Source organism: Schistocerca nitens, chromosome 7 (genome assembly GCF_023898315.1).
Source record: "Schistocerca nitens isolate TAMUIC-IGC-003100 chromosome 7, iqSchNite1.1, whole genome shotgun sequence".
NCBI lineage: Eukaryota > Metazoa > Arthropoda > Insecta > Orthoptera > Acrididae > Schistocerca > Schistocerca nitens.
The window spans coordinates 546,874,590-546,946,678 of record NC_064620.1 but is presented as its reverse complement, the minus strand read 5'-3'; positions in this window follow the sequence as shown (position 1 = coordinate 546,946,678).

Below are 72,089 nucleotides of genomic sequence, written 5' to 3'. Positions count from 1 at the left end.
CTCAGAACTAAACTTTTTGTGTCTCTTTAAAGAACGTGAAAGATCTAAGGATTTGAAAGACTCTTCTAACACTATCAAGAGAGAGGAAATAGTATATGGATTCCTGGTTTACATTCAACATTTTTCGTAGCTCCAGAGATGAAAATGGAACTACAGCTGTTATAAGTGAAATTAAAGACGAGAATGATACTGTGTATAAACCTATTCGTGGTATGAAGAAGATGAAAGCGATGGGATATGTCATTTCAGTATCAATGATTAAAACTGGTGAAAACGTTTTCAAAGAAACTGGAATTATTTTCATTTTTCTTATTATGTACTCCAATAGAATGGTGACAGCAAACACAAACGCATATTAATCAGGCAAAATAACGATTTGGTTTTAGAGAGAGACGTAGCACAAAGGACCATCCGTTAGTGTTGAAATTATAAACCTGAGTAACGAATGTTAATTACCAATTAGTCCTAGATTCATGGAAGCTGAAAATAGCTTTTCACAAAGATTCACCAAAATCCGTACTGACAATAAAAAGAAATGTATCATGTGTTAGTGTAGTGCATAATATAAATGTTAATTTTACAACAGCATTTAGACCGACAAGACAGTGTGATGTTAGGAACTGTGATATGTATGAATAACATTCGGTTTGCTGATGAGGTTATACCATTTGCCTCCAGTCAACAAGGAACGAATGAACTCAACGCAGCAAGTTTAAAGGAAGGACTTAAAATTAATTTAAATTACGGCGCAAAAGTAGTGTGTAACTATCACGTGGAAAAGAAAATAGAACAACCTGACAATGAAGTCGTAGAATCACTTTTCTCATTACGACTGCTGGATGCAGCAGAAACATTAACAGACGAGTAAAACATAGTGAAGGGTGCTGTAGGTAAATTAAATAAGTAAATACGGTATTCAAAATTAAGCATCTGATAGTCTGAAAATGAAATTTTAAAAGTAATACGTGTTATCAAATTCGATTAATGGCAGTGAGACATGGTCGTTAAATGTAATCGTTCAAGAACTGACTGGACAATGACGAAACTTGGATTAAAAATTACTAAGAGAGGCAGGGATGCATACAAAACTTTTGTCATTCATTCTGTTAGACATGATGGTATGTGGTGTTCGTAATGTGTTGTATAGTAATACTGCTGTGACTGATTGCCAGCACACCGAATTTTGTTTCTTCATCGCAAGCAGGTTCGAGTTTGAATAAAAGAGACAAAATCCGGATGTAGTTAGGATTTTACCTTGTCACTCTGTGTCTGAAAGAGACTGGAAATAAATGTATTTACTCATCAAAAGAAAAATTTAATCAAAGACCCAACCTGTGGAATTGTGTCTTCTTATTTTATTATTATTATTTTCGATTATTCCCATTTAAGAGAGCGTTTGAACTTGAATTACTTTATGATGATTGTTTATGTTTTTTCTGAGCCCAAATTTTCTTCATGTGTTCACTGCGTTGTTTCTTTCACTCCGCTGTCCATTTGCATCCTGGTCTCTTCTGTGTTGTGGTGTCAAATTTATGTTTTTTGATGATGTTCCTGAATTCAGTTCTTTTTTCTGCATCGTTTACTGTTATGTGTGCTTGTCTGAGGTCCTATTCAACTTCTTTTATCCATTTTGTTTTTCCCCTGCCTGAGTTGATGACTTTCAGAATTCGCTTTGAAATTTTATTTTCATTCATCCTGTGGATATGTCCGTAGAACTGCATTCTCCTTTTCCTTATTGTATCCGTAATCTTGTCTGTGTATTTATATAATTCTGATGTTGGTCTCTTCTTCCAGATTCCTTGCTCTTGTATCGGGCCAAAAATTTTCCTGAGAATTTTCCTTTCATGTTTCTCTATTTCTTTGATTTTAGTTTGCCCACCTATTTGTGTTGTTTCAGATGCATACAGTGCCTCCGGAAGTACAACAGTGTTGTAGTGCCTCAATTTTGCGTTAATGGATATGGACTTTTTGTTATAATAGTTCCACGTGAGTTTATATGCTTTCTATAGTTTTTTTTATTCCTTCGTAATTGGCCTTTAGGTTGATCCCTGATGGCTGGATGATTTCTCCCAGGTACTTAAAATGTGGTACTTGTACGATTTTCCCATGGGTTGTCACAATAGGAAATTTGTCTTGTGGCACTCTTTCTATGTACTTGGTTTTCTCATATCAGATTTGCAGGCCAGTTCTTCTTATTTTATTTATTATTTCATTTACTTGGCATTTTACGAGTAAATTACATAGGGCCTGGTGTCTAGTGGCTTTGGAAGGCTGCACTCAATACTTTGGGAAAAAAAATTAAGGGTACCATAGCCACTTACCTTCTTAATGAATGAACGAGGAATTATTCTGATTTAGGATGTTATTTACTTATACTTTTCTTTAATTTCACAATCGATTTCGGCTTTTTAAGCCATTGCCCCGTAATTATGTAGAAATGTTGAGACGTGTACTAAAGATTTTAACTGTTCTTGACGTTTTCACAGTTTGTGTACATTGTCCAGATATTGTGCAGAAACTGTCAAAACATCTGGAAGAGTTAACTTTTTCTAACCCAAAACAAAATGAAACAAAATTGTGAAGATGCTTCCGTTTTTGTGCATACGGCAAATTTTCTAGGTAGTCACTAGATAATGGCTTAGAAAGCGAAGCAAAGTTTAAATAAATGACAACCTAAGTAGCTTAAAAAAGTCTCATTACTTCATGTGAATATTACACTATAATTTCATAAGATAGTCTACAGCTTAATGTATCTCTCACCTACAATAGTGTGTAAACTATTAATTCGTTTATATGAAACTGAACTAAAACTGCATCTAATTTATATTTTTCACTGTTCTTCTCTCTAATGGGTTCCGGCAACAACAGAATTAGACGTATACGTCCACACCAATTACACTTCAACTGTTCCGTTTAACCAAATCGTCTGACACTGGTTCGCTGACACCTAAATATTCCTAATCTACACTATTTATTAATCTTATTAGCATTAAATTTGTTTTATAATGTGTCCTGCCCTTTTTTTCATTCTGTTTGTAAATTCAGTACGCTGCAGTATATAAATTTTTTAACCTGAATATTGTGGCGAAAATTTTTTTTGCAGTAACACATATATGCTCAACACCGTAAGTAGGCTGTTAAGGTTTTTTATGTAGGTAACACCACGTATGAAAATCACTGACTGTGCTGTGTGCACTATGTGGCTGGTTGACATTGTTGGAATATTCGCTATTGTAGTGTTGGGCAGTTCTATGTGAACAGCGCATAGCGCTGTGCAGTTGGAGGTGAGCCGCCAGCAGTGGTGGAGGTGGGGAGAGAGATGGGAGAGTTTAGAGGGGACGATCTGGACGTCTGTCCGTCAAAAGAAGGAATTTTGTAAGACTGGATGTCATGAAGTGATATGTATATTATGACTTTTGAACACTACCAAGGTAAATACATTGTTTGTTCTCCATCAAAATCTTTCATTTGCTAAATATGCCTATCAGTAGTTAGAATCTTTTATTTATCTTGCAGTATTGGCGCTCGCTGTATTGCAGTAGTTTGAATAACGAATATTATTGTGAGGTAAGTGATTCATGAAACATATAGGTTATTGTTAGTCAGGGCCATTCTTTTGTAGGGATTATTGAAAGATTGCGTTGCGCTAAAAAAATATTGTGTGTCAGTTTAATGTTGATCAGAATAAGTAAAGAGAGAAATGTCTGAGTACGTTCAGTTTTGCTGAGCTGTTTGAAAATCAAATAACGTAGAGGTCTTACAGCACTGTCATTTATAAATTTTTCTAAGGGGATGTTTCAACACGTCATGGTATCAGTGTAATAGTCGTATAATACTAGAGCAACTCTGAATTCGAAGGTCTGTTCAACATTTACGTTTCATTCCTTCTGGAACTTTTCAAAGAAATGGTGAATTTAGTAATTTTAATTAACTTTTGCGTCATGTTGAAGATTCGCTAATTTTTTTTTCTCATACGAGAATTCTGCACACAATTGTTAGGTAAACTAAATCTGCGAAGCATGTTCCATTTGCCCCTCAGCGTATCCGCAAGCAACCACGTCCTCTTGTCAGTTGCAAGAGTGGTACACTAAATGAAGAACGGAAGGCGAAGCCCTTACAGGAGAGGCGTCCGTTCCTATTTGGCCGTCAGGTTGAATAATCGGTCACTTGAGGAAACAAAGATGGGGTCGGCAGATCTCCCGGGAGAGAACTACTTCCTGACCCCTATTCCTTTATCGGGCAGGGCGAGCACCACGCAATCTCGGACCAGAGCGGCAAGGAGCCCGTTCCACTCTGGCCAACACGTACGGGACTCCCCGCAGTCCCAGCGGTGAATCCCCGCGCCGGGTCGGGGCAGCGCTGCCGCCGACGCCGCCGCCGAGTTAATTCGTCTTCGCACAGCGCGCACCCACACTAACCTTTCCCCACCCCTCTACCCTTCCACCCCCCCTTCCCGCTCCCACCACCCTTTGGCCACCTCAGCTTCTGCTGGAAGAAATTGAAAATGCCTGGCCGGCCATTTGTCACGTGCCATCAGCAGGGGATCGTCCCTCCTTTATCTGGGCGTAGCGAACGGCGAGACGGAAGGGACGTGGAAGGAAATAGCCGCGGAAAAGCGGAAAGAGTGCGGCGGGCGAGCGCCGCGCTCGGAGGACAATTCCTCTCTCCCGGCTGGCAGCCCGGGAATTCCCACGGTGGCCCCCACAGGGCAATAACTCTCACTGCTATATTAGCTTGAATCTCAAGTGTCCAACCGAGAACGGCGTTGTGATTTTCTTTCTGTTCTTTCGCGCGGCGGAGGAACTTTCCTTTCTTTATTCATCCGACGCTGCCTCGAGGTCTGGTAGTATTTGGAAACAGTTTGTCATCTCTAAAATGGAAAAAATTTGGCTGTGGCGCCAGAAAAAGTCATCATAGCATTTACGTAGAAAAGTCTCACTAGAAATGGACTTGATGATGCAGTGGTAAGGACAATGGATTTATATCCAACAGGAGCAGCGTTCCGTACAAGGTCACTTCTAAAAAAGATGAAGAGGTGGTTAAGAAACTGGTTCGTGATGACATTCAATTAAGCATTCGACCTTTCTGTTTCAGATCGACTTTGTTTTCTCCAAATAGCTGCTAGTGAATGTCGAAATGGTTTCGTCCATTAGTGCCAAAGGTCTGCCGCAGCGGTAGCTCCAGTTCTTGTCAGATCACCGAAGTTTAGATCACCGGGCTTGACTAGCACTTGGATGGGTGACACTCCGATCTACCGAGCAGTGTTGGCAAACGGAGAGCACTCAGCCCTTGTGTAGAAAGTTGAGGAGCTGCTTGATTGAGAAGTAGCACTCCAGTTACGAAAACTGACAACAGCCGGGAGAGCGGTTGTGCTGACCACACGCCCCTCCATATCCGCAACCAGTGACGCCTATAGGCTGAGGAAGAAACGACGGTCGGCCAGTGCCGTTAGGATCTTGCGAAACCTGTTCGGACGGAGTTCAGTTTAGTTTATTTCGTTAACTTGTCCAAACACTATTTTAGGAAAGACTTCATTCCAACAAGGTGCATGTTGAAACTGTTGTTCGTTCAGCACTACTAGTTATGGGCATGTCCCATTTCCAAGTGCTTCTATAACAGATGTGGATACACTGTCCTCGTCTAGCCACACAAAACCGCGTGCCACGGTTAATTCAGAACAACACGGCCGTCAGACTGTGTGATCACGTGATGCATAGCTGTTGTGAGTAGAATAAACAATGGCAAAGAACATGAGTGCACTACGCCATATAGAGGGAAGTCAGTAACCAACAAAACGAGAGAACCCTTAAGGTTATTCAAAGATAAACTCGAACCTGCTTGCGATAAAGCATCAAAAATCGGCGTACTGGCAATCAGACACACTCCACACACTGTGACAACAGAAGTGTTGCATATACAGGAGGTGGATAAAAATATGGCAGCGCCAAAAATGCAATACATCGACATGCCCAATACATTGTAGGAAAGCAGTTGGCATTCAAAACAGCTTCCAATAGTCTCGGAATCGATATATACAGGTTCTGTATAGTTTTTAAGAGACCTTATACCATTCTTCCTACAAAATAGTGCCAATTTCGGATAACAATGATGAAGGTGGATAGTGACTACCCACGCATCCATCCAAAGCAGACCACAAAGGCTTAATAATATTGAATTTGGTGTCTGTGGTGGACAGGGAACATACGACACTTCACCCTCGTGTTCACAAGCCCACTTTTGGAACATGCGAGCTGCAGCTGCATGGCCGGCCGGTGTGGCCGTGCGGTTAAAGGCGCTTCAGTCTGGAACCGCGTGACCGCTACGGTCGCAGGTTCGAATCCTGCCTCGGGCATGGATGTGTGTGATGTCCTTAGGTTAGTTAGGTTTAAGTAGTTCTAAGTTCTAGGGGACTGATGACCACAGATGTTAGGTCCCATAGTACTCAGAGCCATTTGAACCATTTTTTGCAGCTGCATGGGCCCTATTCTCTATGAACACAGCATCACCAAAGGGAACAGAAAATGCTCCCGGGGATCGACCTGATCAGCCAAAATCGTCACAGAATCCTTGCAATAAGTGACCTTGCAGAGTACCCAAGTGACGGCCGGAGTGGCCGTGCGGTTCTAGGAGCTACAGTCTGGAGCCGAGCGGCCGCTACGGTCGAGGGTTCGAATCCTGCCTCGGGCATGGATGTGTGTGATGTCCTTAGGTTAGTTAGGTTTAATTAGTTCTAAGTTCTAGGCGACTGATGACCTCAGAAGTTAAGTCGCATAGTGCTCAGAGCCATTTGAACCAAGAGTACCCAAGTGACCCACGGAATACCACGATATGGTTGCCCAAATCATCACTGAACCTCCGCCGTAAATTTGGCCAGATGCTGAACAGAGTGTGAAACATGACTCATCTGATGAAATTACTTTCTTCCAGTAGTCCATTACCCAGGTTTTGTGGCTTCGAGACCACGTTTCCTTTTTATGGGCATTTGCGTGACTGAGCAATGGTTCTGGAATTCTTTCAGCTCGGCCTGTAATTCCGAGCTTGGTGAGCTCCCTTTGTGTTGCTTTGGTACTGACTGGATTCAAGAGTGCGACATTCGTTTCTGCAGTGAGCTCCGGAGCTGTCGTCCTCCATTTCTTCGTCACAATCATCTTCAATGACCGTCCATCAGGACCATGTAGCACATACTTTCGTCTGCGTTTGGTTTAGCTGATGACCTTGTATAGGTACTGTTCGGCGTAACGACAAGAGCCGGCTCGAAGATCAAGTGCCGGCACGTCGGCCCGAAACATAACCGCAGAGAAGGCTGTGAGACGAAGTCACCCAATATAATGCTGACTAGGACCGCACCACGACAGGAACAGCCCTTATATGAAGAGAATATAAGCGCCGCTCCTGCCAACCTCTCACGGACTAAAAGTCGGGTACCAGAAGAGCTGCACTAGAAGAAGAGCCGTGACTTGTGGACAGTATTATTTACTTGCATGGAAACTGTATATAGCGAATGACATTGATTATATGCATATCGCCCATTGCTTGCGAGACGTCATTCTACAAACGCAAGTTAAGTATTGTCAATTCAGATGCTGTAATAAATTCCATTAATACGATTTTATTGTGTTCCTTTCTTTCTTTCGTTTACGCCATAGTCCCGCAGCGACCGCAGGGTCGGCGTGGTTAGAACGGATTTGGCAAGGTTAGTTTTAGGGGTGGCCGGATGCCCTTCCTGCCGCCACCCCGAAACCCCAGTTATGGAATCAGGGTACCACAGCTGTCTGCATCCAGTGTAAATCGTGAAATAGTGCGAACGTGTTTTCAAATGTCTGCGAAGCGTGTAACGGAGGCGGAACGTGGAACCAGCCCGGTATTCACCTAGCGGGATGTGGGAAACCTCCTGAAAACGACATCCAGTCTGGCCGGCACACCGGCCCTCGTCGTTAATCCGCCGGGCGGATTCGATCCGGGGCTGGCGCGCCTACCCGAGTCCAGGAAGCAGCGTGTTAGCGCTCTCGGCTACCCTGACGTGTTTTAATACGATTTTCTTATGTGTTGTCGAGTTATCAGAGAAAACAGTTTCCTAGGCACTCTACCTTATACGAGTGGGCAGGATCCCACAGTTATAAAGGATCGTTATCGTGCATCTTGAATCACTAAACGCTTCAGCTACCTTGTCTACAAAATCACCCGCCAACCGCGCACCAGCAATTTACCCACTTTCGAATTCACTTAGTACTGACTTAATGCACCCACCGTTACACAGAACAGTGTTCTGACCATAAATTATACTTTGAACATATTGAGGAAATTACACAGCCGCGCGCAGTGGCCGCGCAGTTTGAGGCGCAATGTCACGGATTGCGCGACCCCTCCCGCCATGGGTTCGAGTCCTCCCTCGGGCATGAGTGTGTGTGTGTATGTGTGTGTGTGTGTGTGTGTGTGTGTGCGTGTGTGTGTTTTTCTTAGCATAAGTTAGTTTAAGTAGTGTGTAAGGCGAGGGAACGATGACCTCAGCAGTTTGGTCTCTTAGGAATTCACACATATTTTCGTGCTCAAATACAACAGCGCCACCTTCAGACTTGGCTAACATCTGCATATATATTCAAGCATTCATTTTTAGCGGTGTTTATGTATTTATGTCTAACAGTTACAGACACATTAGACCAAAAACCTGTACATAAACTTGTCCTATGTAAATTATACCCATTAAATTAGATCTAGTTTAATCCAATTTCCCTTCCACCATAACATAGACTGCGGTGAGAAAAGTCGTGGAATACATCCTGATATCGTGTCGTACCTCCTTTTTCCCACTGAAGTGCTGCAACTCGATATGGCATGGAGTAACAATTTGTTGGAGGTCCCCAGCAGAAATAGTGAGCAGTGCTGCTTCTATACCTGTAGGTAATTGCAGGAAGGTTGCCGGTGCAAGATTCCGTGCATGAACTGGCCTCTAGATAATGTTCCATTAATGTTCTATGGGATTCATGTCGTTGTTTGGGAAAGTGTAATCCATAAACAGCTGAAAATGGTCCCCAAGTAGCATAATATAACAATTTCCAGTCAATGATTGGTTCATTTGGAATATAGGACCAAGTGCATCCCATGTAAACACAGCCCACCCCATTGAGTGTTTCGTTCTCTTTAGCCGCTTTTATGTCATCTCGTTGTCTCTGTAGAGCTGTGCCATGGGAAACAAGGAGGTTGGTTTGTGGCCGGTATCTTCGTTCTATAGCACAAACTGCACACAGTTAACAACTGAATTCTTTATTCATAAACAAAGAGTTACTTAAGTTTCCATGTGCTGTGACACAAGCTCTCTTCTGGAACGTCCACGCAGCCTCAATGTTGTTGAACCAGAAGCGCGCTATGTTCACTGTAAGCTTGCTATGTGCTGCCTGTCTCTGTACTGGAGGCTAAGTTTGCGGCTCCTTCTCGGTGATACGGAGGAACGTCACGGCGTACAGACTCGAATTGGTGTAGCAGACTCGAACGAACTGGCTAAACTAGGGGTTCCCAACAAAATTTCCTCGAGGACCCCCACTCATCGAGCATGATTGATACCTTGTCATACCACATATCAAGTACCTAAAAAAGCCAAATTAAGAGTCTTTTTATACGTTTTCCATCTGTCAGTTGGCTATAGGAGGACGCTAGACGCAGAAGTTAGCGTTCGCTAAAGCTCTGCTCATGCAGGAAGCGGCCAAAACAAAAAAATCTGTTATCATACGAGCATCTTGCGGACCCATCTGGCATAGCTCGCGGACCCCTGGAAGTCCACGGACCACCTGTTGGAAACCACTGGTCTAAACTAACTGGCTAGACCGACCCTCCGTTCCGCGGCGGCGATCCTAGGCTCTGGCGGCTGAGAGGGCGATGGTGTCGTGTTTTCAACGAGTCTTGTCGTTATCCTCTATCGATACTCTGGTAACCAGTTTTCTTTCATTTACGTCTATGGTCACAATCTTTTCTGTTTAACAGATTACCGGTTTCGGTCTTTAATGACCATCATCAGATCTGTGGCATAGTCAACTATGGCTGCAGTGCATTAGGACTTTGTTTTTATGAGACAGATCTGATGATGGTCATTAAAGACCGAAACCGGTAATCTGTTAAACAGAAAAGATTGTGACCTTAGACGTAAATTAAAGAAAACTTATTACATATACGAGTCACTGTGTTTTTTCGCGACGATGTCGCAGCTTGTGAAACTCTGGTAATCTGTATGCCGCATGGTGTGCTGGCGCGAGCGTACCCCAGCACATTAAGGGGATAGCAGTAGCTAGCACAGTGCCTTCTTGACAACTTGGGCACATGGCTTCTTGGGTGTTGCGCCATGTGATGTTACCAGCTGACGTTGTGGCTCATTTCAGCAGCCCACGGTTTTCCAGACGTCTAGATTTCAATCGATATTGTCACTAGTCCAGGGGAGGTGCTGCAGTCTGTGTCATGATTTTGGTAGGCGCGTCTGCTGCCGTAGCCAGTTAACTCCAAATTTCGCCGCGCTATCCTAACAGATTCGTTCGTCATACGACCAACATCATTTTCTGCGGTTATTTGACGCAGTGTTGCTTGTCTGTTAGCACTGATAACTCTACGTAAACGCCGATGCTCGCAGTCGTTAAGTGGAAGGCCTTCGGCCACTGCATTGTCCGTGGTGAGAAGTAATAATTGAAATTTGGTATTCTCGGCACACTCTTGACACTGTGGATCTCTGAATATTGGATTCCCTAACGATTTACGAAATGGACAGTCCTATGCTCCTAACTCAACCATGTTGTCGCATTCAAAGTGTGTTAACTCCAGTCGTGCGGCCATAAACACATTGGAAACCTTTCCGCATGAATCATCTGAGTACAGATGATAGCTCCGCCAATGCATTACCCCTTTTATACCTTGTGCACGTGATACTTTTTCTCATGGTCACCTCCGCCCTGGCAGGCACCTCCCAGAGATCCGGAAGAGGGACTATTCGGGATTTTTTCCCATAGAGAGACCATCATGACACTTTTTCAGTTAAAGGGCACATGTCCTATGGATACACATTACGTGTACCACTGCCTTCTACATCCACATGTCGTTGATCATTGCTGATTCTTCCGCCTTTAGGGGCAGTTTCCCACCCCAAAAGCAAGAGACTTTCCTGAATCTCTGTCTGCTCCTCCCCCCTCTTTCGCAAGGCCGTTGGCTGAATGATGGGTGACTACCTATGCCGGAAGTCTTCCGTCGCTGCTGATGATTTTTATTCGGAGTCTAAGTGGTGGCAGGGTTCGAACCCCAGAACCAAGACGTTTTGATTACTAATCGAAGAGGCTACCCCTAGACTCAGATCACAATTTAGCAACGATGAACAGTAGGGTGTAGTTTAAGATACTAATCAAGAAGAATCAATGCGAAAGTAAGTGGGATATGGAAGTACTAAGGAACGAAGAGACACTCTTGAAGTTTTCTGAGGCTATAGATACTGCGATAAGGAATAGTTCAGTAGTCAGTTTCGTTAAAGAGAAATGAACATCTCTATGAAAGGCAATTACAGAAGTTGGAATGAAAAACGTAGCTACAAAATCCAGTAACTGCGAAGAAACCGCGGATACCAGAAGAAATACTTTAGTTCATCGACGAAAGAAGGAAGCATAAAGATGTTCAGAGAAATGCAGGAATAAAGAAATACAAGACTGTTAGGAATGAAATAAATAGAAAGTGCAAGGAAGCTAAGGCGAAACAGCTGCATCAAAAATGTGAAGGAATCGAAAACGAAATGACTGAAAGACTCACTAAGCATATAGAGAAATCAAAACATCAAAACATGCATCGTTGAAATTAAAAGCTAGGATAGTAATACTAAGAGTGCGACGGGAATACCAATGTTAAACGCAGAGGAGAGAGCGGATAGGTGGAAAGAATACATATAAGCCTTTATGAGGTGGAAGACTTGTCTGATGACGTGATGGAAGAAGAAATAGGAGTCGATATAGAAGAGATAGATGATCCAGTATTGGAATCGGAATTTAAAAGGGCTGTGGAAGACTTGAAAACAAATAAGGCAGACAGGATTGAAAACATTCCACCAGAATTTCTAAAATCGTTTGGGAACCAGCAACAGAACGACTATTCATGTTGGTGTGTAGAATGTATAAGTCTGGCGATATATCATTTGACTTTCGGGAAAACATCATCCACACAATTCAGAAGATTGCAAGAGCCGACAAGTGCGACAACTCGAGAACTGTCGCATAATCAGCTTAACAGCTCATGCATCCAAGTAGCTGACAAGAGTTTTCATTTTGGCAAGAGTATGGCAAGAGTTTTCATTTTCATCCTTACATCACAAACAACTTCTTGTGCTATACAGCCTACTAACTACGAAGAAGTTGGGAAATACAGTGAATGAAACTATCCTTCAAAATGATTTAATATGTTTGTAATCTGTCTATGTGGAAATATAGACGTGAAAATAAATCGGAGAGTACGCCAATCGTAGACGCAAGAAACTGACGACGCGAAGAAACATTATAAGTTGATTGTGAACTAAAATACTGCAAGGGTAGTATAATGGAAGCTATTTGTATTGTTAAGCAATAATGATGATTTGCCTTGCTTCTTACCTCACTGATAATAGCCATACAGTGGTTGAAGACTAAATCTGCAATAAAGAGATTATTAGCGACTGACTGTATCACATTTCCTCAACTTTAAATAAACAAAGTCGCTGAGCATATCCCTTCCATATGGAAACGAACCTGACTAAATTGATCGGTGTTGGAAAAACGTTTGTACCGTTCCTTGACAATGTGCATCATTGGCACTATTAAGTAAAATACAACACAAAAATAACAAAACAAAAGATAAAAGTCACGATTTCGAAAGAGTGCGTGCAAACTTAATAATAATATTTGTAAGCAATCATGAGAACATTTTAACTTTCCTGACCGAAACGTGACATGAAACAAAAATTGTGATTTCAGTAGGTGTGTGTAATTCAGTATGCTCACGCCTAAAGAAAAGCGTAGAATGTACAAATTACTGAAGCTCAGTCTTCAATTTCTTCCTGAAACGTTTCTGATTATGAACATGGCCTCTTTCAGTCTTCTCTTTTACTTCCTCTGTCTGCTATTAAGCATTTCGTCCCGTTCAAATCTTCCTCGAATCGCATCATCAATCACCTGATCTCTCCACATTCTTCATAGTATTCCAGTCGCTCTTCTCCAAGGTTCCGCCCATTCCAGATCTCTTTTTGGAAAACGCTGCGGCTCTATTGCTTTTGTTTTCTTTTTTGACTCTTTCACTCTTCAGTCTTCTGACGGGTTTGATGTATCTCAGAATAGCACTTGCAACCCACGTCCTCAATCATCTGCTGGATGTATTCCAATCTCTCCCTCCTTCTACAGTTTTAGCCCTCTACAGCTCTCTCTAGTACTATGGAAGTCATTCCCTGATGTCTTACCAGATGTGCTGTCGTCCTGTCCCTTCTCCTTGTCAGTGTTTTCCACATATTCTTTACTCTCCGTTTCTGCACAGAACCTCTTCGTTCCTTACCTTAGCAGACAACCTAATTTTCAACATTCGTCTGTAGCACCACATCTCAAATGCTTTGATGTTCTTCTGTTCCGGTTTCCCCACAGCCCGTGTTTGGCTACCATACAATGCTGTGCTCCAAAAGTCATTCTCAGAAATTTATTCTTCAAATTAAGGCTTATGTTTGATTCTAGTGGACGTCTCTTGGCCAGGAATGCCCTTTTTCTCCAGCGATAGTCTGCTTTTTACGTCCCTCTTGTTCTGTCCGTCATTGGTTATTTTGCGGCCTAGGTAGTACAATTCCTTAACTTAATCTACTTCGCGACCATCAATCCTGATGTTTAGCTTCTCACTGTTCTAATTTCTGCTACGTCTCATTACATTCGTCTGTTTGAATGACTCTCAATCCATATTCTGTACTCATTAGACTGTTTACTCCATTCAGCAGAATGTAATTCTTCTTCACTATCACTCACGATAGCACTGTCATGAGCGAATCGTGTCACTGATATCCATTAGCTTTGAATTTTAAATCCACTCTTGGACCTTTCCTTTATTTCAGTCATTGCATCCTCGATGTACAGGTTGAACATTAGGGACGAAAGACTATATTAATGTCTTATACCCTTTTTAATCGGAGCACTTCAATCTTGGTCGTCCACTCTTATTATTCGCTCTTGTACATACTGTATTTGACACGTCTCTCCCTATAGCTTAAACCACTTTTTCTCAGAATATCGAGGATCTTGCACCATTCTACATTATCGAACGCTTTTTCCAGATCAACGAATCCATGAACGTGTATTCATTTTTCTTTAATCTTGCTTCCATTTTCAACCGCAACGTCAGAATTTCTCCTATGGTGCCTTTACATTTCCTAAAGTCAAACTGATCGTCATCTAACATATCCTCAATTTTCATTTCCATTCTTCTGTATATTATTCTTGTCAGCAACTTGAATGCAGGAGCTGTTAAGCTGATTGTGCGATAATTCTCGCACTTGTCGGCTCTTGCAGTCTCCGAAATTTTGTGGAAGTCATTTTTTTTGAAAGACAGTTGGTATGTCGCCAGATTCATACATTCTACACACCAACGTGAATAGTCGTTTTGCTGCTACTTAAAAAAATGAATCAAATGGCTCTAAGCACTATGGAACTTGATGTCTGAGGTCATGAGTCCCCTAGACTTAGAACTACGTAAACCTAACTAACCCAAGGACATCACCAACATCCATGCCCGAGGCAGAATTCGAACCTGCGACCGTAGTAGCAGCGTGGTTCCGGACTGAAGCGCCTAGAACCGCCCGGTCACAACGGCCGGCATCTGCCACTCCCCTTAACGATTTTAGAAATTCTGATGGAATGCTCTGTATCCATTTTGCCTTAGCTGACCTTAAGTCCTCCGAAGCTGTCTTAAATTTTGATTCTAATACTGGATCCCTTATCTCTTCTAAGTTGACTCCTGTTTCCTCTTATATCAAATCAGACGAATCTTACCCCTCATAGAGGCCGTCAATATACTCTTTCGACCTACCCGCTCCCTTCTCTGCATTTAACAGCCGGCCGCGGTGGTCTCGCGGTTCTGGCGCTGCAGTCCGGAACCGCGGGACTGCTACGGTCGCAGGTTCGAATCCTGCCTCGGGCATGGGTGTGTGTGATGTCCTTAGGTTAGTTAGGTTTAAGTAGTTCTAAGTTCTAGGGGACTTATGACCTAAGATGTTGAGTCCCATAGTACTCAGAGCCATTGCATTTAACAGAGGAATTCCTGTTACACTCTTAATGTTACCATCTTGCTTGTAATTTCATCAAAGGTTATTTCGACATTCCTATATGCTGAATCAGTCCTTCCGACAATCATTTCTTTTTCGATATCTTCACATTTTTCTTGCAGCCATTTCGTTTTATCTTCCCTGCACTTCCTATTTCATTCCTCAGAGACTATTTATGTGTTTTTGAATTTCCCTGAAAATTTCTGTACTTCCTGCGCACATCGGTCAACTGAAGTGTTTCTTCTGTTACCCATTGTTTTTTCACAGTTACCTCCTTTGTACCTATGTTTTCTTTCCAATTTCTGAGATTGCCCTTTTTAGAGATTTCAATTCCTCTTCAACTGTACTGCCTACTGAGCTATTCCTTATTGCTTAATCCATACCCTTAGAGAACTTCAAGCGTATCTCGTCATTCCCTAGTAGTTCCGTATCCCACTTCTTTGCATAATGATTCTTCCCGAATGATCTCTTAAACGCCAGCCTACTCTTCATGACTAATACATTGTAATCTGAGTCTATATCTGCTCCTGTGTACGTCTTACAATCCAGTATCTGATATCGGAATCCATGACGTAATCTACCTGAAATCTTCCCATATCACTAGGCCTTTTCCAAATATACCTACAAATTTCTGGTTTTATAAAACTTCATTGAAATTACGACGAAACTCTAGGGATTTGGAAACGTCAGAACACGAGTACAGGGTACGGATGAAGAACACAGCAAAAGCATTAAGTCGCTTGCCACTAGAAAGGCACAGGATTCAAGTGTACAACACTAGCCGGACATGCACTGGTTGTGGAACAATGTGGATATAAATGAAAAAAGATAATATTCGGAAAAGAAGGGCCGAGTGGTAAGCTAATCAATTTTAGCTAACCTCTTTTGCTCGATGAAACCTTTTTGGGCCGGGGGGTGGGGGGGGGGGGACTTCCGGGATCGGATGTGATTGTACCTCGTCCTGGACGAAGGGTACATTGAATATTACCGACTCTTTTCTGTTTCTGCAGAGGGGAGTTGCAGACATCTTTTCCTTTCTGTAGACGATTTCGGTCAAACCCCGTGATTGATCAGAAATGGCTTCCGCATTAATTGTTGACATATGATAGAGATTAAACTGCGGAAAACCTACGCAATATAGACGCAGTAAACAAACAATGGTTACTACATATTTACCACGTACAGCATGTTTGCTAGGTAATGTTGATAGTTATTGGAAAGAAATGGACATCGGCCGATATCCTGCGTTACTGCCAGCACGATCGCAACGAGGATTGTCATCTTGAATGAAATGTACAGCTTTGAATATGCAAGAGAGATGTAAGGAGTTCACGTAGAAGATTGTTTAAGTATGAAGCCGAAGCAAGGCAGCAACTCAAACCTCCGATGTGCGGAGAAGGTAGGGAACACTGACAATGAAAACGTTCAAGTCGTCTCATTGTACAAATATATTCTCTCTAGTGATACATTTAATTTTTTCTGTGTTATTTAATTCTTGTTTTGCTGCCTAGAGGAGTCGGCACTGTAGCACAGCTCAATCGTTCCTCCCATCCCCCCTCCCCCCCCCCCCCTTACCCACAGCACATCGCGTGCTGCACCCACTGCAGAAGCTATTTGTGCGGGAGAGGAGATTCCACAGGTAATAGCTCTTAGGCAACAGCCGAGAGTTTGCCTTTAGGTCGACAGCCGTGTCGAACCGCAGCAAAGGGCTTCCCTAAGTGCCCTTTGTAGTCTGTTGTGGAGCGACTGAAGTGACCCACGAGCCTCTCTAAGCTACTCAACTCTGTGTACTAATAGTACGTAGTCAACTGTGTTTCTGAGCATAATATCATGCGTCAGACAGGAAAAAGCCGACAACAGGAAAAAATGGGTAACATATGGACTGAAGAGATACTAGAATAGAAAAAAGAGCATTAAGAAATATCAAGAGGGATAATTAGGCGAAACAACATATGTAATATGCTCATTAAGTAAGCAGGTGTGCAGTCGAAATTACAGTGGACAACAACAAGTAAATAGCAGAAGTGAAAAAATGTTAAGAGACATAATTCAAGAATTAATTCAGAACATCAGCAGACATACCGTAGAAACATCAGCGGTGCAAAATGAAATATACCTCCAAGACAGTGTAAGGCTATTGACTACATCGATAAATTAACCAAAGTTGCAAATTTCACTTTTTTTTTCTCGATGACTGGTTTCGGGCTGGGATGCATTTTCAAATCATCGCAACACAACGATATTTCCGAAAATGCAAAAACCACATCAGTGCGCTTCATAATACATATACTTTTTCTGGCATGGTTTTTGCATTTTCGGAAATATCGTTTTGACTATTTGTTAAGATGATTTGAAAATGGGTCCTGTCCCGAAAGCACTCATCCAGGGAAAAAAAGTGAAATTTGCAACTTTGGATGGTTTTTCCTTGTACTGTTTAGTAGAAGTTACTGATCTACTATTATTCCAGCATGCTGGAAGTTCGTAAAGGTGATGAGTTTTGATCGCGATCCAACTAGAACCTCGACCTGAGAGAAACACAGTTTCAACATCACTGATCGTCCATAACTGAGGAATAACATTTTGAACATAAAAAGAGTGGTAAAAGACAGTGACATGTACCCAGTGTTCATTATGATGAATGACATGCAAATATTACGAACTTTAGCTGTGAAGTAATAAAGGGTTTTTAATCGCTGCTGGTTAACACTCTTAAGCTAGTAAAAAACGACCTCACATTCTTTTGTTGTTTCCACAAAAGCTATAGAGTGGAGACCTCAGCTGTGAATTATTTGTTTTGGAGCACACAGACTATTTTCATACTAATTTTGCGATTGGTTGTCTCTTTCTGTCTTTCTGTGGGCGTTTGTCCCGCGTTACGCGAGGTCGGCCGTGTTACTATTGATTTGGCAGTGTTAGTTGCAGAGGGTGGCCAGATGCCCTTCCTGCCACTACCCCAAACCCCCTGGGACGTAAGTAGGGTAGCCCAGCTATCTGCATCAAGTGTAAATCATGAAAGAGTGCCAACGTGTTTCAAATGTCTGTGAGTCGGGTAGCTTAGGCGGAACGTGGGGACCAGCCCGGTATTCACCTAGCGAGATGTGGAAAACCGCCTAAAAACCACACCCAGGCTGGCTGGCATTCCAGCTCTTGTCGTTAATCCGCCAAGGAGTGCGTGTGAATCTTTTACATGGGGGCATCATCTAAGAATGGGTCGTTCGATATTCCGCTTCTAAGGGGGTGAAATAGAGGATGAAAGGATTTTTTGAAAATATGTGGTCGTTATGGCACTTCTGAAGCTAGAACTACGAAAATTGATATTTGGTTTCTCTGTCAGAAATAAAAACGTAGGTGTTTCAAACGTTTTGGAAATTCAGCATCCAAAGGGATAAAATAGGAGATGATAAATTTTGTGTTAGGGGATGAAAGATTGTATGGAAATTTCAGTCTAAGAACCCAAAATACAGGATTCACAAAAGAACTTCGATTTCAGCTACCAGACTCACTTTTTTGTCAGAAGTCCATTCGCAAAAGACCATGTTTCTGTGACCTCAGTTAGTGTGAAAAATTAAGATGATAATGCAATTTGTGAACAACATAAAATTCGTGTACAGAAAAAAAATCTTTGCATATCGTACACTCTACACGAGGAAAACAGCGGAGCTAAAATAGAACAACGATATAATCAATAATCGCCACGTCATACAAATTACGGATACAGCTGTATTACTTGAAGTAAAATGAGAAGTTTCAAAGTTAGAAAACGAAGACATTCAGACATAACTTTTTTTCTCTATGATAATTAATATATGTTATGAAACTAGTGTTGTATCCACGGACCCAACCATCCAACCAACTCGCGCACGCGCGCCCTGACCGTGACATCGTTGGTCACAGTTCCTATCGCGGCCGTCGGCGTCTCAGGGCGTTACCGCCGACGGAAGAGGTCGCGCCACGTCTGAGCTCGGGTCCGCAGCGCCATCTGCCTTTTGCATATAAGGAGGAGCGCTGGCCCCGAGACGGACAGTATATTGTCGATTGTCTGATTGTCTATTGCTAGCCTTTCGTGGAGTCTATAGCGGAGCCATTGCAGTGTGATATTTGCTATTGTATTCGACTAGGCTCAGTTCACGGATTACTCTTGGATATTACTTGGACTTGTATTGCTGGTGCACGTTTCGTCAGAAATAAAGATAAGTTATCTCTCCATTCTAGCTGCGCAATTCTTGTCATTAATTATTTTTCGGCCAACAGACATAGCTACATCCTGGTCACTACCCACGCTTTATACAATTTGTGGTGGCTGCCCCAAAAGTACCGCCGAGGACCTTGGGTTAGGGAGCCGTCACAAAAACTAGTTTGCCTGATTCCTAAAATTGTGGATATTCTGGTAAATTTCTTCTGTATAGGTGCTAAAAACCGTAACCATTAGCCGGCCGAAGTGGCCGTGCGGTTAAAGGCGCTGCAGTCTGGAACCGCAGGACCGCTACGGTCGCAGGTTCGAATCCTGCCTCGGGCATGGATGTTTGTGATGTCCTTAGGTTAGTTAGGTTTAACTAGTTCTAAGTTCTAGGGGACTAATGACCTCATCAGTTGAGTCCCATAGTGCTCAGAGCCAGCCGTAACCATTCCAACCAACGAACTTTGCTTCTTAGCTCGGTTCCTGTAGTCCAATAACTCTACATGCCACAACTTTGACTATTCTTCATACAAACTACGAGCCGGCCGCTGTGACCGTGCGGTTCTAGGCGTTTCTGTCCGGGACCGCGCTGCTGCTACGGTCGTAGGTTCAAATCCTGCCTCGGGCATGGATGTGTGTCCTGTCCTTAGGTTAAGTTAGGTTTAAGTTGTTATAAGTCTAGGGGACTGATGACCTCAGGTGTTAAGTCACATAGTGCTTAGTGCTATTTGAACACACTACGAGTAATTAAAGGCCGGCCGTGGTGGCCGAGCGGTTCTAGGCGCTACAGTCAGGAACCGCGCGACCGCTACGGTCGCAGGTTAGAATCCTGCCTCGGGCATGGATGTGTGTGATGTCCTTAGGTTAGTTAGGTTTATGTAGTTCTAAGTTCTAGGGGACTGATGACCTCAGAAGTTAAGTCCCATGGTGCTCAGAGCCATTTGAACCATTTTTGAGTAATTAAATGCACAACTTCGTGCCGAGTCCACTTTCTGGCAGATGTCTTCATTATTCTTTTTTACAGACACGTCGCTGCCATTTACTTCTCCATGCTCCTCCATTGTGGGAGTTGTCTCAACTGTTCCGAAAACGCTGGTACAGATTTATAAAGCGGTGGGTTGCAGTGTTTGTGTGGTGCAATGGATAATGTTCTAGTCATTCATTTTTATTAAAACAGAATCTAGTCTCCTCGATGACAATTTTTATCGTTTATTAATTCTGTATAACTGTAAGGCCTTTGCTGCGATACGTTATTAAAGTCTAGAACATGGCCATCCATGGCGCGCCGAACTTCACGCAGGCATGGTGTGCAGGCCGCGTGTGGGCTTTCCGACTCGGCCTGTTTCGGCTTCGTTCGCTCATTCCCCCAAGTACTCGGCGCGACATTTCATTTAGTATTTCGGTATGGCAGTTTTCGGCCGGCACAGCTCTCTTCAGTTCGTCAGAATAGTGGTGTCAGCACTGTTTACCCTCCGCTGTTTACTCGTAGTACAAAGGATGTTTACAGGTTCCTTGTATGTGTGCACAGAAAGAGGCAATCTAGCGATCTGTCGTCACAACCCTTCAAAAACCATTGTGAACGACAGAAGAGAGGGACGAGAATTCTCAATATCTGTATCTGCAGATTTGCTGAGAGACGATATTACAATACTATTCAGAAGAACCAAGATTTAACTGACAATGAAAGAGCAAAATTTACAGCGATCAACAGACGGGAATCATTGTCCAGTTCTAAATTTTAGAGGCACGCAGCACGTGAAGAAACTTAGATATATATGAAGATCGTATCTGCTCTTATAAAGGCTCATCGGCCATTTGACCATCTTCTTCTGTTTCTGTGCGGATGCACAAACCGTGCCCGAACTCTTGCTGGAATCGGCGAAAAGCCGCGAGTAATGAGTATAATGGGCAGGGGCACAATGAATATAGTGCGGGACAATAAGTTGGGAATGTGGGTCTGACGGGAGGCGTGCCAGAGATAAGTACCTGCAGTCGAACTATCCTCTGTGTCCTCGGTGGCTCAGTTGGACGCCGGCACGGTAGCTCAGCACGTTCTGTCAGAGGGTTAGCTGCCCTCTGTAATAAAAAAAAAACTCGGTGAACGGATCAATAACGAACTTCAACGGGCGTCAGGGGAAGTCCGCCACGAACAATTGCAACGAACAAAATGAGATTACAAAAAAAAAAAAAAAAAGAAGATGGATAGAGCGTCTGCCATGTAAACAGGAGATCTAGGGTTCGAGTCCCGGTCGGGCACACATTTTCAACTGTCCCCGTTGACTTATATCAAACTCTGTATGCAGCTAGGGGTATTCATTTCATTGTAAAGAAATTTATAAAGACATATGCATTCTTCCACCGTCATTTGCATCACTTTTCGATGGAGCAGAACGAAAAGTATTAAGCCTTTCGCATATTAATGCAAAGTACGTTGGTTACCTCAAGGCGCATGTTAGGAACGATTTTTCTATTCAAACTTGCTATTGTAGGATTTATGAAGGAAAAAGGAGCGCAGGAATGAAAATTGGAACATTCAGAATGGATTGCAGACCTCACATTTTAAGTGGTCTTGGGTATACTAAGACATCGCAAGGTGAGAAATAACTTCTTTCTGATTTGATGAAGATGCATTCAAAAAGAAAATCGAGTTAATGTACGGACATATTCTGACAAAAGGAGTGCAGTCCCCTAAAGTCACTGCCATTGACGAGAAGGCGAGGTTTGAAGAATTCATTGTGAACTTGAGAGGATTACAAGGATAGTTTTCTAGAGATTTAGTGGATACTGTCAATCTTACATCTGTTTTCGAACTCTTTTGCGATACTGTTCGCCATTTCAAGTATCCCTGTGCATGTGCAGATGTAACTGACTGGCCAGCATGGTAATTCCAGTTTTAACGACAAATATTTTTACGTTAAAACTGTCCAGGACGTGTACATTGCTTTCCTCAGGTCGAATTTCCACATATTCATAATGACTTCTTCATGCAATAATTTACCAACAGCCGTATGTATTATAGAAATTTATTTTATGAACTTCTTATGTGCTACAAGTTTCGGCATTACATTGATGCCATCTTCAGGCCCCACCCGTCATAGTCGTGAAATCGCTATACGCGGAGGGAGCCATACAACAGGATCCGTGAATCAAATCGCTATGCAAAACAGCTCTTCGTGGCCAGGCAACACCGACCGGGACGGTTGGCAAAACATGTGTGTTCATAAAATAAATTTCTACAATACATACGGCTGTTGGTAAATTATTGCATCAAGAAGTACATGCCAGCCGTTGTCCCACAGTGCATAATGGATCAACAAAGATCTTCACGACGAGGCTGTAAAAGGGCTACAATACTTCGAACGACATATTTGTGTGGGAGACGTTTTTCCGATTACATGGCAACTTGAGTGTGAAAATCTACAAATATCTACGTCTGTCGGAATGCCAACAATTTGTAGTACATAAAAATTATAATTATTAAATAACACTGAAAATTTGTTTCGTTTGTGATCTGTGTTGTTGATAATTGTGAAATATAACAGCAAGTCGTACGCAGCGCAATCTCACTGCCATTTACAGTTTTCCCCATTTCCACACCCCGCGCTCAGACTGCGTTGCACGATGGTGAGGGAAATGTGCAGTGTGGCTGAGTGCTTTGGCACTCTGTCCCCGGCACGACCCCTAGGGCCGAAATCTTAGCTGCCCCTAGTCTAGAACTTTCTAAATAGGCTAACTGTTAGTGTTGCACGTGGAGAAAGTAAGAATGGCGATTTCTTCCCTCAGAAACAAGCCACAGCCACAAATTACGGCTCAAAACATGCAGATTCGCAAGTACTTTCATTTAATTTATGGATGAATACGGCAAAATATTTTACCACGATATGATTGCGTAAAAACTGAGAAATGATGACGCGCATCATGGACACAGTGTGGTCGCACAGCACTCACTGAGTGCTATCAGCCCTCCTGACAGTGCGGGTATAGTTCTTCTTGTCTGAGGTCTGCGGCTAGCAGCTCCAGAGAGATAAGATTGTGGTCAACACGAGAGGTTTAAACTTGCAAAGAGCGACAATCTGAGATCTTTCCCCACTTTCGGACACTGCCAGCGAACTGATTCTCAGCGCTGTTTGCACTGCAAGTATTATTCAGAACAGCTGAGGGTGTCAACGTTCGTGTGTATACCTACTTTTAGTCTCAGTTCCTGAATATCAAGAATAAAATGCTTTGGAATCAACGGCAAATAGAAAGGAAAGACAGCTTAGTGGAAAATTAATATTAAAATAGCCTGTATGTACCAAACAACCACTTCCTAGTGTCTTCCTACGTGCAGTTGTTATCGTGGCGCAGCGAATTATTGTAATAAATCTATTTTACTGCAGGCCGCTGTGGCAGAGCAGTTCTAGGCGCTTCAGTCCGGAACTACGCTGCTGCTACGGTCGCAGGTTCGAATCCTACCTCTGGCATGGATGTGGGTGATGTCCTTAAGTTAGTTAGGTTTAAGTAGTTCTCAGTCTAGGGGACTGATGACCTCAGACGTGAAGTCCCATAGTGCCCAAAGCCATTTGAACCATTTTCTTTTTTATTAGATGGTTGTAATGGTAACCCAGTCACCAAGTTGCCTGTCTAACGTATTCAGAAGGCAACAAAGATTCGATTTTCAGTATTTCATATAATTATTGTCCGCCGCCGGTAGCTGAGTGGTCCGCGCGACAGAATGTCAATCCTAAGGGCCCGGGTTCGATTCCCGGCTGGGCCGGAGATTTTCTCCGCTCAGGGACTGGGTGTTGTGTTGTCCTAATCATCATCATTTCATCCCCATCGACGCGCAAGTCGCCGAAGTGGCGCCAAATCGAAAGACTTGCACCAGGCGAACGGTCTTGCCGACGGGAGGCCCTAGTCACACGACATCTATTGAGAGGCACCCACATGCCTTGCTCATACTGTGGCATCAAGCAGTCAGGCCTGCAAGATGAGTGGTCTGCCAAGCGAGTGGATTCTTTCTTATTTGACGAGTAACATGAACTCTAGTACTCACACTTAGTTACAAGTTATCCTCCTATATGATTACTACGCAACGGAAACGCATATCTGACTATCAGTGATTTACAGAACTCTGACTGTACACTACGCACTGGCAATACCACATTTTCTTTTTGTCTTTTATTTAACGGCTTTTATTAACACGTGGCCATCCCACTGAATATGAATGGCGCACACATTATAAATTCGGGACATTATGACAACATACAATTCAATGGAAAAGGCCACCAATCTTTTTCTTTTCACTATCTTATTTATTCCGATAAATTCTCTAACCTAAACACACAAATTCTATAACCTACAACAATAACATATGAGAAATTCCGCCCAGTGGGCATGGCTTTACATTAGTGAATCTCTATAGTATGGTCTCGTTATTTATTTAACGCTACAGTGCACTTTCTGGATAGGATGGTGGATCTTTCATTATACCTCACACTTCGACTCTCACAATCATCATCACGAAACTTTCCTCCAGATCGAGCGACACAGAAGGAACAAGCATAACCCACTAATCTTTTGAAACTACCTTGCTACTCTCCCATGCAAACCACACATACCCAAAATTACATGACATACATCACACTGCAACATGAAATACAACACTAAATAGTCACAACACTATCACTTTCAGCTTTCCCACTTCAATTAATATTTATCCCAGTTTCACACGACACTGCCCCACTTTGTAATTCTACTTTCCTACTATGAACTCTGGAGATATATGCACGTCTTCCTGTGCAATGCAAGCCAAGTGGCGTTGCTGGATAGACGGCCGACTCACCTTGATTATCTCTCAGAGTTTAAATCTAGCGTCACACGGAATAACATTAAGAACATATTCATCACACACGTGAGTCCTCAACTGATACCATGGACGAGTACTTCTCTTTATCCTTTGTCTCATACACAGATTGAGACTCACACAGTACTCACCACGTGGAAGTACTCGTCTCTAATTTCAAGTCCTGCACACGCCGTTTCTTAAATATTACAGCTTATGGTACACACGCTATTTCTTAAATATTTCAACTTATTGTACACACGCTAGTAATTCAGCTTAACTTAAGCACACGGAAGTATTTCAACTTATTGCTACACGTGGTTTCATTGTGACCGTTGGTCACTTCCGAAGATTACTACAATCCCATTAATGTTACCTGCCTGACATTTAATTCTCCCCACAAAAGTTCCTGAGATAGAGAAATTATTAGTTCAAACTACTCTTAAATATTCCACATGCATACCATGTCTCCACTCTTTCGTCATTACGGAGCACAACTAAAACAGGTCTTAACAGCACAAGATCCAGCGGCACAGTGCTGAAACATGGCCGTATTCCGGTTCTCTCGCACCTCTGTCGAAGTGGGAGAAGCACCTTGCTACCTTATTGGTCAGCCACATTTCAGGCGCTCAAAGCTCTGGTAAAATTTCATCTCTTTGGTCTCACCAAAGGTGGCCAAAGGATCGACTCAAAGATCATATATTCACATTCACTATCTGCGGTTAGCAGACGACCATACATTCATTCATTTCACAGATCTCACCAAACTGGATGTAGGGATTTACTTTGTGGGAGTGCACATGCGATCAATTAAATAAATAAATTGTCATTCTTTCCCACACTGGTATCCGGCTTCGCTGCATCAATTGAAATTGAGTTATTTTTACACAAAAAATGTGTTGTTCTGACAAGAATAATGAAGTATTTTGTACCTATTTTCAACGTCGGGCGGTACTGTACCCTTTCACTATTTCATGTAACTATTGACCAAATGTAAGATTTTAGAATTTTGCCCTAATCTGCTCATTACTGGGTACGATGTTACTTTAAGGGGTAGGACAAGTATTAAAGTTAGAAACTGTGGAAGTGTCTTTAGACAGCGCAGCCCACAGTACTCAAATTACAACACATTACATTCATCTATTCTTTGAGAGTGAGAGCACCTGACTACTTCCAAAAACCTTAAAATATAATTTCAAAACTTTTTAGAACTCTTTCTCACTCACAGGCTCCGTTAAATAATGATCGGACGAAACTTTGTCGCTTACTACATTTTCGCTGTTAGTGCAGTACATCTACAGATAAGAAATGACATTTTAATTCATTACTTCTTAACAAGTAAATCCACTCTCAACAAGTTTTGGAAACATTATCCACACGTACTCAGTGGCGGATATATATATGGATGGAACTCCCCCCCCCCCTTTGCGGGCCTACGCATTGCCACCCGCGTCGCCCACGCCAGTCAGCCCACACGCTATTCGTTCGTCAGTCGACTCGACTGAATCGAGTTATCGAATAGTTGTACTTTCCTATGTAGCGTCATCGTATTTTATACCTTTCTGTCTGGCACATAGATAGCTAACACATACCTAAGAGAAAAGTCGCGGTCATTCTAGTGATATCAATACGTTATTCTGGCATTTGGTCGAGAAAAGTAGCGAATATTCTACAGAGAACCCTCGATACGTAGCGTTATACATACGGACTATTCGCCGAATAGGAACCAGGAATACACATATCAAAAAAAGTTTTGCATCACCCCGGTTCCCAGAATTCCTGAAGATCGACGTTGACTGTGGATATGGCTCCGAGGAACCCTGACAGCAACGCCACCATACTGAATAATGCTTTCCGGGCAGCCACAGGACGTCGTGTTACGACTCAAACTGTGCGCAATAGGCTGCATGATGTGCAACTTCACTCCCGACGTCCATGGCGAGGTCCATCTTTGCAACCAGGACACCATGCAGCGCGGTACAAATGGGCACAACAACATGCCGAATGAACCGCTCAGAATTGGTAACAAGTTCTCTTCGCCGATGAGTGTCGCATATGCCTTCAACCACACAATCATCGGTGACGTGTTTGAAGGCAACTCGGTCAGGCTGATCACCTTAGACACAATATCCTACGAGTACAGCAAGGTGGAGGTTGCATGCTGTTTTGGGGTGGCATTATGTGTGGGCCGACGTACGCCGCTGGTGGTCATGGAAGTTGCCGTAACGGCTGTGCGATACGTAAATGCCATCCTCCGACCGATAGTACAATCATGTCGGCAGCATATTGGCGAGGCATTCTTCATGGTCGACAATTCAGGCCCCCATCGTGCACATCTTGTGAATGGCTTCCTTCAGGATAATGACATCGCTCGACTAGAGTGGCCAGAATGTTCTCCAGACATGAACCCTGGGATCGATTGAAAAGGGCTGTTTATGGACGACGTGACCCACCAACCACTCTGAGGGATCTGCGTCGAACCGCCGTTCAGGAGTGGGACAATCTGGACCAACAGTGCCTTCATGAACTTGTGGATTGTATGCCAAGACGAATGCAGGCACGCATCAGTGCAAGAGGACGTGCTACTGGGTATTAAAGTTACCGGTGTGTACAGCATTCTGTACCACCACCTCTGAAGGTCTCGCTGTACGGAGGTATGACACGTAGACTGTGGTTTTCGAGAGCAATAAAAAGGGCTGAAATTGTGTTTGTGTTGATCTCTATTCCTATTTCCTGTACAGGTTCCGGAACTCTTGGAATCAAGGTGATAATTTTTTTGTATGTGTGTATTAAGACTCAAGAATGAATAATTAAAAAGTCCTAGTTATAGCAAGTGCAAGTGTGAAGATTAGTCAAGAGTGAGAGTGATCAGTTGATTGTGAAGTATTAATAATAGTAATTCATACTAATTTATCAGTAGCCGGCATCTCGTGGTCGTGCGGTAGCGTTCTCGCTTCCGACGCCCGGGTTCCCGGGTTCGATTCACGGCGGGGCCAGGGATTTTCTCTGCCTCGTGATGGCTGGGTGTTGTGTGATGTCATTAGGTTAGTTAGGTTTAAGTAGTTTTAAGTTCTAGGGGACTGCTGACCATAGATGTTAAGTCCCATAGTGCTCAGAGCCATTTGAACCAACCATTTAATTTATCAGTAAAAATATTGTTACGAGACTCATAGCAATACGGACTATTTGCCGAGTAGGAACGTAGTTTACATTCAGAAGCAGGAATACACACATCAAAGAAAGAGAGACTCGTAACAATATTTTTACTAATAACGTAACAATAGTTTCCCATACGTAACTCGTATTACGAGTTAGGTATGGAAACAATTCATGCGTATATCTTCGGTAATAGTGACTTTCGAGAAGATGCCTAAAAACGTTTTGTTACTATATAGGCCCTCTATCGAATGCACTAGGAAGGAACGGATCAGACAATAAAAGTTCCACACACATAAATTGCCGGATGGTGTCTTCATTGGAGGATCGACTTACTGGCTTAGCTCTGTTCAACACTCACCCTCATATTGATTGTCCTATTGACGATGTAATTAACCAATTTGCCAGGAAGAACAGGCGCATGGAATTCAACATTTAAGAAAGAGAACCACAATTGTAACTTTTTTATATCATAAGACGGCATTGTCTTGAATATGTGTATAATCAGTTAAAATAAAACTTTCTTAAACTTTGCAAATAACTTGATTATTTTTTTACTGCGGTAAAAGTAAAGGTAGCTCAAGATATCTTTAGCGCCCCTTCCTTGAAGTTTTTCTGTATCCGCCACTGCACGTACTACTGAATGTGCTTGCCAAATTATACCATTATGCGACACATTGTTCAGAAGATTTGACAACATAAACACTGGGTTGCGTCAAAATATATTTCTTAAAACGGAGTGCAAATTACGCATGCTGTTCTCGTCAAATGGTTCAAATGGCTTTGAGCGCTATGGGATTTAACATCTGAGGTCATCAGTCCCCTAGAACTTAGAACTACTTAAACCTAACTAACCTAAGGACATCACACACATCCATGCCCGAGGCAGGATTCGAACCTCCGACCGTAGCGGTCTCGCGGTTCCAGACTGAAGCGCCTAGAACCGCTCGGCCACAACGGCCAGCTATTCTCATCCAGTGACTGATAACGAGATCACTTACGGAAACATCTAACGGAGATAACGCTATTTGGTATCCCGGTTTTGGTTTTGATTTTTCATTATTCTATGGATGACTAATCCAAATTAATAAAACGAGCGTAATTACGGTTTTGAATCTACAGCTATAAAGGTTTTAAATGCTTAACGTCAAATATTTAATACGTCGACCCATTTTTAATGTACTCAGGTGTTTGAAGCTGTTTTATACACGGGAGATACATGGTTTAATGAATCAATTCGGGAGGGGTCGTGATTATTGGTTAATAATGTTACTATACAACTGGCGTAGCTAATCTAATAGTTAAATTGTACTCTGGGATTGCCACGGAAAATATCATCTCTCCCGCCCGACTGTGGACGTTAAGATAAAGATTTCGATTTAAGCGTGTAGGTGAAGGTAATGTGAGCCGTATCAGCGTCCTATGTCTGCGTCCTATAATGTAACATGAGCTATATGTAACAAATTAAGATAATTGCACTCACTGCCACTCGGTCGCTGTTGATTTGCTGCCGCCGGCCGCGGTGGCCGTGCGGTTCTGGCGCTGCAGTTCGGACCCGCGGGACTGCTACGGTCGCAGGTTCGAATCCTGCCTCGGGCATGGGTGTGTGTGATGTCCTTAGGTTAGTTAGGTTTAGGTAGTTCTATGTTCTAGGGGACTTATGACCTAAGATGTTGAGTCCCATAGTGCTCAGAGCCATTTGAACCATTTTTTGATTTGCTGTCATATCGCTACCGTAGTCTGACAACGATACATGTTCGATTTACAGTTAACTGTGTGACGTCGGTGCATTCGCTACGTCATATACAAAAGATATTATATATATTAATTTTATCATCATGATTCTATCTCTCAGGGATATTGCCTTTTCTTATCACTTTTACTTACGTGCATAAGTAAATATGAAACGGGTTCTTGAAGGGCCGGAGTTATTCATGTACCAACCTTAGATTTTGAACGTGATAACTAAAATATAATTGCCGTTAACTGAATTGAATGTAATTTTGTTAATTTCTATTTATTGATTGCAAAGCAAGGCTCGAGAGAATTTCGATTGTTGCCGTGGAGCGGCCAAGATAAACCTTACTGAACTCATGGAATCTGTATAATTTAAAAAATGAACTTCAACGTAAATTAATTGTTTGTTGCAATTTAGAAAGGTTTCATACAACGAAATCTCTCGTATTTACATTTACTGTTAAAACTTTGAAAAATAAATTAATGCTTCGGTGCTCAATGGCCGACCAGAGGCTGCATCGGGAGATGAGCTTCTCGCAGCACAAATTACGGAGAAAATGCTTATTAAAAATAATTAGCCACTGCGAGCATTTGAGGTGACAACTATTACAAAGAAATTCAAATTGTGATAACAATAACAAGTTTATTGTATCAGAAATACGAATAACTTGCATAAAATATGTGTAGCCGCTCAATGGCTGCCTTCCGTATGGCGAAACAAAACAGTGTGTGTCCCGTAAAATAGGTCCTTTCTCCACGGTCGTACAATCGCGTATCTTTCGATCCTTTTTTTAATTTCATAGACATTAAATAAAGGTGCTACTCTTAAATTATCGCTGCATATCAGTTGTTTCAAGAACATTAACTATATCTTTTATACTAATTATATTCATAAAATACGTTTACTACGGTTTACAACCGATAAAAATGTCAATGTTTATGTGACGTACCGTCACAACTGGTAAAAATTTTTCGGTTCGTAGTGTCCTATGCTCCTCTGATGTTAAAACCAAGCTGCCGTGCTTTGGTTTAGATAGAGGAGAGGGTATCACCCCAATCCAATCTGATGCTATAGCAACCATCAATGCGACAGCGACTGCAGTATGTGTAGGACAATTTAGGCTCCTTTTCCCTCCTGAGGAAGTGTGTCGCTAACGGCGGAGGACGGAACGGGAAGAGATACGCAGAGAGGGAGTAAGAAGGATGAAGCGGATAGCTAGGGTCGGGAAGTGAACAGTCGGGCTGGAAATAGCCCACCAGCCGCAGGGTCGGACCGCGCTGATCAAAGCGCCCTCCTGCAGGGAAGGGACGTGGCTACGGTCGTAAGGGGAATTAGCGATGCCAAGTTGGCCGCACTGCCGAGCACGCAGCTCTTAACTGCCGGCGTGGGGGGAGGTCAGTAAGAGAAGAAGGGGAAAAAAAGCCGGCACATTGTAGTAGGTGGGACCGTGGGGAGGAATGGAGGGGGGGGAGCGTTGCGCGGTACCCGTGGAAACTGAATAAAGTCGTGCGACGCCGATACCGCCCTTCTGTGAAATTGGAATGCGGATCCGATATTGGCAAAACGGCGCCAGCATTTACCGGGATTTAGTGCCGTGTTGGACACGAGCTGCAGGCTGGTTACGTGTCGGCCGCGATTGAATCGGCGGTCTGGCTCGCCTGACTGCCGTGTCTGACATCGTTCCACCCCCACCCCCGCCCACCCACTCACCCACTCCCTCACACATACACACACACACATACACACACATACACAAGCACTTACAGGAAAATTCAGACCTATAACAGTTACCGTCGCACCTATAACTAAGGGACGGGAGAAACCTACCGGTTAAAACCGATACCGGTATTTTAGTTACCAATTACCGGTATTTTTTCGGTATTCTTCTAGCTTCAGCTATAAAAGATGTCTTTTTCTTCTTTTTATTCGTAACCGAGTAAAAAACAGAAATATCAACTGGCATTAGAGCACTGCTAAGTTTTTTTGTTTCAAATACACCTTTCTTTAAAAAAAACTAGTAATTTTTATTCTAAAAACTTATATTGCTTTCAAAGATTGCGTCATTACACAAAATGCGAAAAACGATCCGTGCTTTGTTAATAACACTGCTGACAGAAGCACATGGCACAAGAAATGGTACAGCGTTGCTGAGAGAATATAGTACATGTTACCATTAGGCGTTGACTTTAAGGTACATGTGTATATGCAGCATGCAAGAGTCTAGTCTCTACGGTACTTTCTACTGTCGTCATCGTACATCAGTTATATTACAGAACGGAACCACCCCTAGTCTGGAGTTATTTTGTGAAGTGTAGTATCAACCAGCTACAATGCTCCATTTGTTTTAAAAGTAGGAGAAGTCACAACAACCTTGTCACTTTCTATGAGGAGAAAACTTAAAACTTAACAATTCGTTGGTAGTTTACGATAAAAATAGGAAGTCGCTTATCCGCTGCTTGTATTTATATACACTACTGGCCAATAAAAATGCAACACCAAGAAGAAATGGAGATGATAAACGGGTATTCATTGGACAAACATATTACACTATAACTGACATGTAATTACATTTTCACGCAATTTGGCTGCATAGATCCTGAGAAATCAGTACCCAGAATAACCACCTCTGGCCATAATAAAGGCCTTGATAGGCCTGGGCATTGAGTCAAACAGAGCTTGGATAGCGTGTACAGGTACAGCTGCCTATGCAGCTTCAACACGATACCACAGTTCATCAACAGTAGTGACTGGCGTATTGTGACCACCCAGTTGCTCGGCCACCATTGACCAGACGTTTTCAATTGGTGAGAGATCTGGACAATGTGCTGGCCAGGCCAGCAGTCGAACATTTTCTGTAACCAGAAAGGCCCGTAGAGAACCTGCAACATGCGGCCGTGCATTATCCTGCTGAAATGTAGGGTTTCGCAGGGATCGAATCAAGGGTAGAGCCACGAGTCGTAACACATCTGAAATGTAACGTCCACTGTTCGAAGTGCCGTCAATGCGAACAAGAGGTGACCGAGACGTGTAACCAATGGCACCCCATACCATCACGCCGGGTGATACACCAGTATGGCGATAACGAGTACACGCTTCCAGTGTGCGTTCACCGCGATGTCGCCAAACCCGGATGCGACCATCATGATGCTGTAAACAGAACCTGGATTCATCCGAAAAAATGACGTTTTGCCATTCGTGCACCCAGGTTCGGTGCTGAGTACACCATCGCAAGCCCTCCTGTCTGTGATGCAGCGTCAAGGGTAACCGCAGTCATGGTTTCCGAGCTGATAGTCCATACTGCTGCAAACGTCGTTGAACCGTTCGTGCAGATGGTTGTTGTCTTGCAAACGTCCCCATCTGTTGACTCAGGGATCGAGACGTGGCTGCACGATCAGTTACAGCCATGCGATTAAGATGCCTGTCTCCTCGACTGCTAGTGATACGAGGCCATTGGGATCCAGCAGGGCGTTCCGTATTACCCTCCTGAACCAACCGATTCCATATTCTGCTAACAGTCATTGGATCTCGACCAACGCGAGCAGCAATGTCGCGATACGATAAACCGCAATCGCGATAGGCTACAATCCGACCTTTATCAAAGTCGGAAACGTGATGGTACGCATTTCTCCACCTTAAATGACGCACCACAACAACTTTTCACCAGGCAACGCCGTTCAACTGCTGTATGTGTATGAGAAATCGGTTGGAAACTTTCCTCATGTCAGCACGTTGTAGGTGTGACCATCGGCGCCAACCTTGTGTGAATGCTCTGAAAACCTAATCATTTGCATATCACAGCATCTTCTTCCTGTCGGTTAAATTTCGCGTCTATAGCACGTCATCAGCAATTTTAATGACCAGTAGTGTAGTATGCCTTATCTGACTGACATGTTTCACGCTGTTCCACCTACCCACCCACACACTCTCACACACACACGCGCTCGCACACACACTCACACACACAAACACACTAACGGACTACTGAACACCAAAAATTCAGTTCTTCAGCATCATTTTTCACCCTTTGATATTGCTCATTCGTAATGCCCAAACAATGGTATGATCCTTGATTACAACACGATTTTTGAGTAGCGTTTCCAAAAAATTGGCATCATTGGAGAATGTTGAAGATTTGTTGCAGTTTTCGACCACTTTATCACTTTACGAGAAAAACAACGAATATTTTACGGACTACATTTTCTTTTATTTGTCTGATCAGTTAAATATTTTGATTCTTCGTATCATGAAACTGAGAGAGACAAAATTTTTCAGCCTTTGTTCAATTTCTGCTTTCATTACATGAAAATCATAGAAATTTGGTTAGTTCAGAAACCGGTTACTTTGAGTAATTTTAACAGTCAGATTAAATTGGAGGTAAGCTAAGAGACGCCACTACACTTCAAAGCGATACGGAAACATGACACTGTTTTGAACATTTTCACCAGGTCTCTGTGAACAACAATGGGAAAATTTTACCAATACTTCAGCTGCTCAACGATAGAAATCTCTCTTCGCCACGGAACCATTATAGTACCACTGCGTGAATGACCTCGTAGTTCGAGACACTCTTTTCCCCTATTCCCCCATGTGTTCTTTGAGCTTGCTGAAACTATGGAAACCACATGGTGCGAAATCTGGTCTTTCCGATCGTCTGTGTAGCATAAGTGAAACTGTTCGCACCATTTCACTGAACTGTGTCTGCAGCGAACTCTGAACATTACACTGTTTTTGGTCTTAACTTGGGCGAGATGGGTTGGGTAACTCACCTGCGAAAGTCCCTCTCTATACATCTCTCTGACTTGTCGTACGCGTATAAACAGACTTTTTTTTCGGCTCTTGGGACGCGACCATACACCCATCTCAACAGTCGAAAGTCATTTCCGACCACACTAATGTAAGGACAGCACCACACCCAATCTCCGAGTCGAGAATATCTTAATCGTGCATCTCAAGGAATTGGTTTACCTTTGAACTTACAATGAAGAGCCAAAGAAACTGATACATCTGTCTAATATCGTGTCGGACCTCAGCAAGCACGCCGAAATGCTGCAGCATGACGTGGTATTGACTCGACTAATGTGTGAAGTGAAATGATAGTTAAATAGACACCCTAGCTGCAAACAGACGTTGATATACTTCACTGGGGACATGTTGAAAATGTGTGCCCCGACCGGGACTCCCGGGTTCGAGTCCCGGTCGGGGCACACATTTTCAACATGTCCCCAGTGAAGTATATCAACGCCTGTTTGCAGCTAGGGTGTCTATTTAATTATCATTTCATTTCTAGCAATGCTGCATGGTCATCCACGGTATGTGTTCTTTCGGGAACAGATACTACCGTCATATATAATGTCGGAAGTAGTGCTGGAGAGAATTGACACCATGAATTCAGCAGGGCTATCCACAAATCCGTAAGAGAACGAGGGGTTGGAGATCTCTTCTCAACAGCACGTTGCAAGGCATCCCAGATATGCTCAATAACGTTCATGTCTGGGGAGTTTGGTGGCCATCGGAAGTATTTGAACTCAGACGAGCGTTCCTGGATCCACTCTTCAGTAATTCTGTACGTTTGGGGTATCGAATTGTCTTGTTGGAATTGCCCAAGTCCGCCGAAATGCACAATGGACATAAATGGATGCAGGTGATCAGACAAGGTGCTTACGTACGTGTCATCTGTCAAAGTCGTCTCTGGACGTATCAGGGGTCCCATATCACTACACCTGCACACGCACCACACCTTTACAGAGCCTCCAACAGCTTGAACAGTCCCCTGCTGACATGCAGTGTCCTTTAATTCATGAGGTTGTCTCCATACCCTCTAGCATTCTGCGTGGTGTCTGTTTGTTCTATATCGTGTCTCCCTACCACTTTCGCGCAACGACGCTCTGAACGTGTTTTTTAGTGAATTGACTAGTTTGAACCTGGGATCTGTTGCCTGTAAGGAGACGCCAGACCACACATGACATGTAGAGTTCAGAAGAGTTCAGTGAGACTAGCGATGATATAACCAAATACTTAATGATTTCAGCGTCATCTCCACTGCACTCCCTGTAAAAGAATCTTAATACTAACTAAATTTAGTGGAAGGGGTTAAAGGCTTTCCTATTTTTAGTTAGCTGGTGTTCGTCAGGGGGTGGCGGGCAGCTCAGCTCCGCTCACCTCGCAGTCTCGGAAGCAACTCTCTCCTAACGTCTCCTTACTACAATTTACCGAAGTTGTTTAAAAAAACTATCTGGCTGTGTTTTCATCTGACCAATCAGGGTCTCAATGTTAACCTTAAGCTCTGCCTTCCAAAATTCTGTCTATCCAATGAGAAACGTTATACTTTTCGTGGTGGGGCAATGTTTTTAAAGTTTGCAACGTAACAGAGACGCGAAAAAGTCTCACACTAAAACTTGTGGCTTGTGTGGCCCTTTTTGTGTTAAATGATGCCTAACTGAAACCCTCAGCTGCCGACAGGTGTTGCTGATATACCTCGATGTGGACAGCTGAAAATGCGTGCCCCGACCGGGACTCGAACCCGGGATCTCCTGCTTACATGGCAGACGCTCTATCCATCTGAGCCACCGAGGACACAGACGAATAGCGCGACTGCAGGGATTTATCCCTTTCATGCTTCCAGTGAGACTCACATTCCCAACTGTCCACAATTCTACATATGTAATGTACCTTATAGACATTTCCCCATTCACTCATTACTCGCGCACGCTTTAGCGATTCCCGTAAGAGATTAGGCAACCCGTGTGCATTTGTGTTATCGTAAGATCTATACTGGGCTTGGGGGTGGTCCTAGCGGTTAGCTGGCGAAGTGGGTGTCCGTCCCATATCGTAGGACCTTCAGCTTAACACGATTCTGCTCTCGGCTTCTGTTCTCGTTTCTCCCCTCGGAACTGCGTCTGTCTCACGGTGGGAAGGTATGACATGCATTTAGGCATTCTTGTGTTAGTCTGTGGTATTCCATTTGCTCACTAGTTACTCGTATTACTTTGGTTAATTTAATGTCACGATTTATTCGGAGCTATGTGACATACTCCTGGATTTGCTTACCATGTCAGGGTTTTCATGGAAGGTGTTGGATTTGCCTGACACCTTACAACCCGTACACATCCATCCGCTCGATACAAATTGTAATGAGATTCGTTCGACCAGGCAACATGTTTCCAGTCATCAACAGTCCAATGTCGATGTTGACTGGCCCAGTCGAGGCGTACAGCTTCGTGTAGTGCAGCCATCAAGGTTGTACGAGTGGGCCTTCGGCTCCGAAAGTCCATATCGATGATGTTTCGTTGAATGGTTCGCACGCTGGCACTTGCTGATGGCCAAGCATTGAAATCTGCAACATTCTACGGAAGGTTTGTTGCATTTCTATCACGTTGAACGATTCTCTTCCGTCGTCGTTGGTCCAGTTCTTGCAGGATCTCATTCCGGCCGCAGCGATGCCGGAGATTTTATGTTTTACCGCATCTTGATAATCACGGTACACTCGTGAAATGGTCGTGCACCACGTTCAGACTCATTTTAATCTTGATAACTTGTCATTGTAGCAGCAGTAACCGATGTAATATTTAGTGAGACTGTCATCGAAATTTAATTTTTTTGAAATAATAAACCATGTACAAGAAGGAAATCATGGTAATTGTTATATATTTTTAACGATATTACATGCTTACGGAGCAATAAACTTGTTGAAATTCGAATATTTTCATATACTTTTAAAATAATAAGTGCATTAGCAGCTGCACCTTTTAAGGTAAGTTACATTGAATGATGCAAATGAGGTTACCAGTGAGTTCAATACTGGTTAAGGTTTCCAGTGAGTTCAATACTGGAATTAGGACTACTGAAAAGCGCTAATATCACTTGCAGTGTACTTTCTTTTCTTCTAATAACGAATCCTTGAGTGGTATGAGCTTGCCTGTCAGATATCAGTTAGTGTTTGCAGATTAACGGTTTCGTAGAACTATATTCAAATCATTAATATTTCACTCAAGTTAAACATCATTACAGAAAGATTGAAAATTGAAAAAAAAATTGTTAGAAATCTCAAAATGAAATGTTAATGTTAATAAAAATCATCACAGCTAACTGTAATTGAGATACATTTATCGTGTTGTTATGACTCAGGAAGTCTAATCCTCTATCTGCCGAGTTCTGTAACAGTTACGAAGACTATTGACGAATTTTCTGTGTCATCTGATGAAGTTCATTAGAACGTAACCAGCAATGGCATAATAAATTCAACTTAAATAGATCTGTAATGGTTTTTATATTAACATGTATCAGCTGTGAAGTACAAAATTATTCAAAATGATCAAGGTCATAAAAATAAAATAAGACATATTAACTAAATGGTTTGCGATGTACACTCATGCTCAAAAATTAAGAATAATGCTGATACATGGTGAAACAACGCTCTGGTGGGTGGTTTGCGAGTTTAAATCACCTTGGGGTATGACCATAAGGTGCATTTGATCTGCGGTCGTCGCACGGTGGCGCTGGCAGCAGTCCACATACGCAGAAGTGTGTTCGTGCATGTCAGAGTACAGTCCAGAGTAAGTGTGCAGACGTTTCCAGACGTGCAAATGGTGACTGTGTCTTGAAAATGGCTTAAAAAAACCACTTATTGATGACGTTATGAGGGGTAGAATACTAGGGCGACTGGAGGCTTGCCAAACACATCAGGTCGCAGCATGGGTCCTTCGTGTGTCACAAAGTGTGATCTCAAGATTATGGCAACGATTCCTGCAGACAGGAAACCTGTCCAGGCGCTACAGTACGGGGCGTCCACAGTGTACAATACCACAAGAAGATCGATATCTCACCATCAGGGCCCGCAGACGGCCACGGAGTACTGCAGGTAGCCTTGCTCGGGACCTTACCGCAGCCACTGGAACAGTTGTCTGCAGACACACAGTCTACAGACGACTAAACAGACACGGTTTATTCGCCCGGAGACCTGCAAGGGGCATTCCACTGACACCTGGTCACATGAGAGCCCTTAAAGCCTGGTGTCTAGAACACGGTATATGGTCATTGGAGCACTGATCCCATGTTATGTTCACGGACGAGTCCAGGTATAGTCTGAAGAGTTTTCATCTGGCGTGGGCCAGGAACCAGATACCAACCCTTTAATGTCCTTGAAAGGAACGTGTATGGAGGTCGGGGTTTGATGGTGTGGGGTGGGATTATTATTGGTGCACGAACACACCTGCTTGTCTTTGATAGAGGAACTGTAACAGATAAGGTGTATCGAGACGTCAGTTTTGCACCAGCGTGTCCGCCTTTTCAGGGGTGCAGTGGGTCCCACCTTCCTCCTGATGGATGATAACGCACGGCCCCACCGAGCTGTTATCGTGGAGGAGTACCTTGAAACAGAAGATACCACGCGAATGGAGTGGCCTGCCTGTTCTCCAGACCTACACCCTATCGAGCGCGTCTGGGATGCTCTCGATCACCGGCCAGAGTGGCCGTGCGATTCTAGGTGCTACAGTCTGGAGCCGAGCGACCGCTACGGTCTCACGTTCGAATCCTGCCTCGGGCATGGATGTGTGTCATGTCCTTAGGTTAGTTAGGTTTAATTAGTTCTAACTTCTAGGCGACTGATGACCTCAGAAGTTAAGTCGTATAGTGCTCAGAGCCATTTGAACCATTTTTTGTTCTCGGCCGACGTATCGCTTCACGTCTTCAAACCCCTAGGACACTTCAGGAGCTCCGATAGGCACTGGTGCAAGAATGGGCGGCTATACCCCATCAGAAGCTCGACCACATAATCCAGAGTATGCCAAACCATTGTGCGGTCTGTGTGATCATATCCCATATTGATGTCGGGGCCGGCCTGTGTGGCCGTGCGGTTCTAGGCGCTACAGTCTGGAACCCAGCGACCGCTACGGTCGCAGGTTCGAATCCTGCCTCGGGCATGGATGTGTGTCATGTCCTTAGGTTAGTTAGGTTTAATTAGTTCTAAGTTCTAGGCGACTGATGACGTTAAGTCGCATAGTGCTCAGAGCCGTTTTGATGTCGGGGCACATGCGCAGGAAACAGTGGCGTTTTGCAGCAGATGTGTTTCTGGACGGTTTTCTCAACTTATCACCAATACCGTGGACTTACAGATCTGTGTCGTGTGTGTTCCCTATGTGTACATTGTGTGGCACCAGATTCTGCAATTATCCTTAATTTATGAGCATGAGAGTAGTTCATGACGAGAACACTCATAGACAAATTTTACTTACGAAACCCGATAACAACGATGGAGTGACAGTAGAAAGTTGTCTTCTAGTGACTATTGATTTTATGTTTGGACTTTTTTCCTTTGGACAGATACCATAGTCGTATGAAATACCTGAAGTTGCACTACAGACTGTAATTCTAAAATAAACAGTATCTGCAATAGGTGGTAGAAATTTTGTCATTTCAGTTTTTATTTACAGGTATATTCATTATCCCGTTATTCAGATTACAGTACAATCACACATCTCATCCCCAGGCACTGGTCACTAACGCTCTTCACACTGCCGGCCGCGGTGGTCTAGCGGTTCTGGCGCTGCAGTCCGGAACGGCGGGACTGCTACGGTCGCAGGTTCGAATCCTGCCTCGGGCATGGGTGTGTGTGATGTCCTTAGGTTAGTTAGGTTTAAGTAGTTCTAAGTTCTAGGGGACTTATGACCTAAGATGTTGAGTCCCATAATGCTCAGAGCCATTTGAACCATTTTTTGCTCTTCACACTCCGCAAATTCCCAACACGCTACTACCAGTTAACCTCCGAAAGCACGGCATAATGTACCTTTAAGGGTTAGTTCATTAAACTGGAACCAGACAAATGTCCCACCAACAAGGACTAGCGATATAACACGTTTTATTTCAAGGTGTCCCTACAATGAACGCCGGGATGCTTTCTCTGGAAAAGACACTGCCCATTTACCTGAAGTCGTGTTCAGACTCTAATAGCTTCTATGCCGATAAGTCGTCAAACTTAGTTCTTCCCTACTTCCATCTCGTCATTCAGACGCCTTGAGCAATTATTCCGCAGAAGAAACGAACAGAATGTTCCACACAATTTTCCCCATTTGCTATTAGAAACGCGATCTCTCCAATTCAAGGGCTCTGCCCACAAAGAGAATATTTATAGAGAGGATTGCTTTGTATTGCTCTCAGTGCAATGACGGCATAGCAATTATCTTCCGTTTACGTCGCTGAGGTGCCTAATGAGGCAGTTCCATATTCAGCCTGGAATTAGAACCATCGAAGCACTCGTTTCCATTTCTCTCAATAGAACTGTAATTTCAACAAGGAACGCAGTACTTGTGTGAAACGCCCTGTATTTAAGCAAGAGTTTCCTATTGCTGCATTATTAATCTTTACATTACGCCATGCTTGACAAGAGGGGATGAAACACAGAGTATATTTTTTTCCCACACGTTTTCAGAAGAGACCTAAGCCGCTGCAATCTTGAACCTGATTCTCAAAAGTCTGACAAAGTTTGTCAAGATGTAGGGGTTAATATAAAAAGACCTCGAAAGAGTTATCAAATATATAACTGAGGTAATAATGTAGTAAATGAACTACAATTCGTTCCTGGGTACTGCTTGTAGCTATTAACAGTTGATTTGCGTAACAGAATACATGAAAAGTTGACAGTCTGTGAATTCCCGGGTAATGGTTGCAATTTGGTGCTTCATTGCAAATTTATTTTGAAACGAAGATCCAAAAAGTAAATCTTTATTTCACATCAAAGTAAATTATGTGATTGCGTAGAGCTATCTTCAGCTCCGTTTAAGTTACCCTAACGCAAAGATGTCATACAGACCACAAAGTGATAATGTTACTAAGAATAAGAATGTGTACTAGGTTTTCAAAGATTCACCGCAAACGAAATTATGGTTTTTTGGCGATCGTTCATTCATTCTAAGGCGTCTTGTTGCATTTACAGTCCCATATTTTTGTTTCATGACTTCTTTATCAATATTTTAGAAGAAGTGGCCAGCTGTCTTCGTTGAAGAAGATTAACTGAAGAAGCCAAAGAAACCAGTATAGGCATGCGTTTTCAAAAACAGAGATTTGTAAATAGTCAGAATACGGCGCTATGGTGGGCAAAGCTTCAGAACTGCTTTTCTTGCCATTGCTAGTCTCCATTTTATGTCCTCTCTAATTCGGTCATCATTAGTTACTTTACTGCCCAAACAGCAAAACGCATCTACTACTTTAAGTGTCTCTGATTGCCTTAGCATCACCTGATTTGATTCGACTACATTCCATCATCCTTCTTTTACTTCTGTTTATGTTCATCTTACATCCTCCCTTATTCTACTGCTCTTCCAAGTCGTTTGTTGACATAATTGCAATGCCGTCGCCAAACGTCAAACCATTTTTATTTCTTCTCTCTCAACATTAATTCCTATTCCTAATTTTTCTTTCTGTTGCGATTTTACCTACAGTATATATATATATATATATATATATATATATATATATATATATATATATATATATATATATATATATAGTTTCACTATTAAGGTTTGATCGCCCCTTATGCAGTAAGTAAGAAATTTTACTATTTCCTTTTTATTTTGGGAATTCGATTACAGTATTGAGTAATACTGGGAACTTTAAATTAATGAAAAACTGACAAGAAACTTATGTCTTGAGATGCATATTATAACATCATTTATTAAGTCTGTGTGACTTTTTTCAGGACACGGGAGTCAAAATCGAACTCTGTAGCAAGTTTTTGTACTGAATCGCATTAAAGTAATAGGACTTTCATTACACTTGGTACTTTGTTAATTTCTTCTACATGTCTCATAGTACGTGACTGATCACGAGATGCAAAGGATAGTGGGAACAGCTTTTGAGAAAAGTTTAATTACAATATTTCCTAAGATCACTTTGTATGTATATTTTCCAGAATCCTCCTCATGGAGAACTAAGTGATAGTAATCTATGATCTTGGCAGGATCACCCATGCCAGATTAGCCAGTAGCTGAGACGCCAGACAAAGAGTAGTTCCTCTAGGGCTTCACGACTAGAGAGTATGTGGACAGCAACCACATGGGCCCTTAGCTATGTCTGACATTGTTCCTATTGCTTGTGTCATGTATCTTCTGTTTTTTATCTGTCCCACTTGGCCAGCTCTTGCTTTTTCGACCCTGACGGCAAAAAGTTGGGAGGCAGGGGACGTCTTTCATTTTTACTTTCTACTGATGAGGATATCAGCGGGGCAGATGCAGTCAGAGGATGCAGTATAACATCCCAAAGTTAGAAGAGACAGAAGACATCTCTTCAGGGTAGGCAGAGCTCGAAACCTGGGAATTACAGACTGTCTGGGAATGGCAATCCGAGTATTACACAGCGGACTTGGAAGCTGTGAGCTGGCAGCTCTCGTAACATCGTCAGGGGATTTCGTACATACTGGCACTCTTCACAATACAATGCCTCGGATGAAAGAGAATCGAACATGGAAACGACCCACGCAAGTAAAGGATAGTCGATTAGATAACACACATAAGACAAAAATAGCTTAATGGAACAGAAGAAGGAATGTTAACAAAGGAATGCAGCTAAATCATGAATTAAGAGGTAAACAAATTTATATATCTGTTATAACATAAACAAAAAAGAAGTTAAAAGTAACAGTAGAACTTGTTTACTACACGTTGATATACGGTGGAATACCTCAAAACACGTGAGCGATTTGAGAGGTGGTAATCCTAATAAATAATAAATGAAATAGAAAAGTTATAGAATATTCCTTTGTTAATGAAAGAATTGCACATCTAAACTAAAAAGTGATCGAGCATATTTAGTCGTTATTAGTATACATGAAACAGGGACGATAAATAGTTTGGACAAGAAGAGAATAGAATCTTTTGAAATGTGGTGCTACAGACGAATGCTGAAGATTAGATGGGTAGATCACATAACTAATGAGGAGGTATTGAACAGAACTGGGAAGAAGAGGAGTTTGTGGCACAACTTGACTAGAAGAAGGGATCGGTTGGTAGGACATGTTCTGAGGCATCAAGGGATCACCAATTTAGTATTGGAGGGCAGCGTGGAGGGTAAAAATCGTAGAGGGAGACCATGAGATGAATACACTAAGCTAATTCAAAAGGATGTAGGCTGCAGTACGTACTGGGAGATGAAGCAGCTTGCACAGGATAGAGTAGCATGGAGAGCTGCATTAAACCAGTCTCAGGACTGAAGATCATAACAACAGTGTACATGAACCTTAAGTAAATAAAGGATATCGTGTTCTGATCTGTGTAGAATTGATTACTAAAGTAGGCAACACACACATCTCAGGACTTGTCGGTGCATTTGAAGAACAGCAGATCAACAAGAATGTGCTGTTCTTAAAATGCACCCACAAGTCCTGAGATGGGTATGTTGCCTATGGTGAATAACTCTCTTTCCTACCTTCAGCCAGCTGAAGATCAATATACCATTTTTAGGGAATAAGAACTATATAAGGTACATGTAGTACTAGGGTCATAGATCTTTGAAGGCCTAAGTAATTGCAATCGACATGATTTTTAATCACCTAGACGGAGAAAGGGATATCTGTTCTGACCATTATTTAGTCATGGCAACGGTAACATGATAGCTAAGTGGAAGAAACTAAGGCCAAGAAGACAAACAAAGGTTGAGGAAGTCTTTAAAGTGTAAGGATTAGAAAATTCTAACAAAATCAGCTAGAGAAATTTCTTCTATACATTCCAAGTGTTCATGATGTAGAGAAATAATGGCAAAATACTAAAGAACGTATAGAATGAGTGGCATATGAGACACTGGGAAGAAGAACTAGTTCAGGAAAAATAATGTTTAAGGATTTTGAATGAAAAAGTCGCAAAGGCTGTTGAAGAAAAGATTGGACCTATAAAATTCCCTGCAGAATAAAATGCCATAAATTGAAGAGGTGTATAAGCAGAAACGGAACCATGCGAAACAAATAACCAGGATAGCACACCGAGCATCATGAAATCATTTTATAACTAAAAGAGAACAGGATATTTATGGAAGGCAAAATTTTGCTTGTTATCTAATGAAACACTGAAATAGAGCAGAGAAACATACTGCAGAACTAAATACAGTTAGCAAAGAGTAGTGGAAAGAATTTTATGAAGAAATAGTGGCAAACAGAATATACAGAATCAGTCACAATAGAAGAACGTTAAGCAGCATGAAAAACAGAAGAACATGTGAGTAGTATCAGTATGGAAAATATCAGAACTGGTGTCAGATTTTAAAAATGATCAGAGAAAGAGCTGTGAAAATTATCGAGGAACTGGCCTCCCTAACTCAGCCTATAAAAATTTGCAAAAATAATAATCAGATAAGAACCATAAATGAGATTTTCCTTTAAGAAGGACAAAATGGGTTCCGGAAAGGCCGTTCATATAGTCATAATACATTATCCATTTAAAAAAATTTAAACGACGAGAAGTCGATTTAGACATAAATATACCTCTTATCGATTTCGAAAAAGATTTTACAGCTATAAAAAGTTTATAGAAAGAGACAAAAATAATAGTAAATGTTGATAATGATAAAACTGAACAAATCGCTACCAGTAGAGCACTTATACAAGGGTAGAGCCTTTCACCAACATTGTTCCGTACACACGTATATAAATTATTAGATTAAGATCTGGAGATAGGAAGTAAATCCAGGTATACAGACTAATAGAATAAACATGTTATTATCCTTGTACATGCAGCTAATGTTATAATTTTGGAAGAAAGTGAGGATAAGCTACAAAAAGTAGTGTCTAAATTACGTCAGTTAGGGAAAAGAGAACGTAACCTCCAAATATCAACAACGAAAACGACACTCATGGTTCTTCGTGGCAAAACCACACCGACTCAAAAATTATACTAGATGATATACCACTTGAGCAGATCTCCTGCGATAAATTTTTTCGTGTGTGACGTAAGCTGTGATATGGACAAGGATATCAGTACGAATAATAAATCTGTACAATCTTCGTGTCTGTCTGCTTGTTTTGAACACGCTAATCTCCAAAACTACGACACGAAGTTTCATGGGATGTTTGCCGGTAATGTAGTTTCGGGAATCGTATAGGCTTCAGTTCAAAGAAATCGGATAATGGAAGAAAGATATCGTGATTTAAAGTTTTACTAAAACTAGCTTGTCTGTTTGCTTGTCTGTACGTCTGACCATGCTCATCTCTTACACTAATCGATGGATTTTTATGGGATTTTCATGGTAAATTCAGCCCAGCTAGTGGCATCGTGTAGCCTATATGTAATGAAAACCTGATAACGGGGAAATAATGATTCAAATGGCTCTGAGCACTGTGGGACTTAACATCTCAGGTCATCAGTCCCCTAGAACTTGGAACTACTTAAACCTAACTAACCTAAGGACATCACACACATCCATGCCCGAGGCAGGATTCGAACCTGCGACCGTAGTGGTGGCGCGGTTCCAGACTGAAGCGCCTAGACCCGCTCGGGCACAACGGCCGGCTGATCACGGGAAAGAAAGATATTCGTACATATTATAAAAAGATATGTACATATCTACCTTTCACACCTTCTGCAAAACCACTGGACCGATTTCAACCAAACTTGTTTCATACATCACTTACAGTCTGGAAAAGATCACTTTGCGAGAAGGAACTACCTACATATCAAAGGGCTGCTGGTGGCGATGAGAAAGAAGTGTAGTCCAAGACGCGATAATATCTATAGTTTATTCACCCATTATTTGAGGACGAGAGAACATCTTTACATGTCACTAACTTTACACATAATTCCCAACTTTTGGGAAACTTTTTCTCGCCGACACCCCAGAGAAATGACGAAAGGAAAAAGTTTTATCACTTACTACATTTTCGCTGTTCATTTTTGCATTAGGCATGACGTTATAATTTATTACTTTACTACTAACTGTATTTACGATGTAACGTCCCCTTAGAAAAATTAATGAATTACTGTGCTGATAAACCTCTTACATTATTTGCTTTTCAAACAGCTGAGCAAAACTGAACGTACTCAGACATTACTCTCTTTAGTTATTCTGATGAACACTAAACCGACACACAATATTTTTAGCGCAACGCAATCTGACTTTCAAAAATCCCTACATAAGAATGGTCCTGACTAACAATAACCTATACCTTTCATCAATCACTTACCTCACAAAAATCTTCGTTACTCGAACTACTGTAATACAGCGAGCGCCACTACTGCCAGCTAAATAAAAGATTCAAACTACAGAAGGCACTAACTCCTGATAGGCATAGTTAGCAAATGAAAGATTTTGATAAAGAACAAACAATGACTTTTGAACACTGTTAAGGTAAATACATTGTTTGTTCTTTATCGATATATATATATATATATATATATATATATATATATATATATATTGTTTGCTATTTTAGAGTTGGGCAGCTAGATGTTAACAGCACGTAGCGTTGCGCAGTTGGAGGCGAGCCGCCAGCAGTGGTGGATGTGGAGAGTGAGATGGCGGAGTTTTGAGATCGGATGATCTGGACAGAGACAGTAAATTTGTAAGACTGGATGTCATGAACTGATATATATATATATATATATATATATATATATATATATATATATATATATATATATATATATATATATATCAGTTCATGACATCCAGTCTTACAAATTTACTGTCTCTGTCCAGATCATCCGATATATATATATATATCAGTTCATGACATCCAGTCTTACAAATTTACTGTCTCTGTCCAGATCATCCGATCTCAAAACTCCGCCATCTCACTCTCCACATCCACCACTGCTGGCGGCTCGCCTCCAACTGCGCAACGCTACGTGCTGTTAACATCTAGCTGCCCAACTCTAAAATAGCAAACAACAATGCACACCAGCCACAGACTGCACACAGCACAGCCAGTGATTTTCATACAGAGCACTACGTGGCGTTACCAATATAAAAACCTAAACAGCCTGCTTACATAGCCCCCATGCTCCCCACAAAAAATTTTACAAATTGTTTTGGGCACTGGCCAATACATATTTGTTAAAATTTTTTCACAATTACAATACAAAGATATCAAATGCACACACTTATTGATACAATGTTGGTCAAAAGCTAAAATTTTCTCACAGTCCATAAAGAAAGTCCTGATCGTTCATCACAGTAAAATAGCAGTGTTTTTCTCAAAGTCTCAGCAGTAAAAGAAAATGCACACGGAAGTAGTGGATTTCCATGCAGTCTTGAAGAAGTAGTGTTGTCCTTCCAACGGTAAGACAGTGCTGACTTTTGACATGCAGACAGGTAATGGGCCACAACAGAGCAAACCCACCGCAGAGGCAGTTGAATTTTTGAAGAATATTGGTAGGCAGGTCATCACAGAGTAGAACCACTGTAGTCCTGGTAGAGATTACTGTTTTGGTGGGCCACCAGAGGTACAGACCCAGTGCAGTCCTTGTAGAAATAACGGTATTGGTGGACCATCAAAGATGCAGACCCACTGTAGTCATTGTAGAGACGGCCAGCAGCCATCTGTTGCGACTGTGCAGGTGCAAAATCATTATCGAAGAGTCTTGCGAAGAATATAGCAAGTCCATAAACGACCACTTGTGCACGCACAAAGTTTTTGGAATTGTCCTTAAAAGTCTTGCAGACAATATAGCAAGTCCATTTGTGTTGAAATCGTATCTACAGTGTCCTTTAAGTATTCCTGAGATTTTGCAAGTTGCGTAACCGAATCGGTAGATGCAACTGAGTCAATTTTAGCTTGCAAGGTGTCGTGATTTTGATGAACAATAGTTTGCAGTTCCTTTTTGGCTGTTTCGTGATTCTGTAATGCATTTTCATGCCGCGAAAAAATAGGTTGGAAATGCTCACAAATTTGTACTTTTACGTCATTACAGACTTTTTGACATTTCGATTCGATTTTATGTAACTCAGTAGTTAAATCTCCACGTGTTTGTTCAAGCGTGGTGTCTGACTTTGTAGCCTTTGTCCCATTTGTTGCATTAACTGTAATAACAATGCACTGGTGTCTGAAACATGTTCCTCAGTGCTATACGGCAGTGCATTTGAACCGGCAATATTCACATTTTGAAAAGCAGAAAATGTGGCTTCACTTAATTGAGAAAACGGTGAGGACGCAAAACATGAATCTACAGTATTTGCAAGATTGTGTCCTGTCATTTGGGATTCCTGAGGCATGTGTAACGTCCCCTTAGAAAAATTAATGAATTACTGTGCTGATAAACCTCTTACATTATTTGCTTTTCAAACAACTGAGCAAAGCTGAACGTACTCAGACATTACTCTCTTTAGTTATTCTGATGAACACTAAACTGACACACAATATTTTTAGCGCAACGCAATCTGACTTTCAAAAATCCCTACATAAGAATGGCCCTGACTAACACAATAATCTATACCTTTCATCAGTCACTTACCTCACAAAAATCTTCGTTACTAGAACTACTGTAATACAGCGAGCGCCACTGCTGCCAGCTAAATAAAAGATTCAAACTACTGAAGGCACTAACTACTGATAGGCATAGTTAGCAAATGAAAGATTTTGATAAAGAACAAACAATGTATTTACCTTAACAGTGTTCAAAAGTCATAATATATATATACAGGGCTATTACAAATGATTGAAGCGATTTCCTAAATTCACTGTAGCTCCATTCATTGACATATGGTCACGACACACTACAGATACGTAGAAAAACTCATAAAGTTTTGTTCGGCTGAAGCCGCACTTCAGGTTTCTGCCGCCAGACCGCTCGAGAGCGCAGTGAGACAAAATGGCGACAGGAGCCGAGAAAGCGTATGTCGTGCTTGCAATGCACTCACATCAGTCAGTCATAACAGTGCAACGACACTTCAGGACGAAGTTCAACAAAGATCCACCAACTGATAACTCCATTCGGCGATGGTATGCGCAGTTTAAAGCTTCTGGATGCCTCGGTAAGGGGAAATCAACGGGTCGGCCTGCAGTGAGCGAAGAAACGGTTGAACGCGAGCGTGCAAGTTTCACGGGTAGCCCGCGGACATGCTGGAAAATTGGCTATGCCACAACTGGAGACCGACAGCGCCGACTTCATCTTTCAACAGGATGGTGCTCCACCGCACTTCCATCATGATGTTCGGTATTTCTTAAACAGTAGATTGGAAAACCGATGGATCGGTCGTGGTGGAGATCATGATCAGCAATTCATGTCATGGCCTCCACGCTCTCCCGACTTAACCCCATGCGATTTCTTTCCGTGGGGTTATGTGAAAGATTCAGTGTTTAAACCTCCTCTACCAAGAGACGTGCCAGAACTGCGAGGTTGCATCAACGATGCTTTCGAACTCATTGATGGGGACATGCTGCGCCGAGTGTGGAAGGAACTTGATTATCGGCTTGATGTCTGCCGAATCCCTAAAGGGGCACATATCGAACATTTGTGAATGCCTAAAAAAAGTTTTTGAGCTTTTGTATGTGTGTGCAAAGCATTGTGAAAATATCTCAAATAATAAAGTTATTGTAGAGCTGTGAAATCGCTTCAGTCATTTGTAATAACCCTGTATATATATGTATATATCAGTTCATGACATCCAGTCTTACAAATTTACTGTCTCTGTCCAGATCATCCGCTCCCAAAACTCCATCTCACTCGCCACATCCACCAGTTCTGGCGGCTCACCTCCAAGTGCGCAACGCTACGCGCTGTTAACATCTAGCTGCCCCTCACAGATACCACTGAACGCATCGGAAAAATTATATCGCTGAACAATACATAATTCAGCATTATGATGTCAGGAACACAGGGATGCGTAAAAATCTGCCCTGTTACACATGACATTTAAGCTTATTAATAGTAACCCACTGAACCGATGACATTTGGTAGCGAGATGGTCTGAACGCTGTGAAATCATATAGGATGGTTTAGAAAGTGCGTAGTAAAGACAGTTATTGATTTGGAGAATGTTACGTAAATTATGGGAAAATATTTTCTCCTTGAAAAAGTTAAATACTCTTTGACTTTTGAGCTTTATAATATTTGCAAAAATCTACATGATACGATTCAAAATAATGAATACAATTCTTACACAATATTCAACATGTTTAATCCGTACCTCCACACCATTTGTGGCATAATGTAATATGAGCGGTTGCATGGGGGCTTAATTAAAATAGAATGCAAATAATTTTAATTTTTTGCTTCAGTAGTTGTCTGTTCGGTTACGAAGTCTCGTAACGGTTGCCCTGACTAGTATTATTACGCAATCTGACTGCATAGAACAACAACAAAGAATGAAATGGAAATTTTCATTAACACAATTAATTAATTAAGTCCCCAGCAACTATAAAACCTACGAAACCAAAGCACAAGTGTAACTGTTCTGTGTGTGGAAGTATGACTCAACGTACGCATCTGGCACGGTTCTTCTTCAACAACACAAGAAATTTTAAATATCATTTATACTGAATTAATTAAAGAAAATAGAAATACCATAATTACTCAAGAAAACCAGAATTACACTCTAATACAAGAACACAAGCCAGATGCTTTGTTGACTGAACCTGTAATGACGCATTATTCAGGACATTGAAATAACGAGAAAGAAAAGAAAAGTAGTTTGTTACCTTAATTTATATTGATGAAAAGCACTCTAGACATTACAATCTCTCCACACCGACTCGCTACTATCACATTTCAACAAGAACTTTTCAGTATCACATCTCAGCAAGCACTGCCTACTAGCTCATCTCAACAAACACTCCTCGCTACGAGTTCTTAACAAGCACTGACTACCACGAGCTCTCCCCAAGCACTGACTACTACGAGTTCTCAATAATCACTGCCCACTACGACATCTCAATAATCACTGCCAGTGGAGGCGGCGGAACAATACTCTCTAGCGCGATCTCTGGCGCTGTGGCTCAGTGTAGCCACCTTTCACGGTATCTAGTATTTGAGAACGAGAACACTTAGTGACTGGCAACAAACTTTACACATAATTTAAAAGCCATTACGAAACGTTTTCTCGCTGACAAAGCTCTCAAAATATGAAAGGAAAAATGTTTATCCTCTACGCCATTTTGTTGTTCACACACTAAAACACATATCAGGTATGACGCCATGGCTTTTAAATTTATAGCTTCTTTGCTGCTATCTCCATTCGGACACATTTAGCAGACAGTATCCACGTATGCCGCTGACTGTTCCCACAAAATTGTATCATTGCACGACACTTAGCTCAGGAGATCTTAGGGAAGGAGGAGATAGAAAGAGAGGGAGGAGGAGATGGACAGAGAAAGGGAAGTGGAGGAGTTGGACAAGAAGAGGGGAGCAGAGGAGATAGAGAGGAATATTTTGAATCCAATGGAAGGCTGCACATTTGGATTCCGCGCTAACCTAGACACATAAGGAAAACAAAATACACAATTACACTTTCTTCAACGTAGCACTGATTATCTTACCAGGCGTAAAATTCTGATAACGTAGGGAAAAAAATAAAAACTGGATCAACTTTCATTCGTCGTAAAGCAATGAAACTGTGTAAATCAGTTACTGTTCCTATTTTTAAGTATAGACATTTAACCATCCAACGTACAACTCAGCGTAACTGGCTGGTTATATTTTATTGGTTATATTTTACTAGAAGAAGGAGATGGACTAACAGAATTGAAATAAATATGTACAAGGGTAACACTAGGTACTCAGATAGTGGAAAAGAAGATTAACAAATGCCAAATAATATGCGGAATGACTACAGAAACCATTCCAGAAGAAAGTACGGAAGGAATCAAAATTAAAATTTCATAAAACCTTGGGTACACTTACGTTATTATACGGAGTTGAGTCAGGATGCCTGAAAAAGAGAGATAAAAGTAAAATACCATACACCACTCAAACGATCTGGTAAGATCTATGGCCCACTGCAGTGAGCTCCTAGAATTGCAGCCCAATTGTTCACTGAGAATCTCACAAGGTGAGATATTCAACAGCCCAGTGATGGCTGTAGAAACTTTATTTCACTTTTCCGGTTGTAGGTTCCTCATATGAAAACGTTCAAAAGTTCTTATTCTACAAAATCCCAAATTTTTAAAATTTGATTGTGTTACACCCTGCATAGACTCTTCATTCCCGAAACAAATGCAATTCGACACTGGCACTACTTTCCATGTACACGCTTCTCGAAAAGAAAGAAACAGCTGTAATAATTTTGACGATACTACATGATAAGTTACAACAAAGTGAACATTGCTGCAACCAGCTAAAAAACGTAGTATTTAACAGCTGTAGTGTCTGTTGATATCCAAGACTGTTGGCGGTAGAAAAGGATGCTACCCGATAGCTAACATTCAACATTCAGCACAAAGGCGAGGTTCGCAACTGGCCTTTAAGGTAAGTAACAAAATGCTGGGCTGTAGACTGCACTGTTCCTCGCGCGCTGCGCATCCCGTTTTGTGGTCGAGATCAAAGGGAAACGCCACACCACTGTGTTTTTCACAAAACGAACGCTTAGCCAGTGCATTTGCCACAGGGAGTTGGACTGCACGCTTTGTTTAACTTGCTGCGCAACAGTTTCCCTTTTCATGCCTTCGTCAAAAGAACGACTGCATTCACGTCAAAAAAATGTCAGAATCCTGTGCGATCGGGTGAGGGACTAATAACTTTTTAATGTGATAAAAACCGCTAAAATACAGGTGAGTCTAGTAACACTTGAACCAGTAAAATACTGTACTTGCGTAAAATAATTAAAGGTGTTTATCGTAACCGTGACTATAGTCCAACCTTAATACGTTAAATTCCTTGGAAATTAGTAAATGACTGCATACGCAACAGTATTACAAATGTTCCAATAACTTAAGGTAATGTAGCGCCGCCCACTGTGGCCGAGCGGTTATAGGCGCTTCAGTCCGGAACCGCGCTGCTGCTACGGTCGCAGGTTCGAATCCCGCCTCTCGCATGGATGTGTGTGATGTCCTTAGGTTAGTTAGGTTTAAGTAGTTCTAAGTCTAGGGGACTGATGACCGCAGATGTTAAGTCCCTTAGTGCTTACAGCCATTTGAACTTAAGGGAATGCAGCCGTCGACAGCCGCCCAGTATTTAGACACGAATTGCCTTTAAAGTTGGCCCTGTCGAAATATTGGCAGTTTTCGACAGCAACACCCGGCTGCCTTAAGGGGCTCCAGAAAGGCTCAAAATCATGAAAAGTTCAATTTTTACTTTTTTGCGTTTTCTGAATCTGCATACTATTACCTTTTAATAGATATATAATTTATTCAATTCCGAAGACTACAGCTATTTTTAAATTTTTTTTGAAATGTGTTCTACATGGGCGTGACCCACTGTGGCGCTGTTAAACTGCTGTCAAATGGTGTTATTATTAACGTCCGTGCTCATCAGGTACATTTTAGTGATGTGAGATAAAGTATAAAAACCTATTTTCAGAGACTTAGCAGCACCTGAACTGTTGAAAAAGTGTATTCACGGAAAAACTCAAAACCCCAATGAAAGTGTAAATAGTGTTATATGGTCGAGAATCCCCAAGACTGTATTTGTTGGAATAGAAACACTTCACTTTGGTGTGTATGATGCTGTTGCGACTTTCAACGATGGCAACATTGTAAGGTGCAAGGTATTTAGACATATGGGAATGAAGATAGGCTCTAACATGGTACGAGCGATGCTTGCTTTAGACAAGGAACGCCTTCGGGCTGCAGACAGTGCTGTAAAGAGTCTAGAAATACAAGCAAGAGTAAACAGGAGGAGGAACAAGAGGAACCTGGAGGAGGAGTTTGCAGAGGATGAAGATAATCCATCCTATGGACCTGGAATGCACTAAAAAGTTAATCCAATCTTTGTCGCTCGATTCCCAAAACTTTTATTTTCTCATACTAATTACATGTTTTCTAAGGATCTTCCAAACATATTTGTTTCAAACTTTCAGTAAATGTTACACAGTACCTTCTGCATAATTTAACACAGCCTTTTTCCAAAAAAACTGTATATTTTTGAATATATAAATAAAAAATTGCAAAAAAATGTTGTGAATTTTCATTACAATTGAAAAAAAATCATCTTTAATAACTGAACTAAAATTTTGTAAAATCCCTGTGTTAAGTTGTAGCCCATATTCCAATAAATAATCTGTAAAAAGTTCAACTTCCTACCTCAAGTACTTTGTGAGGAAAGATGTAATTTATAAGCGTTATTTTAACATTGCAAGTATAGGGCGTTCCGGAAACCCTTAAGTTATTTGACAACCTAAGCTCTCACAATCTTACAGGTGATACATCGTTGTTTAAAAAGGGAGCTTCAGGTATCGTAACGGCATCCTGATCGTAGGTTTAAGCGGTTAGTGCAGGAAATTGTTACCAGAGGCCATGTAATATGTGCCACTCCTCTTATTTCATGAACAGTTACATATATGAAAACGAAGTTTTCTGCAATTGATTGTGTGCTGAGGGGCACGTAGCGTTTTGTATGGATAATGCTCTTAACTCTGGTATCATTCGAGATACTGGAACACGGCACTTCATTTCTGGTTCAACGTTCTTTGCTTGCAGACATGTACACCAGTGAAGAGAAGTTAGACATGCTACTTCTATACGGCGAATATCAAACAAATGTTGTCTAAACGGTACACCTGTTTGGGGATGTCTATCCTGATCGTCCCGTTCCGTCGGGGCAGGAACTTCCACAAATTATTAAGTAACTAGTGCGAACGGACAGCTTCAACCTCACACAGCGCACGAGGACGAGGACTACTACTGACGGAGCACATGAGGAAGCTGTTGTGTTCACTAGGCTCATCAGTCCCCATGGTGACACGAGATGCATTGCGAAATAAATGTGGGATGAGCCAGTCGAGTTGTGGCGAAACAAGTGCTGTATCGTTTGAGGGATACGGAGGCGAACGAATGTGCCGGGACTTAACCCAGTTCACTGCTACCAGCGCAACGTCATCATAACGCGCCCGTGCGTAGCATACAAGTATTGCACCATAAACTAAGGATGAAATTAAAAATTAAAGTAGCTTTTCGAAGCCGGCCGCTGTGGCCGAGCGGTTCTAGGCGCTCCAGTCCAGAACCGCGCTGCTGCTACGGTCGCAGGTTCGAATCATGCCTCGGGCACGGATGTGTGTGATGTCCTTAGCTTAGTTAGGTTTAAGTAGTTCTAAGTCTGGGGACTGATGAACTCATATGTTATAAGTCCCATAGTGCTCAGAGCCATTTGAACCATTTTTAGCTTTTCCAAACTTAGTCAACATATGTTGCACTATATTACTGTTTGAATTGTTAAATCCCCCAGATAAATATGTTTCCTTAAATCGATCGTTTTAAATAAAAACAAGTTGCGCGAAATAATAAAGCTAGAAAGCCAAAAATTGTTCAGAATATGCAAATATATGTCAATATCAACTGTTAAAAGTCTCAACTTGACTGGAGCAATATTTTGGTCAAAATCGGCGTTTTTCCGAAAACTTGAAGGCGCTAGATATTACACTCAGATATATGAAAATTCGTCTGAAGCTTCAGTTTGATATAAAAACGTTAACTATCAGACCCCATTAAGCTACCTGTAATAGTTTTCGAGCAAAAAGTCCCTATTTGTAGGAGATTAAATATCACTTATATTAATGATAGTCAGTCCTGATTACAGCACGTGATTACATCAATTAAATAGTTAAGTTATAACAAGTCTCAATACCTTAATGTGAATAACAATCAATACAAGATCTCTTAAAGATGTAGTTCAGAGGTCATGTTCTACTGTTGGTGCCGTTTTAAAAATTCTAGCTGGCAAAGTTTAAATGCAGTCAACCTAAAACTTTTCCTGTAATTAAAGTCAGCTTAACGCCATTCATACAAAAATTACGATGATTGAAAATTCAAATGGCTCTGAGCACTATTGGACTTAACTTCTAAGGTCATCAGTCCCCTAGAACTTAGAACTAATTAAACCTAACTAACCTAAGGACATCACACACATTCATGCCCGAGGCAGGATTCGAACCTGCGACCGTAGCGGTCGCGCAGTTCCAGACTGTAGCGCCTAGAACCGCTCGGCCACCCCGGCCGGCCGATTGTAAATTGATTCATGACAGACTTACTACAATATATGTCTCCGAGAAAGCGGCCATTTAGATGCTGCTGCCTGGGCATACAACAGATGATGGCAGATGTTCCCTTCTGCCGTCCGCTGAGACTATACATAAATAAGGCCAGAAAGGAAGTAAGACACACTTCGCACTCAGCTACCATACTGAAATGATAATTAAGTCAAGACCCTAAGCTGTCGACAGGCGTTGATATACATCGACGGGGACAGTTGAAAAGGTTTGCCCAGACCGGGACTCGAACCCGAGATCTCCTGCTTACATGGCAGACGCTCTATCCATATGAGCCTCCAAGGGCATAGAAGATAGTGCGACTGCAGGGATCTATCCCTTGCACGCTCCCCAAACTCTTACGGGACTCGGTAAGATTTACTACCGCGTGTAATGATTGTAATGGACAGGGGAACTACGAAAGTAGTGTGTGGACATTAAGTTGGGAACGTGGGTCTCAATGGGAGCGTGCAAGGGATAAATCCCTGCAGTCGGAGTCTCATATGGATAGAGCGTCTACCATGTAAGCAGGAGATCCTGGGTTCGAGTCCCGGTCGGGGCACAGATTTTCAACTGTCCCCGCTGATGTATATCAACGACTGTCGACAGGTTAGCATCTTGATTTAGTTACCATTTCATTCTAAGAGAGCTGCATGGTCACCGATGGCACCACGTCCGAAGGATCAGATACCATCTGCATACAGCTAGCATACGGTCCGCGTTAAACGCCGGCTTACGCGCTGACTCGGATGACGTCATAGCCAGGCTGCAACTAAACGCATGTTTTCAGCACAAATGGGAAGTGAACTCGCGAGACGTGTACACCGTCCTGGACAGCTTGGATTTCACGGAAGTAACTGTGTGTGCGATGCCCGTAATGTTGGCGAAACCGCATGGCAATGGTGATATTATTTTCCACTTTTGTGGCGAGCAGTTAACGAAAGATCATTTAAGGGAATTTACCATATAGGTAGCCTCTGAACTGCTCATAGTGCTGTTTATGATACAGACATAATAATAACAATTATTATTATTGCTATTTTTATTATTATTAGTATTACGAGGAATAATACTATTTTTTGCATGAAAACTTTTGCAGAATGTAATCCAATCCGTTAGAACTCAAAACTTACAGTTATAATCATAGTTTCTGATCCCGCTGAGTTCAAAATGGTTCAAATGGCTCTGAGCACTATGGGACTTAACATCTGTGGTCATCAGTCCCCTAGAACTTAGAACTACTTAAACCTAACTAACCTAAGGACATCACAAACATCCATGCCCTAGGCGGGATTCGAACCTGAGACCGTAGCAGTCGCGCGGTTCCGGACTGAGCGCCTAGAACCGCTAGACCACCGTGGCCGGCTCCCGCGGCGTAAATAGAGAGTAAAAACATTTCTTTCATTCAGAACAAGAAAAATGTGGATTTGCAGACTGGAAACTATGGTCAGTATGTTCTCCATCGCTTTCTGGATGAGCAAACAAATATTTTTCAGGCTTTAAGAAAAGACACCGCCCCGCCCCACAACGTGTCCTTCCCCTCTTGCATCGGGATAAATCCCGCACTCATCATCTGTCACTACATCAGGCATTCAGGGGACATGATTTCGAACATCGTATAGAACTTTGTAATTTTGCTCCGTAGCGCCTGCGAGACGAGGCTAGGCCGGCCGGTGTGGCCGAGCGGTTCTAGGCCCTACAGTCTGGAACCGCGCGACTGCTGCGGTCGCAAGTTCGAATCCTGACTCGGGCATGGATGTGTGTGATGTCCTTGGGTTAGTTAGGTTTAAGTAGTTCTAAGATCTAGGGGACTGATGACCTCAGATGTTAAGTCCGATAGTGCTCAGACACATTTGAACTTTTGCCGTTTATTATGCGACTTTAAACTTGAAATACAATCGTTCTCAAAAGTCTTGGAATCGCTGGGACCGGTATCTTGTGTCTCTGTCGATAACATGAAAAAATCGTTGATATCCTCGATTCCCGGAATGGATAAACTGTCTATAAATATAATTAAATTAATACGGAACCCTCAGTGCACGAGTTCTGCTCGCACCTGGCATTTACTTTTCCTAACTGCCTGGCCACTTGGAACTCCTTCTTTCACTTTCCTTTGTGGCCAAGCCCTGCAAGCACAATAATTTTGGGCGATATCGGTGGCGACGAATACAGCATAGTTTCTGTCACCCCTTGCTACACCTATAGAGGGATTATGTCGATAGACACCATCGCTTTTGTTGCCCAGCTGTAAAAATAAAACAAAAGAATTACAATGCTAGCTGAACAAACAGTTAAACTTACAAATGCCGATTATTTACATGTGTAACATGTATTGCCTTTAATCAGAACACGCACCAGCAAAGTCATATGGAACATGTCATTTTCCGTGTGTCCGCAGGCATGAGCAACAGTGAGCAGTGAGCCAGCCCCTGCTATGATGATGAGCTTGCTATCCCTGGTGGCGCTCCTAGCCACGGTTGCCGCAGACGTCGACCGCCTTCCGCTGCTACCCTCGCAAGGTGAGTGCACGGACCACATGTAACACCATAGTCTGTCGTAACGGCTGAGCAATTACGTGTTACATGTTACACTACTGGCCACTAACATTGCTACACCAAGAAGAAATGCAGCTCATAAACGGGTATTCATTGGACAAATATATCATACTAAAACTGACATGTGATTACATTTTCACGCAATTTGGGTGCATAGATCCTGAGAAATCAGTACCCAGAACAACCACCTCTGGCCGTAATAACGGCCTTGATACGGCTGGGCATTGAGTCAAACAGAGCTTGGATGGCGTATACAGGTACAGCTGCCCATGCAGCTTCAACACGATACCACAGTTCACCAAGAGTAGTGACTGGCGTATTGTAACGAGCTAGTTGCTCGGCCATCATTGACCAGACGTTTTCAATTGGTGAGAGATCTGGAGAATGTGCTGGCCAGGGCAGCAATCGAACAATTTCTCTAACCAGAAAGGCCCGTACAGGACCTGCAACATGCAGTCGTTCATTATCCTGCTGAAATGTAGGGTTTCACAGGGATCGAATGAAGGGTAGAGACACGGGTCGTCACACATCTGAAATGTAACGTCCACTGATCAAAGTGCCGTCAATGCGAACAAGAGGTGACCGAGACGTGTACCCAATGGCACCCGGGTGATACGCCAGTATGGCGATGACAAATACACGCATCCGATATACGTTCACCGCGATGTAGCCAAACACGGATGCGACCATAATGATGCTGTAAACAGAACCTGGATTCATCCGAAAAAAATCACGTTTTGCCATTCGTGCACCCAGGTTCGTCGTTGAGTACACCATCGCAGGCGCTCCTGTCTGTGATGCAGCGTCAAGGGTAACCGCAGCCATGCTCTCCGAGCTGATAGTCCATGCTGCTGCAAACGTCGTCGAACCGTTCGTTTGGATGGCTGTTGTCTTGCAAACGTCCCCATCTGTTGACTCAGGGATCGAGACGTGGCTGCACGATCCGTTATATCCATGCGGATAAGATGGCTATAATCTCGACCGATATTGATAAGAGACCGTTGGCATCCAGCACGGCGTTCCGTATTACCCTCCTGAACCCACCGATTCCACATTCTGCTAACAGTCATTGGATCTCGACCAACGTGAGCAGCAATGACGCGATACGATAAACCGCAATCGCGATAGGCTACAATCCGACCTTTATTAAAGTCGGAAACGTGATGGTACGCATTTCTCCTCCGTACACGAGGCATCACAACAATGTTTCACCAGGCAATGCCGGTCAACTGCTGTTTGTGTATGAGAAATCGGTTGATAACTTTCCTCATGTCAGCACGTTGTAGTTGTCGCCACCGGCGCCAACCTTGTGTGAATGCTCTGAAACGCTAATCATTTGCATATCACAGCATCTTCTTCCTGTCGGTTAAATTTCGTGTCTGTAGCACGTCATCTTCGTGGTGTAGCAATTTTAATTGCCAGTAGTGTACCTTCGTTATTTCCTAATTATCTGAAATCAAATCCGTATTCTAAGCTGTCATTGAAATAAATTTTAACAGACTTTTAGAATATACGATGGAGCTCTGATGTAGTCTCGTACAAATGTAAATGCCCAAGGTTTGGCGTATTATTCACGACATGTCGCACTACCTTTACATACACTTTTTAACGACATGTTTTCCCATTGTGACGGTTCGCTACGCAAAGCATTGGTCATTTTATGCACTTAGTCACTTTACTGCAAATGATACAAAATTTTGACATGATTTACAAAAGCTTAAGAAATACGGGACGCAAGCCGGCCTACAGTTGAGGACAGCTAGTGGCCGTTACCCCAGGCAGTCATTTGTTCCAACTACGAGGGCAGTTCAATAAGTAATGCAACACATTTTTTTTTCTGAAACAGGGGTTGTTTTATTCAGCATTTAAATACACCAGGTTATTCCCCAATCTTTTAGCTACACTTCACTATTTTTCAACGTAATCTCCATTCAATGCTTCGGCCTTACGCCACCTTGAAATGAGGGCCTGTATGCCTGCACGGTACCATTCCACTGGTCGATGTCGGAGCCAACGTCGTACTGCATCAATAACTTCTTCATCATCCGCGTAGTGCCTCCCACGGATTGCGTCCTTCATTGGGCCAAACATATGGAAATCCGACGGTGCGAGATCGGGGCTGTAGGGTGCATGAGGAAGAACAGTCCACTGAAGTTTTGTGAGCTCCTCTCGGGTGCGAAGACTTGTGTGAGGTCTTGCGTTGTCATGAAGAAGGAGAAGTTCTTTCAGATTTTTGTGCCTACGAACACGCTGAAGTCGTTTCTTCAATTTCTGAAGAGTAGCACAATACACTTCAGAGTTGATCGTTTGACCATGGGTAAGGACATCGAACAGAATAACCCCTTCAGCGTCCCAGAAGACTGTAACCATGACTTTACCGGCTGAGGGTATGGCTTTAAACTTTTTCTTGGTAGGGGAGTGGGTGTGGCGCCACTCCATTGATTGCCGTTTTGTTTCAGGTTCGAAGTGATGAACCCATGTTTCATCGCCTGTAACAATCTTTGACAAGAAATTGTCACCCTCAGCCACATGACGAGCAAGCAATTCCGCACAGTTGGTTCTCCTTTGCTCTTTATGGTGTTCGGTTAGACAACGAGGGACCCAGCGGGAACAAACCTTTGAATATCCCAACTGGTGAACAATTGTGACAGCACTACCAACAGAGATGTCAAGTTGAGCACTGAGTTGTTTGATGGTGATCCGTCGATCATCTCGAACGAGTGTGTTCGCACGCTCCGCCATTGCAGGAGTCACAGCCGTGCACGGCCGGCCCGCACGCGGGAGATCAGACAGTCTTGCTTGACCTTGCGGCGATGATGACACACGCTTTGCCCAACGACTCACCGTGCTTTTATCCACTGCCAGATCACCGTAGACATTCTGCAAGCGCCTATGAATATCTGAAATGCCCTGGTTTTCCGCCAACAGAAACTCGATCACTGCCCGTTGTTTGCAACGCACATCCGTTACAGACGCCATTTTAACAGCTCCGTACAGCGCTGCCACCTGTCGGAAGTCAATGAAACTAGACGAGACGAAGCGGGAATGTTTGAAAATATTCCACAAGAAATTTCCGGTTTTTTCAACCAAAATTGGCCGAGAAAAAAAAATGTGTTGCATTACTTATTGAACTGCCCTCGTAATGTTCCGGCAATTGAGAGAACTGGGTTGGTTGGTGGACGTCAGCTTGGGAATATATGTTAAAGCTAGCAATCAGTCGACGGAATACAGGTGGTGGACAAAAATATGGAAACACCAAAAACACACCACAGTAACATGTACAACATTGTGTAGGACTCGCATTCGGGAAGACGACGGTTCAAACCCGCGTCCGGTCATCCTGATTTGGGTTTCCGTGATTTCTCTAAATCGCTTCAGGCAAATGCCAGTATGGTTCCTTTGAAGGATCACGGTCGATTTGCTTTCCACTTCTTCCCTAAATCCATGTGACCGATGTTTGGTCCATTCCCGCAATTCAACCAACAAACCAACCACGGTATAAGAAATCCGATGGCGTTCATAACAGCTCACAGCGGCCTCGGATGGATAGATATGGGTCCTGTATGGATTTCAACGAAATCTTATGCAGTTCTTCCTGCAAAATAGTCACAAGTTCAGGCAACGATGATGGAGATGGACAGCGATCAAGCACTCCCCTTTCCCAAGTAGACCAAAAACGGTCAATAATAGATCTACTGACTGTGGTGCCCATTGGAGATACAATACTTCAACATCCTGCTCACAAAACCAGTCGTGGACGACGCAGTCTGTGTGTTCCGAGGACCTGTCGTTTTGGAACAATAACATCACCATTGGTAAACAATCATTGTACCATGGGATGGGCCTCATCAACCAAATGGTCACATAATCGTTGGCAGTAATGCGTCCTTGCATCGTAAATGTGGGGCCCACATACTGCCACGATATGTCTGTCAAAATCATCACCGAACACCCGTCATGTTCTACTCTTGGGACGTAAACTCGGCCGGAAGATGGAAGTGTGAATCAAGACTCTTCCGAACAAATGACATTCTTCCGTTCCTCCATAGTTGAGGTTTTATGGCTTCGGCACCACGTTTTCTTGTTACTAGCATTTGCATCACTGATAAGTGGTTTTGGAATACCAGCTCGCCCTTCATTTCCCTGCCTTCGCTTCGTCCTCTGGCATCAGATGCAGAATTTGGTCTTCGTAAGCATGCAAACGAACAGGCTGCTTTACTACACGATGCAATGTTGCTCTTGGTACTTTAACTTCCTTAGGTGCCTGTTGAATTGACGTACTTCTGAGAAACACTTGTCTGATGTTCTCCACGAAACACCATGATGTGCAGAGCCAGGAAGTTCCAGAATATTTTCAGTTGCCAGAAACATATGACACCATTCCTTAGTTGTTTTCACATTAGGTGAATCACATCCATACATCGTACGATAATTCTCTTTGCACAGTAATCGGTGACATCTTTTCCTTTTTTTTAGTGTAATTTCGGTAACATCTACATCTACATCGGTACTCTGCAAATCACATTTAAGTGCCTGGCAGACGGTTCATTGAACCACCTTCACAATTCTCTATTACTGTAATCATGTATGGCACGCGGAAAGAGCAAACACCTATATCTTTCCGTACGAGCTCTGATTTCCCTTATTTTATCATCGTGATCGTTTCTCCCTATGTAGGTCAGTCCACAAAATATTTTTGCATTCGGAGGATACAGTAGGAGATTGGATTTTCGTGAGAAGATTCCGTCGCAACGAAAAACACCTTTCTTTTTAATGATGTCCAGCCCGAATACTGTATCATTTCCGTGACACTCTCTCCCATATTTCACGATAATATAAAACGTGCTGCCCTTCTTTGAACTTTTTCCATGTACTCCGTCTGTCCTATCTGGTAAGGATTCCACACTGCACAGCAGTATTCTAAAAGAGTACGGACAAGTGTAGTGTAGGAGTCTCCTCAGTAGATCTGTTACATTTTCTAAGTGTCCTGCCAATAAAACGCAGTCTTTGGTTAGCCTTCCCCACAACATTTTCTGTGTGTTCCTTCCAATTTAAGTTGTTCGTAATTGTAATTCCTAGGTATTTAGTTGAATTTATGGCCTTTATATTTGACTGATTTATCGCGTAACCAATTTTTGCGCCATTCTGATATCTTTTCTAAATCGTTTTGCGATTTGTTTTGATCTTCTAATGACTTTATCAAATACAGTCGAAGAAAACATATTTCAAAACCCTCCCTAAATTGTCCTGCTATACATTGAAATCTGGTGGTCAAATGTACAAGATAATCAACAGATGGCATGATGTGTCAATTCTACATGAATATTTTGCAATAACTGCCAAAAGGGTAACGAAGAAGTACGAGGGGCGTTCAGTAAGTAATGCAACACATCTTTTTAAAAGTTGATTGGTTTTATTAAGGTTCCAATTCATCAAATTATTCCCCGCTGTTTTGGCTATAGAACCACATTTTTCATCATAACCTCGATTCAATGCGACGGCGTTTCGCCACGTTATTGATGCCACTCTACTGGTCTAAGCGGAGCCACCGAATTGATGTATCAATAACACCCCCGCCAGCCTCGTAACGCGCAAGCAATTCCGCACATATGGCCCTTCGTTGCTATTTTTGGTCTTGGTTGCTCTTTATGGTTTCCGTTATTATTCTGCAGAGCCTATGAATATCTGCGATGCTCTGATTTCCCTCCAAATGAAACTCAATGGCACCTCCTTTACAGACGTCATTTTGAAGGTTACGTATAGCGCCGACACCTATCGTACCTTGATGAAACTAGAGGGTCTGTAGCGGGAATATTCCACGATATTCTACAACAAATTCTGAAATTCTTTCAACCAAAATTGGCCGACCAAAAAGTGTTCCATTACTTGCTAAACGTTGTTATTGGGTAGTGTAGCGATTAGTTATCAGCAAAATATTGAAGTGCTTCTGGTAGTTTGTACGTAAAATTTAGCTGTATGCAGATATGTATCTTTCATTTGAGCAGAAACAATGGGATTGGAGTGATTACATGGAATAAATGCGTTGTTAACAAAACTAATTATTCCAGCAGTTCATCAAGCAGTTCAGTTTAGTGGAAAAAGTGCAAGCTATCAAAGTATTTACGTAAACTTTTATTACTTCACTTTTGCAGTTGTGTTTTCAACCTGGTCTGGCCCGTCATCAGTATCAAATGAATATTTGTTCCAACTGTTCTCCATTCAACGAGAATAATTAAAGCAATCCATAGCCCTGAATTAGAGGCAGAAGGGACTTCCACCACTGTATCTGGATTACTGCTTCACGAGGATAATAGCATAACAGTCTGATTCTGATAGCTGGCTACTGACTCTGTACACATTTTTATTAATTTTTTTACATTCGTCCTGTTGTGTTTGGGGTGAGGAGGATGGGACGACTGGCTACGGCCTAGCTGCCACTCTAGTTAATTTAAGCAATGTACTTCTTTGTAGCGTTTGTAATCAGCAAAAATTAGTGCCTCGTACGCACAAGCTGCTGAATGTAATTACAGCATTTCTCAATTTCTTCTACTACATATTACGGAACATGTCTATTTTTGTGATAGTTGGTCTTACAAAATTATTTACTAATTTATTCTGAAGATTCTGAATCAACACACTCAAATCCGTCACACAGTAAGACTTATAATAAAAATGATCTTTCTGGCAATAAGACGAAATTCATAATATTATTATTCGTGTGATATATTCTGAACGTTATTGTACTTCAGTGAAGGGAAGAAGGAATTTTGAACATCTGTGGTGATCGTTAGAGACGGAGCATGGAGAATGGGGACGGACTCGAATACTTTGAGAGGTGGTAACACGCATCGAAAAAATGAAAGTTTGTCCAATAAACGCGGTTCCGAAAATGCATACGTTCTGAGATAAAGCTAATAGACATGGATCCAGAAATGCATACTTCCTGCGATAGACACGTGCTTATTTAGGAGGTGTTCAACGTGGCGTCCATTCACGACAAGCCGGCCGATGTGGCCGTGCGGTTAAAGGCGCTGCAGTCTGGAACCGCAAGACCGCTACGGTCGCAGGTTCGAATCCTGCCTCGGGCATGGATGTTTGTGATGTCCTTAGGTTAGTTAGGTTTAACTAGTTCTAAGTTCTAGGGGACTAATGACCTCAGCAGTTGAGTCCCATAGTGCTCAGAGCCATTTGAACCATTTTTTTTGCACTGAAGATGTGACCCTGTAGTGTCCGCACATCGTTGATTGGCGCGGCGTAGTCCCCTTAATCAAAAATCTAGAGGATTGAGGTCTGGGAACGACCAGAGCAAGGTTTCTCCCACCCCTCCTCCCCGACTGGATCAATCCAGTGGTCCTGAAATGTCTGCAGCAGATGTTCGTGCACATTGCGACGAAAGTGTGCCGGTGCGACACCATGTATGAACCTCATTTTTATTCGTTGCTGCAATGGCGCGAGTCCAACAAGGCAGAAAGTACACTAACGAGAAAGTCCAGATAATGGGCCGCAGTTAACCTTTGTAGCACATATAGCCCTATTAATCTATCGCCAAGTACACCAGCCCATACGTTCATTGAGGATCGGTGTTGATACCATCTTTTCTGAATTTCTTGAGGAATTACTTCTGCCCAAACATGCTGGTTATGGCAGTTCACAAGACCATCTCTTTTGAACCCTACCTAATCGGTAAATAAAATCCTGAATGTCAACAGTGGATCTGTGGCACACTTCTGCAAGAGCCACTGACAGAACCGCCGTCTGTCATTATGATCCTATGGCCGTAGGTCCTGATCAGGCTGTAGATGATATGGGTACAGCACTTGTTCATTAAGTATCCCCCAGATAAGAGAGTGAGATACGCCTTCTGCTGCTGGTAACAGTAGCACACTCATCTCAGGGGTTTCTTCCTCCGGACGTAGCACACGCTGCTCCATGTCAGGCGTGCGAACTGTTCAGGGCCTTCCATTGTCAGTCTTACGAAGTCCAGGGGTACCTGTGTCTCAAACACTGGCAAAGTCTCCCGAACAACTTATCAGAGGGCACTCTGCGCTGTTAATATTCTTCAGCATAGATGGCGCGGGCTCGCAGGCTAACTACATTTGCTAAACTGTAGCAGAATATCATACCCGACATTTCGCTTGTCAATTAGTAGGCTTCCATTGCTAAATAATAACTTACTACACCATTTGTAGGTACAAACAGCGCACTAAGAGTAATCAGATAAGTGAATCCGCGTTTGGAAGAACGTAAAATACCAAGATACGTACCCAGAGTTGACAGTACTGTACAATAAGGTACACAAACACGTTGAAAACTAACGTGGTGCACAACACGATTCGAACAACACAACTGACTGCAGACAACCTGATGGTAGGTAGAGTACTGTAAGACGTTGTAATGCCCTGCCGACACATTTGACGAGCGCTAATACAAAGACTGTGCTGATATTCGCAACCAAGTATCGCGCCGCCCTTTCTATAAACAAGTGTTTGTCTCGGAAAGTATGCTTTCTAGACCGATGTATATTGGATTTATTTTTCTTGTTTCGAGGAATACCACCACCTCTCGAAGTATTCGACACTGGTTTTGAGCACCCTGTATATTTAAAAAATTACAAAACGTACACTGGCAAATAATTATTCAACATAATTAAAGGAAACTTGCTTGAAACTTATGTAGCCACAAATGAGGTGAAAATCAAATTAAATGAGGCGCAAAATTTTGTACATGGCTGCACGTTCAGAGACCGCGAATAGTTACAATTGAAAGATAAACAGCTCTCCGTCACTATTTTTAACAAATTAACCTGGTTTCAACACTGATAAGAGTGTCTTCTTCAGAATTTAAAACAAAGAATGGTCTATATTCTATAACATGGTCACAGAATAATGGCTAAAACGTATGATATGGTATAAGTACGGAATCATCGTAAAAGACTGGCAGTACTTATATGTCATTGGCATATTTATTATTTTATAAATGACATATAAGTACTGTCAGTCTTTTACGATGATTTCGTACTTATACCCTATCATACGTTTTTAGCCATTATTCTGTGACCATGTTATAGAATATAGACCATTCATTGTTTTAAATTCTGAAGAAGACACTCTTAGCAGGTTAATTTGTTAAAAATAGTGACCGAGGGCTGTGTTTCTTTCAATTGTTAAATCAGGCAAGTTTAAGAACCAGTAACAAAATTTAATATTCACTAACAAGATCGTGCCCAGGAGTGTCAAACAAAAAATTTTAACAGAAAACACGCATAATCCGGAGTTGTATAGCTCAAACACGCACCAGAACATTCAGAGCAGGAAAGAGCCTCTTGTCCTAATGCCAGTGGAAAACAGTTTTGCATGCAAACATGACGCCCACCATGCACTTAAGAGTTGTTTTGTTCTCCATCAGCAAATGCATCTCGGGAAGCATCCATAGCACGCGACTAATATGGGCAGTGCCTGCCAACTTCGTCCGATGTTTCTACTTGCTGATGTAGAGCTCCTCTATCAACAGACTGCATCTGGCAACCACCCACTACCGTTGCCACAGTTACTACGTGGACTGCGTCGGCCAAGGAACGACACAAGTTATCCATCGGCCAGAGTGCCACTGCACGACCCCCGCAGAATCTTCCCTTAAACCGCAAACAAAAGCAGAAACCCCGGCCCATACACTGCTCTTCGGGCGTCACACAGAGCCCTGGTAGCAGGTGGGTCTTACAGCGCGGTTAGCCGGGCAGTGCGTGCTTCTTTGTTTTCCAGAGTCTCGACTGTGTCGCCTCCTAGCGAGATACCAGGGTAGGGCGGACTCCAGCGCAGCCCGATATCTTTGACAATCGATCACGGACCGGCTCTGGAATTATCAGGGCATTTACCTTAAATGATTTAGGGAAACCACAGAATGGATCGAATTCTGAATGCTTAACAAGGACATGAATCGCCGTCCTCACGAATGCACGTCCTGTGTCCCGCAGTGCGCCACTTTTCTCTGTGGTACATTTCTGCATTTCATTAGGAGGCAAGACGCAGCCAGCTTAGTGTTGTCGAGGGATTCTTGATGTTCACGCTGCTTGCGTGTGACAACTGCGGGGTCGGATTGGTCCAGGCACTTAGCGATAATGGTTTCGACTAATTGGTATTAGTTGCACGCAGGACCAAGGACTCCCAACAGACACTGAAGTGTCTTACATCAGGTATGGCAAGAGAGTGTCTCACAATAGCATGTGAATTAATGAGACGTGAACGAAACTGATGCTGCATCCAAGCCCAAAATTTTGAAAATTGCTAATTGTCATGCAGAGAACAGAAAGCCGAAGTCATTACAAATATAAATTCACAACGCATTTCTTGACAGTGAATGACTGTATACGAGTGTTTTGGAGTGGAATCACACTATACTCTGTGGCAGTCCGATGAAAGTGCTTGGGTTCAGTGTACACATGGAGAACGTTACCTGCCATCTTGCTTGGTCACAACAGCGGAGAAGGAATGAGACGGTGTTATTATGTTGGGGTATTTTTAGTGTAGGAGTAGGGTGTGGCTCCTTTCTTGTGCTTAAAAAACGCTAAATACCAACAAATTCCACAACAGTGTGTGCTGCGAACAGTGGAGGAGCATTTAGGGGTCGTTGATTTTGTCACCATGATAAGGCACTCTGTCATAAGGCAGTGAGGCAATCGTTTTGTGGACAGTTACGTTCGTGAAATGGATTGGCCTCAACAAAATCCCGACCTGGACCCAAATGAACTCTTCTAGAGTGAGTTATAACGTTTACTTTGCTTCAACATCGTCCCTACTTTCTCTGGTTTCGGACCCTTAGAAAAAGGGGCTGTCATTCCTCCACAGACTTTCAGATATCAAATGGGTAAAGTCTGCAGCAGAGTTTTAACCGTCATCAAGCTGAAGGGTATGTGTCCGCATACTTCCGATCTGTGTGAGTATTGTAACTGAAATTGCGCTCTGCCTAGACTACAGTTCGTTCCTTTGGCAGAGTACATAAATGACGCATTGAGCGGTAGGGTTACAGGTAGTATTGGTGTCACTGTTAGGGAAAGAAACATAAAACGAATGAATGAGAGAGGAACTTCCCTTTGTGTTTCGTTTATTTGTTTGTTTTACTCTTAATTAGAAGCACACATTTTTCAGTGTTAGCCCATTATACATTTTATTTCCTCGAAAAATATAAATTGTATTTTAGGAGTGATAAAAATTAGTTGATCACGTAACTTCTGCACTTTTATTTAATCAAAGCAGTTACCTTTGTTGCAAGTACCGTTTACATGCACAAACATAAAAAACTGTATAATTATTGTTATTTTGTTCTCCATAGAATGTTATTCATCATGACGAAATGCAAGAGTTTCCTGTTATCAATAATAACTGCGAAAGTTGTTTATGAGTAACAGAAACTATGTTTGTATGAGCTTGGCGAAGTAGTCAAGTTGTGTTTGATATGTTCTTGTTTTGCATTTCGTTCATTTCATCTTCTTTTGAGGAAATTCCGTTTTATAGAGTTACGTGACAAATCTTTATTTTTCTCTGTTTTTATTATTTTTCTCTGTCTCACATTAAACAACAACAGTTTTTAAATATAACCTCAATTCATGGAGGCATGTTCCGTCAATACAGCATACCTCCAGGAATTTTGAAGGAACTAAGGAACGACAGAAAACGGAAAAATGAGGAAACTTCAATAACACAATTTTACTGAGCCGTAATCATTTATATTTTGTTGGAATTCAGAAAATATAATATTAGCACACATACCCAGTGTTGTGATTCGCAGAAAATACATTGTTACACCTTCCAACTCTGTTCAGATGCCAGACTGAGCGCCCCAGTGTTGTGTAATAGGGTGAAATATGGCAATAAATGGTTACCAGTGCGTGAGGCAGTATAGAAGTGTTGTAGAAGTTTGCTGTATAGCGATGTCATGTCTGGCCTTCGGTACCCATCTGGTGCAAAGCTAAGGGTCATTTGTTATACTAAACAGTAACACGAACAGTAGTTATATCCCTACACTCCACAGAAGAAGAGAGTACTTGGGTTATTTCTTCATATTATTCAAGGAGAAAGAAAACCGACAGCATGCGATTTCAAGCCCAAATTTTGAATCAGCTGTTACTCAATGGATAACTGAAGATGGCGACTTCTTTTCAGATACTACTGATTCGGGTGAAAACCATGGAGTTCCTCAGGCAGTGGCACGCAGCTCTTTGAATAAAGAACAATGTAGTTATGCTGATGATGTTAACGATGATGGTAATGATGAAGATC